General features: G+C 39.1%; 3 protein-coding genes across 3 annotated transcripts; 1 reads left to right on the top strand and 2 right to left on the bottom strand.

Annotated features, from left to right (window-relative positions):
- Positions 1-611: 611 nt before the first annotated feature.
- On the bottom strand, positions 612-4,666 carry LOC112202180 (disease resistance protein RUN1-like). Its single transcript, XM_040519419.1, has 6 exons — positions 4,613-4,666; positions 3,989-4,492; positions 2,421-3,540; positions 1,570-1,866; positions 706-1,414; positions 612-634 (listed from the first exon to the last, which is right to left on the bottom strand). The coding sequence occupies exons 2-6, from the start codon at positions 4,453-4,455 to the stop codon at positions 612-614; spliced, it is 2,616 nt and encodes an 871-aa protein (XP_040375353.1). The 5' UTR covers positions 4,456-4,492; positions 4,613-4,666.
- Positions 4,667-12,911: 8,245 nt separating this feature from the next.
- Positions 12,912-19,090, top strand: LOC112193198 (110 kDa U5 small nuclear ribonucleoprotein component CLO-like). Its single transcript, XM_040513658.1, is given in 13 exon segments — positions 12,912-13,005; positions 13,194-13,943; positions 14,675-14,690; positions 14,693-14,733; positions 14,846-15,642; positions 15,644-16,037; positions 16,185-16,283; positions 16,361-16,519; positions 16,688-16,773; positions 16,852-17,050; positions 17,451-17,561; positions 17,984-18,190; positions 18,733-19,090. Coding segments are annotated over 12 exon segments (2,943 nt in total). The 5' UTR covers positions 12,912-13,005; positions 13,194-13,208; the 3' UTR covers positions 18,832-19,090.
- A 601-nt stretch (positions 19,091-19,691) lies between these two features.
- Positions 19,692-47,988, bottom strand: LOC112193228 (dynamin-related protein 4C). The gene is made up of 2 exons (XM_024333301.2): positions 47,805-47,988; positions 19,692-21,955 (listed from the first exon to the last, which is right to left on the bottom strand). The coding sequence occupies exons 1-2, from the start codon at positions 47,964-47,966 to the stop codon at positions 19,931-19,933; spliced, it is 2,187 nt and encodes a 728-aa protein (XP_024189069.2). The 5' UTR covers positions 47,967-47,988; the 3' UTR covers positions 19,692-19,930.
- Positions 47,989-68,969: the final 20,981 nt, after the last annotated feature.

The raw sequence follows: 68,969 nt of genomic DNA, 5'->3' as shown, positions 1-68,969 counted from the left end.
CGTGACTTTAGCTTCGCTGGGTTGCGAGGGCGTTACCCTTGCTTCGCTGGTTGAGAGAGTCTCGGTGGCAGTAGTACTAGCAGTCGGCTCTTGAAGAGACTAGGACTGGAAGCACGGTCGCCGGGTTGATCTGGTGATGCTGACAGTCGGCTCTTGGAGAGACTAGGACTGGCGCACGGTCATCGGGTTTCAACGAAGTTGAAGGTTTGCTCCGGGGAGGCTTTGTAATCGCTGGGATTGATTGATTTTTTGAGAGACCCTTCTCTTGTCCTTTAAACCTGATATTTATACACCTAGAGTTTCGACTGTTCCTTGCCATAGAAGGATTATTGATTGAAGTTCCCTATTCAATCTCTGCCACTTGATTCCAATAAGGTTTCGATTTCTTTATGGACCACGGAATGGGCGAAGCTGTAACCCAAACCCAAGTAGGCTTATTTTTGGGCCGCAGGTATCGGCCCGCTGTGCTAAATCCACTAAAAGATCTTGCCAAAATTACTTTTGGGCTCAAACAATTTTCACTGCAGCGAGAGAGATCGGGAACTTCAGTCAGTTGAGAGCAATAGGACAAGTTCAAATATCGTATATTGCGTGGTAACTCGGGACAAACTTTAAGACTCGAGCATTTTGCCAGCTGCAGACGAAAAAGCTTGTCAAGATTTTTAAAAATTGATTTAGGGAGTTGAGCCAAACTTGTACACCTACAGAGATCTATTTCCTCAACATTTGGACACCGAGAGAGATCAGGAACTTCAGTCAGTTGAGAGCAAGAAGACAAATCCAATTGTCGCAAATTGCGTGGTAACTCAGGAGAAGCTTTAAGACTAGAGCACCCTGCCAGCTCCAAACGAGTAAGCTTGTCAAGATTTTTCATAAAAGATTTGGGGACTTGAACCAAACTTGTACACCAACAGAGATCTATTGCCTCAATATTTGGACACTGAGAGAGATCAGGAACTTCAGTCAGTTGACAGCAGGAAGACAAATCTAAGATTCGTAAACTGCATGGTATCTGAGGAGAAATTATAAGACTTGAGCAGTCTGCCATATTAAGAGTAGTAAGCTTGGCAAGATGTTTAAGATATCCATCAGGAAGTTGAACCAACTTCGCACAACGATACAAATATAATTTCTCAATATTTGGACACCGAGAGAGATCGGGAACTTCAGTCAGCTTAGAGGAAGACAAATTTAAGTGTTGTACATTGCATGGTATCTCTGGATAAAATTTAAGACTCCGGCAGCTTGCAAGTTTCAAAGTAGTAAGCTTGTCAAACTTTTTAACATACAGTTTAACCAAACCTGTACAACCGGTAAGAACTAATTTTTCAATATTTGGACACTGAGAGAAATCCGGAACTTCAGTCAGGTGTTGGCAATCTCTAAGATTCAACCTTTTCAAGTTCCCAAATTTCTGTAACAAAAAAATTAAATAAAAAGAATCAATAAGTACTTGGGTAAAACAGGAAAACCTTTTTTTTTGTATTATTATTATTACACGTACGAAAACATTAGTTATTCCAAGTCCAACTACATTAATCATTTTCATAATTGGCAAGCTGAAGTTACCTGACCATTATGCGAAAGCTTCTTAACTTTGCCATTGGGCATGTGAAGCTCGACTAGATTGTGTGGAGAAAATTCTGATGGTAAAGATTCAGAAGGGTATCTCTCCCAATATAGATATCTAAGTTCTTCAGGAAAAGACTCGAGACCTTCAGGAAGGTGCACTTTGTTGTCCACATTTGGCTGTGCAGAAAATTTTAGCAACCTTAGATTGTGCATATTTTTGAAGGTGTCAGGATTCAGTGGTAACTCCGGAATGGTAGATATGTCTGAATGTATGGCTTGGAGTTTTGTAGTTCCCTAGAAATCAACAATAGAGTACAAATCAGCACACAACATTCAGAGAATCTATCAAAAGTAGCTACCATAAAAGTTACTTTTTTCTTTTTACTGGTTTAGATAAAGCTCAATGTCATTGCCAAAAAAGAAAAAGAAAAAAATGATGGAAATATGTCATGTCGTCCGAAATTATCCAATGTCAATTAATTGGAATAATTAGTAGTAGATTATATAATTAATAATCATATTGGTTCAAAATTTATTTTTGAATGCAAATTTGAAGATGTAACTAAAAGAATCATATCATCAAAAAACAATACCACAAAATCAGGTCAGTTGATAAAACATTTTAGCATATCATCACCCTAAGATCCTACCATATATGATCAGTACAATTCAACCACAATGACCATCTTCTATTAATAATATGTCGACCAAAACACCAGCAAGTAAACTAGTAAAATGTATATGGTGATTTTCGTTAGAAGAAATGAGTGGTTTCTTGACAATTTTTTTTTTAATTTATAAGATTGCAGTTTTTTCATCTCTTTAAGGACAATGAAATTAAAACTTACCATCCTATTTTTCAGTACTTGATAGACATCCTTGGCATTCCACAACCTGCTGCGTTTTCCAAGGTTATGAGTGCATTGTTCATGAACGATGGACTGACCCATTTCTTGCAGCAAATCATGCATCTCTAGATGATTGTCGCCTGAAATTGATATGAGAGACTTATTGATGAGAACATCAATTCCCCTCCGTGCAGAGAACCCGTGCATTTTTAACATTCTTTCTGCCTTCCATCTCTTTTCCCCTTTAAAAAAACATGCAATATCAAGAAATATTCCCTTCTCATCCTCTTGTAATCCATTATAACTTGGTCTCAACGCATCCTCAATTTTTTTGTTCGGAAAGTCTTGCCACCTCTTCAATTCATCTTCCCAATCTTCTCTGGTATTGCAATGACGAAATAAGGGATTCAAAACTTTAAGAGCTAATGGCACACCATTACAAATCTCTGCCGCTCTTCTTGACAAATCCGAACAATCTGTTTTGGGAAAGCCATCTTTGGAAGCTTTCAGATGAAAAAGCTTAAGAGCATCATTAATCTCCAACCCCTTCACCGGGTATATATGTTCATCCTCCACTTTTTCTTTCAATAAGCTCCTATCTCTAGAGGTTATAATGATTCTACTTCCCCAGCTAAACCCAACGTGATCTCCAAGTAAAACTTCTAATTGGCTTGAATCGTTCACATCATCTAGAACAACGAGCGCCTTCGTACGGGACAACCTCTCTATAATATGTGACCCTATAGATGGAGAGCCAATATTTAGGCTTTCGTCCCTTAATAACTCACGAAGAAGTTTATTTCGCACATGATATATTCCGTATTTCTCTGACTCTTCCCTGACATTTGTAAGAAACGAACAAGAATCGAATTTAGAAGAGAGTCGGTGAAATACCTCATCAGCAAGGGTGGTCCTTCCGATACCACCCATGCCCCAAATACCTACAATGCGAATCGGAACATCTTGTGTATGAATAGATAACAACAATTCAATTTGTTGAATCTGAATATCAATCCCAAAGAGATCCCTCATATTAGTTGACGAGTTGCGATTCAATTTATAACTCGTCAATTTCATCAAAATATCTTTGACAATTGTCTCAACCAATGCATGCTCCGGGCTAGCATATATGAAGAACAGAAATTCATAATTAGTATGGGGTAATTATATATTAATGGAAAATTCTATAGTACATACCAGTATCTCATACACACATTTACAAATGTGACAACAAATTTGTTATCAGAGTGGTAATGTTAAGTCTTATTTTGTGTAATCTAAGTTTTAATAATGGTAATTACACATCTTACGACATTGTTACAAGCTTTTGAACAAATTTGTTGTCAATGTTGTAATTTTTGTTTAACTATATGTAAATAGTGTAAATGAATATGGTAACTTTTGTTCTCAATGTTGTAATTTTGATTCAAATAATTGTAATTTTTTGTTCAAATAGATATAAAATAAGTGTATGAGATACTGGTATGTACCATAGCTTGCCTCATTATTAATTAATCTTCTTTAAATCAAATTTACCAAAAGTAGAAGCTAATAGAAAATGAAATTACCTGAAATTTTTTGAATGAAACCCAGACAGATTAGCTGCAGTTGACACAGCTTTCCTCCAAATGAGCACTTTGCCCATGTAGTTCTTGAAAACTTCTCCATGTCTTCCAAATGCTTGTTTATAACTCCCCTCTTGTTTCCTTACATTTGATGGATCTATTTCGTAAAATACTGGTACAGTAATCCTTCCATATCTTTGCTTGCATTTCAGTATATGCACAAGTTCATCCAAGCACCACCTAGAAGAGGCGTAGTCTTCCGAGAAAACAATTATCGAAATCTTTGATTGCTCAATTGCTTCCATCAGGGCATGTTCAATTTCATCTCCTCTCTTAAGTCTATCATCCATGTAGGTATCAATTTTCCTCTCCTTTAAAGCATAATAAAGATAGCTAGCTGGTAAACTTCTGGCGCGTGTCTGTACCACGAAAACTAAGAAAGACATCATACTTGTCTTGAGGGAGAGCATGAGCAGCAGCAGTAGTAGAAGAAGCCATATTAATAACCTGCAAATCCATATTCATATAGAAGCCAGCAATTAGTGCCCCTACTTAATAAATGGTTATATATATTCAGATCTAACGACTAACGTAACATAGATATATAATAGAGGAACGAGGCAGTACCACACTATGGTACTCTGATCCAAGGAAATCTGCAGGGCAGTATTAATTACCTCGTCGGATTTAGAAAGGATGAGCAAGGTAGAAACAAGTACTTTGAAGAGAGATTTATTGCTTAATCAGGAAGCAGCCAGCTAGAGATAGAACTTGCAGGGAAGGATATCAGAGGTCAAATGCAGGTTCAGGGAAACCATTTTTAAACCAAGATATTGCTTTTCCGCTGCACATGCATCAGCTGAATCTCTCTCTTATTCAGATTGCTTTTTTTATATGTAAGCGCACATGTCTATACTTACATGCATCCACTACAGTCAACTCTTTCTAGCAGCGATTCAATGTTAAAACAATACTTGAAGCTAATCTTAAAACTATTTGCGGTCACCGATGTCTTCAGTTAAAAAGACATTTCCTTAATTTAATCTTGCTGCTTATCATCCTGGCATTTTCTCACCAGCTACTAGTCAATTAGTCAGTCTCCGAATATGATTCAAAGTTAGGTATTAATTTAACATTGATTAATTTCCCCCTGCAATTAATCTTATAGCTACTCATCAGCCAAGAGTCCAAGACTCTGTCTAAGAAAAAACAAATCATGGATAGAGGCTGATGTAGAACGGTTGGCGAGAGGAATCGAAGAACAGTTAGATTGTGCAAAAGGAGGAATACCCAAGTTACTATTGCAACTTTCACATTCGGTGTCCGATTCGAGTACTCCTGAAAATGTGAATGTGGCTAAAAATGTATAAGTAAAGCGCCATCAAGATTACGCATACAAATAAACATTAAGTATTATAATTAAGTACCTTATAGTATCACACTAACTTGAAGGAAGTAAAATCTCTTTATACACAACATTTCTTGTGAACACTCTTCCTCCCCTTCTAATGAACCTTTCTTGATTAACACTTTTGTGGTAGCTCTTGAAATTCCTCGTGATAAAGCTACGTATAGTTGCCCGTGACTGAATACATAATCTGGAAGGTAGATGCCAATATTTGGTATTGTTTGACGTTGTAATTTGTTTATAGTAAGTGCAAAACTTAACTTTACATGAAATTGCTTCCTTGTCATCTCCAAAGGAAGTCCAGAGGTCTTGGCACTCTCAGAGAGATTCTTGGTAGAAATACTCTAGTTTTGACAAATTGACCATTTAAAGTTTCTGCGTCAATAAGGTTCTTATATGATCCACAGATCCACGGCAAGTCAATCTTGTACCATTTCATAATCCCATTTTTGCGTCAATGTTTCTCAAAAATATAATTGGGGCACCCTTTTTAATAGTTATTTGATGGGGGGGGGGGGGGGGGGGGGGCGTACCAGAAGGTGAAATTGAATTTGAGAATTCTCGTTGGTACATATTTCTTGTGTCATCCTCAACTGAATCAAAAGAGTACTGAATGTGTTTAGGCCCCGGAAATCGCCTTATAATCATCTCATTAAGTATGTCAACGTCATCATTCTTTGGAGTGATTATTGCCCTTCAATTAACCAAGTACGCTGTGTCATTTACATGAGATTCTAAATTAGGAAAAAATAAATTTAATTGGTTGATTGATTGTTCATCCTCCCATGGTATCACCATACGTGTGACAGTAATTGTATTATGTCCTCAGTCACATATGGTTGTTATCCATCACCAACATTAAGTAAAAACTTTGAGAACGTACTCTGGATCATTGATGGATCTCATATTCTGTCGCAAACGAAGAATCTTCACATCTTTCCAAAATGAAGCATTGATTAGACTGGCCTAGACCATCTCTGACCTTGTACCTTTATGGATAACAGGCAAAACTTGTCGGAAATCTCCCCTGAAGATAATCACTTTACCTCCAAATGGCAAATCAACTCCTGTTATGTCTTTAAAAGATCGATTAATAGCTTCAAATGCATATTTATGCGTCATTTATTTCACCATTCCCCTTATATTTTAGATGAGTTTTTCTATTGGAACCTCCAAATTTGCTCACTTGACCTCTATGCTTTTTGCACCTCCTATCAAATTTTCAAATACTAAATTTACTCACTACACCTCACTAAAGTTCCTTAAATAACCTCACTCGTATAATTTGCAAACAAACTATTATCTTTAAAATAAATAAAAAACTTAGTCATTTCAATGATTAATTACTCTATAATCTTAATTACATGTATATTCCTTAATCAGACAACATAAATCTCTTATCCAATAAAAAAAATCAAAAATAATTTCTAATCAACAAGAAAATAACATGAACTATTGTATGATTTTTTTAAAAACTTTTTTTTTCTTTTAGTTGTGCAAAAAAAAAAAAAAAAGAGTAATAATTTTTTTCTTAATGTTTTTTTCTCTATTTTCTGCACCTCATGATTAATTATTTAATTTTTATTTTTTAGTTTTTCTATAAATGCTAGCTCTCTTTTTTTTTTTTTTTTTTTACAAATATAATAGATAGACTTAGATTTAGGTTATAATATGATTTATTTTGCTCTCCCTCACAATATGTGTTCAATATGTATATCATTTATTTTTATGTCACATGATCTTAATCATAGTTTTAGTTCTTATTAAATATATATGAATGCTTTAATGAGTTTGTAGTGAAATTGGAAAATGAAAATAGATAAGGAAAATAATAAAGTATGCAATCTGATTATTATTGAATTGGAAAGTCTAGAGAAATAAAAATAATATTTTTTTGATATAATTATTGTCCTTAATAGTCATTTTATAGTAGGTTATATATGTAATTTAATAATTCAATTATGAATGAGGTCAAGTGAGCAGATTTGGAGGTCTCAATAGAAACACTCATTTTAGATTCATTGAATATGTTAGATCGGTCATATAAAACTTGCTTTTGTTGGAGCACAAGGAAATGAACCTTGGATTGTAACCCCCAAAGCTGCACTTCACCAGCTGATCACAACTCCTTCTTCGAAACCTTTTTTTTTTTTTTCCGAAATATTTTCTAAAAACCTTTAAGAAACACTTTTTGAAAACTTTTCCCAACATTTTTCGAAACTCTGTCTTCGAAACCGAAGTCAAACATTTTCAAACAGCAAGTAGAAATTCTCACAACTTTCCAAGTCAAAGGTTAGCTCAAATATCGGAAACACGTTCTCGAACAAGAATTCTTCAAGTCAACTTTTCAATAAGATTTGAAAATTTTCACAAGCCGACAAAAATTTTTGTGGTATCCGAGATTTTAAATCATTGAAAATCGAAGATTTGAAGCATTGCTCTGATACCACTTTCTATAATTCCCCAAGCTGCATCTCACCAGCAGATCACAACTCCTTCTTCGAAACCTTTTTTTTTTTTTTCCGAAACATTTTCTAAAAATCTTTAAGAAACACTTTTTGAAAACTTTTCCGAACGTTTTTCGATACTCTATCTTCGAAACCGAAGTCAAACATTTTCAAACAATAAGTAGAAATTCTCACAACTTTCGTAGTCAAAGGTTAGCTCAAATATCGGAAACACGTTCTTGAACAAGAATTTTTCAAGTTGACTTTTCAATAAGATTTGAAAATTTTCACGAGCCGACAAAACTTTTTGTGGTATCCGAGATTTTAAATCATTGAAAATTGAAGATTAGTAAGCATTGCTCTGATACCACTTTCTGTAATTCCCCAAGCTTCATCTCACCAGCTTATCACAACTCCTTCAAAACCTTTTTTTTTTTTTCCTGAAATATTTACTAAAATTTTTTCCAAAACACTTTTCTAAAACTTTTCTGAACGTTCTTTGAAACCAAAGTCAAACATTTTCAAACAATAAATAGAAATTCTCACAACTTTCCAAGTCGAAGGTTAACTCAAATTCCTTTTCTTAGGTAATAGTTTTGACATAGTGATGTGCTCAAGCTGAAGAGGTGCAGTTTGGGGCGTTACATGGATGGCTCCAGAACTTTTGAACAGTACTAGAAAGAACAATTTAGTGGTACAAAAGGTAAACAATAATCAACGTTAAACAAGCAGTGTCTATTTATTTTTTCCCTTCTGTCAATTATATACGGGCTTTTAACGACTTCTCCTTTACTTATGTATAGCTTAATGTATATTCATTTGGCATTGTTATATGGGAACTTTTGACTAGGGAGGAACCTTATGCAAACTTGCCCCCAAAGGAAATAATAGGTAGTATGCAATTTCTTTTGGAAATTGGCTACTAACTTGTTTTGTTTTCTTCAACTCTCTGATTGATCAATTGGCTGAAACATGAAAATATTTTCTTATTATGTTTTCAGCCGGTACAATCAATGGCAAGCTAGCGTTCTGAAATACCTGCCTGGTGTGATCCAAAAATGGAGATCGTTAAAAAAAAACTTATACATATATCTGGTTTCTACATATGATTTAATCACCAGAATTTCCTTTTTTGGGTGATTATGTAATTTAGTTCGGTGATCATATTCGTATGGAAGGATTAAAGACAAAAGATCAACCAAATCAAAATCCATTGGATCGTTTGAAAATAAATATAGTTTTCTGGACAAAACTGAGATGGAAATGAGGCTGTAATAAAAAAAAAATGTTTTTAAAGATGGTTACAATTCTTAGAGAATTGATATATTTCAATGAAACCATCATTAAACAACATGCCTAAAAAGCAAACGTCCGCGGAAGTTGTTTTCTAGAATTACTCTTATTAGATTACACATAAATCATTATGAAACAATATTAGAACACAAAGTTGTGTTCCTATTGTGCTGTTATTATTACTACAAACATGAACGGATACATCTCTCTCATGCGTTTCCTTCTCATGTTCGCTGGGAAAAATGAGTGTGTCATCACTCATCATAGTGTTCATAGACAATTGAGTTATCAAAGAGGCCCAACATTTCTTCCAACTGTACATAAATCAAAAACAAATTCAAGAAAACAATGAAAGATAATGCAGGAATAACGAACATGCACAAAAAACGTAGATCCCAAGAGATTCAGAAAAGTTAAACACGGAATATGAAAATACATAGAACCTGAACTAGAAAAGTTAAGAATAGTGAAGATAACTAGATCCAAAATTGATACACTCAAAATGAGTGTTCAACTTAAACCCTATAGAAGATTGTAGTATAAGTTAAGCATGGATCGTTCAAACCAGGGATCGAGGGTCAACCTATAATTTAACGTCAGAGCTAAGTATTATCGAAAATATACAATAGGATTAAAAGATACAAACGATAAGAACGAATCAAATTTGATTAAATCAACAAAATTGAAAGAGGTGAACGCATACTCTTGCTGCCATTATCGTTTGCTTTGTTCCAAGCTTTCTCTCCTTGTCTTCTTCTTCTCCTCTCTCTCTTTCTCTCTCTCTCTCTCTCCCCTCTCAATATAAACGGTAGGTGGCTAAGTGCATCGAGAGATGAGAGATTCTGTTAATACAACAACAAGTACAAAGCCAAAAGCCATTTTGAAACAAGTTAATTTTTTCCCTCACAATTTTTTATGTGTGCTTGGAAGACCAAAATTTCATATGGGAACTACCCGCCCAATGACCGTGTCAGTTAATATGGTCACGTCATTGCTATCACAATTCTTTTGCTTCCATAGCACAAATTGCGAAATCAAAAATAAACATTGTTTTACCACAAACATATTGAAAATGAATCAATTACACTCATGAGTTCAATTTAGTAAAGAGCTACCATCATAGTACGCAAACCTATTGATAAAACGATAAAATCATTTAGAAGTATGATCAATTTACGATTAACAACATAAAACAACATGATACAAACTTCTAGACAACTTATCTACTCTTTAACACATTTTAGAAGTTAGAGGACTTCAAAAATAGTTCTAATAACATTCTAGAGATGCTCTCACCATAATTCAATTCCTACTCTTTGTTTTTACAACTTAGTTTAATTTATTTTAATTTAATTTCATTAAAAATTTATAAAAATAAAAAACAGGTAAACTTTGGTTGAAGCGTTGGGGAATTCAGAGGAACAAAAGGATGCAATGGAGGTCTTGTGTGAGGCTAGTGAAGTGGAATCTTCACTGGACATGGTGCCGGATCTGGTTGAGGAAGTGACTAACTCAATTGATGCTAATTTAGAGGCTTATGTGTTCGCTTGAGGAGAAAACATTGATAAGAAATAAGTAGCTTCATATTTATTTTATTTGTTTTTGCTTGAGGAGTTACTATGTTTTTTTTTTTTTTTTTTTTTGCGCTTATTTTATAAAAGGTAGGTCTGTTATGAGTGTACTTTGTAGTATACTTGTTTTTGGATGTGCTAGTTGTGTACACTAACTTTCTATGTAATGACTTTTTCTACGGCCCTTACGGACAAATCAGTATTGCACTGCTCGTTAAAATTCATATGGTGAATTTTGTCAACCAAAAAGAGAAAAATGTGTGAATAATCACCTCCTTTATTATTTCACAAGTAACATAGCGTACACCAATTGAGGTCTCTACTAGTATAATCACCTCTTTGCAAAAATGAGTGAATAATCACCTCTTTGCATACACAAAAAATGTCTCTACTAGTAACATAGCATACACCGATTGAGGTCTCTACTAGTATAATCACCTCTTTGCAAAAATATGTGAATAATCACCTCTTTGCATGCACCAAAAATGTCTCTACTAGTAACATAGCGTACACCAAAAATGTTTGAATAATCACCTCTTTGCAATCTACTAGTATTTTCGTACACCAGTTGAGGTTTCTAGGCAAACTTACTTGTTGTTCATTTGCTTCGAGTCATGTATCTTCCACTAAGTTGCGATTTTCTCTTGTTTGTCGCTTGTCTAATTGGGCTCATTTGTTTACAATGAGGGTTACTTGTTATTTGTTCGGCGGCTGGTGTCATCTAGAACTTTTAGTATGAGATAACTTATGATGTACATGCCTTCTGGCCATAGATAAGTAACATAGCGTACGCTAAATTAATTGTGTGGAAACTTCCAGAGGTTAGGGAGATAGAATTGTTTGCAAGAATAGCTTGGTGGATTTGGCGTGATAGAAATAATGCTTTTCATGGGGGTAAGGAGCTGCAAGCTTCTGAGTTGTTACACAAAGCAGTAGAGTGGAAAAAGGAATGGTCCAATGCAAATGTAAAGGACCAGCAACCTTTGCAATCTAGCGACAATGACGCAGGTTCGTTAATTTGGGAGGCTCTTCCTCCTAGTTGGGTGAAGCTTCATTTTGACGATGCATGTGATGTAAAAAAATGGAAGGGTTGGTATGGGTGCAGTAGTTCTTGATGAATTTGGAAGGATGTAGGGTGCATTGGCTATTCCTGTTGATGGGACACTTAGTCTGTTGGCAACAGAAGCTGCAACTTTAAGGTATGGAGTCCTTTATTGTAAAGAGTTGGGTTTTACTAGAGTTGAGATTGAAGGTGATGCCTTGAATGTGTTGAAGGCTTTAGACTGTAATGGCTTTGACTTGAGTGAGATTGGGGCTGTTATTGAGGATGTTAAACATGGATGGTAGAGATGGAGATGGTTAAGTGGAAGCATGTTGTTAGGAAAAAGTACAATCAGCGTGCTCATGCTTTAGCCCGGTCAGCTTTGGCTATGACTGGGTGTATGTTTTGCAAGGAAATAGGCCCTATTTGGCTACAAGATCTTGTGGAGAAAAATACTATGTAATAAGTTTGGGGGCAGAGGCGTCTATGTGCTACTATATAATACCCTTTTTGTTTTTGGCATCAATGAATGAAATTATCATTTTGAATAAAAAAAAAAAAAACTTAATAAATTAACATTTACCCTTGAAATTTGGCAATTGGCACTGTATTGAGGTGCAGACTAAATGGTTTACGATTTTAGACTTTTTAATGACACGTTTACTTACTTGGAATGGAAAATAATCATGAATCGGAGACAAGTGGAATGAGAGAAGAAAGGAATCGGTATTGATTCCGGAGGAATGATTCCTAAATCCATCTCCCCCCTTTGTAATCGAATTCCTGAGTATTCAGGAATTGATTCCTGATAAGGAGGTGGGACCTACATCTATTCCGATTCCTTCATGTGTTAGTAAACGCAGGAATTCTTTTACCTGGAATCATTCCGATTGCTTTATATGTTAGTAAACGCAGGAATGTTTTTACCCCGTAATCATTCCCTTTCATTCTAAGTAAGTAAATGTGCCCTAAGTGTAGTCATGTAGGATACCAACAAAGCCTTGAACCCTAAACCTTTGGGTCCAAATTAGTTGATCAAATTGCTGTTGAATTCTCCCAAAAAAAAAAAAAAAAAAAAAAAAAAATTGAAAATAACATTACCTCAGATACAAAACGACGCCGCTCAGGGTCCATCTATAAAAGCTCTCAAATTAGCGCTCCAGCTCCAAATGCAGTATCCCCTCTATAAACCCTCTCTCTCTCTCAACACTGGCGGTAAAGACTCTGCGCTCTTTGCCCTAGAAACCTCAGAATTCCAGGTACGTTATCTCTTTGCTTGCTTCACACTTTCGTTTATCTGTTCTTTTGTATGCTCACATTGAAGTTCTAGTTCCTAAATCGAAAACCTTTCTGATTTCTGCGTTTAATTTCTAGAGTTTAGAGCCCTAAATTGTTCGATGTCAAACTTGTGGCGATAATCGAACTAATTAGCTGTGTGGAATAGCAGATTTGAGTTGTTAAGATGGATGATAGTCTATACGACGAGTTCGGGAACTATATAGGACCCGAAATCGAGTCTGACCAGGAGAGTGATAGGGAGGAAGAAGATGAGGAGCTTCCCGATAGGTTAGAAGATAGAGGTGCGGCAGCTGTCGGTGAGGATGCTCAGAATGGGTGGATGACTGCCTCTAATGATGTAGATATGGACAACCAGGTTGTTCTTGCTGAGGATAAGAAGTATTATCCTACAGCGGAGGAGGTGTACGGTGAAGATGTCGAGACGTTGGTCATGGATGAAGATGCACTGCCCCTTGAACAGCTGATTATCAAGCCGGTTCGGAATATTAAGTTTGAGGCTGGTGTCAAGGACTCCTCGACGTATGTGTCGACGCAGTTTCTTGTTGGTCTTATGTCGAACCCTGCTCTGGTTCAGAATGTGGCGCTGGTGGGGCACTTGCAGCATGGGAAGACGGTGTTTATGGATATGTTGGTGGAACAGACTCATCATATGTCTACTTTTGATGCAAATAGTGATAAGCACATGAGGTACACTGATACGAGGATTGATGAACAAGAGAGGAGGATATCTATTAAGGCTGTTCCCATGTCCCTTGTACTTGAGGATAGCAATTCAAAGTCGTACCTGTGCAATGTCATGGATACTCCTGGTCATGTCAATTTCTCTGCTGAAATGACTGCTTCACTTAGGCTCGCTGATGGTGCTGTCCTCATTGTTGATGCTGCAGAAGGGATGATGGTAATTAACTTTATCTTTCTATTATTATTATTCCATAGATAGTGAAAATGTAATGGTTCATTGTCTATGTGGACGAGAGTCCTCGGTCATGCTATCATTTTCTAAATTAGAACTGGATTATTTCAACTTATCAGCGGAAGTTTGAAACCCTAATCCAATGAGAAACCTACCTTCATGTAAGCAAAACTTAGAAAGTGGTTTGGTATATTCGGTGCCAGTTGCAGGATATACTTGCTTAAAAAGCTTATAACATGTTTCAACATAACAAGGCTACCATATATCACTGCCTCAGCTTTAGAAGAACTAGCCTTCCTGCATGCTTGCTGTTGCAAAATTCTTTCCCTATATATTCCTGAGATTTAAAAGAAGTTAATTGTTTAATTCTCATATTCCAGTGAGTGCCTTATTGTAGATATTGTAATTCACTTTAAACATTCAATTCAATTGCTGTAATTTCTTAAATTTACAATGATTTCCAATAGTCTCTCTACACAAGCTCATGAGTGCGAGAGGCTTCTTCACTACATACATTAATATCTTATACCCAAGATATTGTAGCTTTTTACTTTTGTTCTGACCATTGTAGCCTATTTGAAACATAGTTTTCTATTCTTTTTAATGCATTTACAGTTTTAACTTCTGAAATTATTATTTATGTATTAGTTGTGTGGCTTGGTTTTGTGGCATTCCTACTTAGCATGGTTATAAAATTTTATGATTTTGATCAACAGGTAAATACTGAGAGGGCTATATCCAAGAGCGCCTACCAATTGTGGTTGTAATCAACAAGGTAGATTTTCTTTTATTCACAGGCTGTTCTATTGCTCTTTGATCATTCTATAAAGTGATGTACTTCCATTGACTATACTATTATTCTTATGGGCTGCATTTTCATTTCAAAGGTTGACAGGTTGATAACAGAACTTAAATTGCCCCCAAGGGATGCTTACTTCAAGCTTAGGCATACTCTGGAAGTGATTAATAACCACATAACGGCTGCCTCTTCAACTGCTGGTCATGTACAAGTTATTGATCCTGTTGCTGGAAACGTATGCTTTGCAAGCGCTACAGCAGGATGGTCGTTCACGTTGCAATCATTTGCAAAGCTATATGTTAAGCTTCATGGGATCGCTTTTGACGCGGTTCAGTTTGCTTCTCGTCTATGGAGAGATATGTACTATCATCCTGAGGACAGGGCTTTCAGGAGAAAACCCCCTGCAAGTGGAGGAGAAAGGTCGTTTGTCCAGTTTGTGCTTGAACCCCTGTATAAAATTTATAGCCAGGTGATTGGAGAACATAAAAAGAGTGTTGAGGCAACTCTTGCTGAACTTGGTGTCACCCTTAGCAATGCAGCTTACAAATTGAATGTTAGGCCTCTACTGAGGTTGGCTTGTAGCTCGGTTTTTGGATCTGCCTCGGGCTTCTCTGATATGCTTGTGCAACATATTCCTTCTCCTAAAGATGCTGCAACAAGGAAAGTCGACCACACATATACTGGACCAAAAGACTCTTTGATTTACAAAGCCATGAAAACTTGTGATCCCAATGGCCCGTTGATGGTAAATGTTACCAAGCTGTATCCCAAGTCCGATTGTAGCGTGTTCGATGCATTTGGTAGGGTATACAGTGGCAAGATTCAGACAGGACAGTCAGTGCGAGTATTGGGAGAAGGGTATTCACCTGACGATGAGGAGGACATGTGTCAAAGAAGTAACGAAGCTATGGCTTTACCAAGCGCGAGATAGGATACATATAGCTGAAGCTCCTCCTGGTACTTGGGTTCTCATCGAAGGTGTGGATGCTTCCATAATGAAAACTGCCACTCTGTGTAATGAGAGTTATGACGAGGATGTATACATATTCCGTCCTCTTCAGTTCAATACACTGCCAGTGGTGAAAACGGCAACTGAGCCTCTAAATCCCAGTGAGTTGCCAAAAATGGTGGAGGGTCTTAGAAAGATCAGCAAGAGTTATCCTCTTGCCATAACCAAAGTTGAGGAGTCTGGGGAGCACACAATCTTAGGTACAGGAGAACTGTACTTGGATTCCATCATGAAGGACCTCAGAGAGCTCTACTCTGAAGTAGAAGTCAAGGTATTTTCTGCTCACACTTGAATCACTTCTTCACTTTTCTCATGTGTCATGGCAAAAATATCAAATTCACCTGTTGACTTATTTTCAGTGCTGAGTTTTTTGGTTGATATTTTATAGTGTAGTTTTTAAGCTTCACTTACAATGTAGGTTGCAGATCCTGTTGTTTCATTCTGCGAAACAGTTGTGGAATCTTCATCAATGAAGTGTTTTGCTGAAACACCAAACAAGAAGAATAAAATTACTATGGTAAGAACCAATCTAATTTTCAGAAATTATGTGATTCAATTTCACATTATGACCAGCTAAAAACCTTTGATTTGTAGATTGCAGAGCCATTAGAGAGAGGACTTGCGGAGGACATTGAGAAAGGTGTTGTAAGCATTGATTGGTCTAGGAGAGATATAGGTAATTTCTTCCAGACTGGGTATGAGTGGGATGTTCTTGCTGCACGGTCCATATGGGCATTCGGTCCTGATAAGCAGGTAATAATCTAAATAGAACAAATTTATGGTTCTAAATTGTAATAGTTATTTTATAATTTTAAGTATGTCTTTATGAAAATTTTGTTTTATTCATCCCCTTTCCTTACCTAGTAGTCATACATTTCATGTCTTTATATGCTTTTATTGACAAAGGGTTGTATGTTTTAGGGACCCAACATACTACTTGATGACACACTTTCAAGCGAAGTTGACAAGAGCTTGCTGAATGCTGTGAAAGACTCCATTGTGCAAGGGTAATGAATAAATCATTGTTTGTTTTTGCCCCAATATTGTGGTTTAATTATTACTCACCATGTTGTTACTGTTGACAGGTTTCAGTGGGGTGCTCGAGAAGGACCTCTGTGTGATGAACCCATCAGAAATGTTAAGTTCAAGATTGTTGATGCAAGTATTGCACCTGAGCCATTGCATCGTGGATCTGGTCAAATCATTCCCACATCTCGACGTGTGGCCTATTCATCTTTCCTAATGGCAACCCCACGGCTCATGGAGCCAGTATATTATGTGGAGGTAAATAATCCTCAAGTCCATACGACGATAAGATTTGGTTCTCAGAAATCGATTATTAACATAGCTTGTTTCTTTTTTGGTGTAAATGTGGAACAAAATGGTGGTAACAAGCTGCTCAGTTTTAATAGAATAATTCTATTAGACAATAGCCATTTATGCTATTTGAAGTTAAAGCATAATGCCAAACTAAACCAGGGTACATCTTGTTGCTTTCCTCTTTATTTCTTTCTATGTTAGATTAATATTTTCTTGATATGTTCTGTGTCAAGCTACAGTCATTTAATATTTTCCTTTTAAATAGAGATCCTGAGGAACCAAAATTGTTTAACATATGCATATCCAGACACTTACATAAGCAGTGTACTTTTGTTGTCTGATAAATTTGGTGCTCTTGTTTCAGATACAAACGCCAATCGACTGTATATCTGCAATCTACACTGTTTTATCTCGCAGGCGTGGACATGTTACAGCCGATGTTCCTCAACCCGGGACCCCAGCTTACATCGTTAAGGTACAGTGGTTCGTTGTGCAATATTCGAGTTACATTTTACTGGTTCTGGGTTTTATTGTGATGTGATTATTGCTGATAAGTATGTCCATTTGGATGATTTGGGTTTTTACTGAATGAGGGATTGAACCTCAAAACATTTTTTTTAGTTTGGTCAATAAACAACATATAGCCATGCTTCCATACTGCGTCATAGATATTGTGATTTCAAAAATCACAGACTGTAATACATTGTCAGTTATAATTTCAAGTCAGTAACACCCGATCTTTTTTGGTCAGTAATAGGGTACCTACCTAATCTGACTCTCATGGAAAATTCATGAAACTTAATTGTCATTGTCATGTTGTGATTTTTTCTTTGTGTTCCTAGTATATATGTATGTGTGTTTATTTTCATTCCCTTTTTCCTTTTCCTTGTAATTCAGGCATTTTTACCCGTCATAGAATCGTTTGGTTTTGAGACGGACTTGAGGTACCATACTCAAGGACAGGCTTTTTGCCTCTCAGTCTTTGATCATTGGGCTATAGTTCCTGGGGATCCTCTTGACAAGAGTATTGTTCTGCCACCACTTGAACCCGCACCGATTCAGCACCTGGCTCGTGAATTTATGGTCAAGACAAGGCGTAGAAAGGTATAAGCATCCCCGTCCTTTCTCTTTCACAGTGACTCATGTCTCTACTGTTTTTTTCTTCTTCTTCTTTTGGTCAATACTGTTTTCTTTTACATCTGGTCGAAAAAGATGCACCAAATGGACTTGTTTCTTTTTCTGTACCTCCACAAAACTCAAGCCTTAACTCTTAAGTTTCTTCACAGCAACTCATGTCTCTACTGTTTTTTTTTTCCTTCTTTCGGTCAATACTGTTTTCTCTTACAGCTGGTCAAAAAGATGCATCAAATGGACTTGTATCTTTCTCTGTACCTCCACAAAACTTAAGTCTTAAGTTTCTTCACAGCGACTCATGTCTCTACTGTCTTTTTTTTTTTCCTCTTCTTTTGGTCAATACTGTTTTCTTTTACATCTGGTCAAAAAGATGCATCAAATAAGACTTTTTCTGTACCTCCACAAAACTCATGTATTAAGTTTCTTCCACATGCATTGCTACTATAGATAATTCGCAAACTGTGGAAGAAAAGCCATATCTAGGCATAATGGGTTTTATATTGAATTTGCAGGGAATGAGCGAGGATGTGAGCATCAGCAAATTTTTTGATGAGGCCATGATGGTGGAACTGGCTCAGCAGGAAGCTGATATTCACCAGCAAATGATATGACTGGCTTAATGATATGGTGTCCACAAATCCATAGACGAGAGAGGTTGTAGGCAATTTTAAAAGGATGGAGCAGAAGCATTGAGCTCGTATGCCAAAAGAGAAATTATACAGTTGTAACTTCCGGCTGTCGCAGCGCTTTCTAATTTTGTTGGAAAATGATGTGACCTACTAATGCAAAGATGCTGTATTGTGATATTTGCCTACTATTTGCTACGGATCCGTGAAAATCATTATTATTTTTTGTGCAGACCGTATTTCATCATTATCTTTCATTTATTTTCAGATATTGGACAAGGAAGGATCAATTGAACACAACTTTTTGTTTCCACCTGATGATCTATATGTTAGCCTGTAGGAGTGAACTATGATGAATGACTTCATAATTTCATTTACTATGAAATTAGGGTATTATGAAAGTGGAAGCATAAAAAAGTCGGGAAAGGCTTGAGCTAAAGTAGACCAGACCAGAAGGTGTACTACACTGCTTGTACAAAACAGCTCCGAAACACCTATATAGAAACTAGAAAAAAAACCGAGGATAAACTCTCAGCCTCCCCAAAATAATTGCTAGAAATAAAACCATTGTCATGCCTTTCCTAATCAATTGCTAACCCAGTAATTAAAAATGAAGCCACTCCGAAGACTCTTTTAATGGAGCTATTTGTTTAGATTAAACCTAAAAAAAAAAAAAACACTCTTCTAGACCTGGATTAGCAAATTTAGCACTCAGTTAGGCTTTGGCCGGCTAGGTGGGTTCTACTAAAAATTCATCAACAAGTACTGACTTGAGTACTGAGCATTACATATTATCTTATTTCATGAACACTATCAAACCTTAAATGAAGAAAGATTCCTTCAAGAAACTTAAGCTGCATCAAAATTAAAGCAAATCCACTCTACTAATTGCCAGAAATAGATAGTACATAGTTACATACAAACATGATAAACAAACCGCATTACTTTTAGTACTAGCTAGAAACTTAAGCTGCATCAAAATTAAAGCAAATTCACTGTACTAATTGACAGAAATAGATAGTTCATACAAACATAACATGATAAACAAACCGCACTATTTTTAGTACTAGCTAGAAAGAGACCATTAGGTAGCAACACCATCCAAGATCTTAGCAACAACCTCTTTGGAATCCCTGAGCTTTTTGATGCTCTTAATCAGCTTCTCGCGCTTGATGGCAACTGCTGGAGATTCCTCCAGCATTTTCTCAATCCCACCACCACAATTTGGTCCCATCAACTCATTCACAATCTCACTCTCCATCTCTTGGTTCACAAGTTTCGAAACACTCAACTGCAAATGCAAAGCCATACAATCAACAAGCCTTCTCAGAACAACTTTCCAATAGGCAGTCATCCTCACTTTCAAGTCGAAAGCCTGAGACAGAACTTGAGGATACTGCCGAAGGACTCCAACTTCAACTTCCCCAATACCCTCTACATCGATCTTAGAGTGGTTTTTATTTAACACCAAATGTATAAATGTGCCTTGTTGACCCATAAGCCTACTACATTCGGATACATATTCTGGATTACATGTATAATCAGTCAGGTTCTCCATTTCCACTATCTCCATCATCCACTCAACTGACCTTTCTTTCATCCTTGTTATAAGATTACGGCCGGCTCTTCTGGTGCATACCTGAAGCTGATAATAGTCTTCTGTATTATGCATTAACACAGACATAACCACTTCTTCAATATAACTCCAAACCTTCTCAACAAATCCAACAGGTATGCTCGAGATTCCCTTCACTTTTCCCTGCAAGATAACAAGAAAAGCATTGCGGGGAACAAAATTCGGAAGACTAATACCTTTTGCTTCCTCCAAAATCTTGATCTCCTCTACTAAGAAGTTCTTTTTTGGGTCACTTTCTTCACACTTTTGAAGTTGATCTGAGTACTGATTGAGCATCTCATAAAGCCGAGCAGTGCAATGCATGCGCTTGTCATCAGGGAATTCATCAAATTCTCCTCTCATCAGAATTTTCCTAAGCGATTCTTTTGATGATCCGATGATCTGCATAAACGTGGTCATGGCTTCACTAACAGATGACAGTTTCTTTGGCATTTTGTTCAACTCCAAAAGACAAGAACCCAGCTTGTCATTTATCTTCTTGACGATGTCTGGCAAGTTTCTAGCTATGCTAGAAGCTTGAATCTGCACCAACTTTTGAGCCAGAACTGGAATTCCAACCATAGATTTATCAATCTTGGACAGCAAAGGATGAGTTTGAAAAAGTTGTTGAGATATAGCCCTTGCCTCCTCATAAGTTTCATCTCCAATCCGGTTCCTCACACAAACATAACCAAGACCAATACTAACATCATCTGCTGTAACCTTCTCTAATAGTCCTTCGGGCGCCTTATCAACCTTTGTGACCACAGCCAGAGTCCTATCACCAGCTTTATCCACAGTCTGTGACATCCTGATGGATTCACAAGTTGTAAAATCGACAGTAGCAGACAACACATTGAGAATGATGCTCTCTTCAGGCTTGATATACTCCATGATCATATCTTTGATTTGATCATAGATATCCTCAGGCTGACCATGAACAGGAACTCTAGTGATTCCAGGGAGATCAACCATAGTCAAATCAGGAACACCATTCTTTTTCACCAACAGAGTCAATGGGGTGTTAGAAATTCCCTTACCTCCACCAGCAATAACATTGGTGGCATTGACAATATCATCAGCAATGTTGACCTCATCAGTGTGCTCAACTTTGCCATTGTACTCCAACCGGAACTCTGGTTCAGGACTAGAGTGGTGTTGAAGCCTCATTATAAGGGGTACTCTGGTGCAGATACCTTGTCCACGTGGCAGGCTGATGCCGGCCAGGGATTCAAGGACGCTTGATTTGCCAGATGATTGGTCACCTACAACAACAATGGTGGGGAGCTGAATGCCTTCCTCCATAACCATGAGGCTCCTGAGCTTGTCAACGGCGTCAAGCAGAGGACGGATTTTGTCATTGTAGGATGACACAATCGGTGCGGCTTCAATGATGGCATGTTGTTCTACACATGATGATCCTTCACCTTCTGAAATGCATGCTAAATCTGTTTGCTTTGCTGCTCCCATCTTCTTGATAATCTGATGTATTGACTGAAAGAAGACTAGAAGAGTGATATGGAGGAAGAGATGGGATGAGAGTAATAAATAACAGAATACAAAGTAAGGTGTAAACAAAGTAGGGGCCTTTAGCTAGACTTTATTCTTTGTTTGGAAAAACCATATATAAAGATGACTAAGAACAGTAGGAAGATTGTTAAAGCTCATAGATGACTAGGGACCTTTATTTCTGCCAGGAAAAAAAAATGTAAAACGTATACAAACAAAATGCTAAAGAAACATCGTACAACAAAGTAAAAATAAAAGGAAATGGTAAAGCAACATAGTACAAGAAAGTAAATGTAAAAGTAAGTGATAAAGCAAAGAGTTTTGGGAGAGGATCCTCTCCTAATCTCTTTATCTTGCTGAGCTTCCTAAGCTTTCTACCACAAACTGACACGTGTATATATTACATCTAATGGCTGTTATTCACTCTCACACTATCAAGAGGCATCTAACACTTCTAGTCTTTTATTCTTTCAATCCTTTCTCTGACCAAGTACTGCTCCGTCAGTCGATCAATGAAGAGGTGGAAATAGAATAGCTCTGATACACATTTGAGTCTTATCTCAGTAAACACCTCCCATGTCTCTTCTCATTTGAGTGTTAGTTCAGCTCGTAGAATATGTAGTTTATGCACATGCTGTAGTAGGTACCAGAAGGCAAATAATTTGGTTTCTAGTTCGGCTTGTAGAGTAATTAATGTGATTTGTGCACAGCTTCTGCCGTTGTCTTGAAAAAAATGGTTTCTTCAATTCTTTATTTTAGGGAGTGTTTTACAATCGAACCACAAGAGGAAGACGAAGATGGGTCGGCAGATCTCCGGCTGTTCCTCCTTATTAATAATCATCGTGCTCCCCCTCATCTCCTCCGCAGCCCACAACTTCTCTCTTCCCGGCGTTGCTCCCCGTGATTTCCACACTGCCACTGGAGATCCCCTTTCTATCGAAGTGAACAAATTGTCATCTACTAAGACACAACACACATATGACTACTACTACTTAAGTTATTGTAACACAGAGATTATAAAAAGTGCAGAAAATCTGGGGGAGGTTCTTCGTGGTGATCAAATTGAAAATTCTGTATATGCTTTCAAAAAAAGAACTGCTTCTTCGTCTTCTTCAAGTTCAAATCCAGGGTTTTTCAACCCCTCATCATCTTCCTCTAAAATCATGGTCATAGCAGAGCTTAATTTCAATTGTGAGAGAGACGGGGGAATCAAAGTAACTGGAAGGAGTTCTAGAGAAAAGATGAGAGAGAGAGAGAGCATTTGACACTTTTTTAGCCGCAGGGGTTGAAAAAACAGTAAAGGCAGTGTGAGAGTGAATAAGAGCCATTAGATGTAATTATATACACGTGTCAGTTTGTGGTGGAAAGTTTAGGAAGCTCAGCTTGATAAGGCTCCCAAGAGTTTTTCTATTGGAATCTCTAAATTTACTCACTTGAAATGACCTCACTCATATAATTTGCAAACAAATTATTACTTTAAAATAAAAACTTAGTCCCGTTTTTTTTTTAGTCATTTCAATGATTTAATTACTTTATAAATCCTAATTTCATGTCCATTCCTTAATCAGACAACATAAATTTCTTATCTATAAAAAAAAAAATAAAGCACAAGGAATTGGTTTTTAAAAATTAATTTCTAATCAACAAGAAAATGTTTTAACATGAGTTCCTTCTCTCTCGAGTAAGGGTTGTGCCGTGCTAGGGTTTTGAGACGGCCATAGTTTTCTTTCTCTGCCTTTCTTCCGGCTCATGTTGTGGGGAATCCGGCTGATAGGCAAGGGGTTAAGGCGGGTTGCAGACTTGTTTAGCAAGATGGAACATGTTGTGGAAGATCTGGCACAGAAGTTGTCCATTTCGGAGGCTCCAGATCTTGAGGTTGTTAAAATCGAAGATGTTGAACAATTAGCCTTGAAGAAGTTCTGGTTGGTGGGTAAGTTGTTAACGAATAAACAGTTTAACAAGGAGGCGCTTAAAAGCACTATGAAGAGGATTTGGCGTACGAGGGAGGAGGTGACCTTTTTTGAGTGGGAAGGCACGGACAGGTTCCTCTTTTCTTTTAAATCAGATTATGATCGAAGGGTGGTGATGCGAGGAAGCCCGTGGACTTTGACAATGCCCTGTTACTGCTCACTGCTACAGATGGTCGAACAGATCCGAGTTCCATCCCTTTGGAACTGCAAAATTTCTGGATTAGAGTCAGGGGACTTCCACCGGAGTTTCTTTCACCGGCAATGGCCCGCAGAATTGGAGGCATTTTAGGAGTGTTTGTTGGATTGGATCCACACAAGAAAAGTGATTGCACGGGAAGTGTTCTTCTCATACGAGTTGGGTTGGATGTCTCCCAGCCACTACGGCGATGGATCAAATTGGATTTGGGGTTGGGGGAGGAATCCAAGTTGCGTCTAGAGTATGAAGACCTACCCTATTTCTGCTTCTACTGTGGACGTCTTTCCCATGTGAGCTCTCACTGTCCATGGTTTAAGGATGGGACGATCATTGAAATGTAGTATGGTCGGTGGAAAACTTTATTGAAGAATGTGTTCACCTTTGACCCAGAGTGCCAGTTGAAGGGAGTGCCTTTTGGTTTCATCAAGGACAAGTCGCAGTGGAAGATGACAGCTCCTGAGCCTATGCTGAGTGGAGCAGTGCGTTCCCGGGCAGAATGGGTTGAAGAGAATCCGATCCAGGAGGTTAGAATGGATGTAGATGGAGTTGAAGAGATGGTGGAGAAACAGCCGGAGGCAAAACAGCGGCGCGTGATTCCCTTAGCCAAAGCGCGTGAAGATGGAGTGTTAATTATGGGGAGTGATTCTAGGGATGCTGCTCTGATTTCTCTCCCTTTGATTTCGGAGACGGTTTTGCGCGGAGTTTATGTCTGGACCGATGGTTGGTATTAAGGCGGGAATAGAGAGGAATTTGGGTTTGGAAACGGTTTCTCACGACGTGGGTGGGCCGGGTGAGAATGGGCCGACTGGTTCAGTTGCTAAGTCCAGAGGGAGGCCCAGAAGTGTATCAGTTGATTACAAACTCCTTAATAATGGGAGTGTGGGCAAGAGTACTTCTAGAAATTTCCAGAAGGAGTTGGTTTCTGGTAATTCATCTTCTAAAAAGCAAGCAAACAAGAAGATGGTTGAGGTGCAGGAAGATGAACGTAGAGTTGAAAGTAAGACTAGTAAGAAGGGTTTGGGACGTGGACGGGGCTTTCCTGTGGGTGGTAGGAGCTGCAGGAAGGGTTTGTCTATGTCTCCTACGAAGAATGGTGTGTCTTCTCAAGTTGTATCGTCTTCACAAACCGTGATGGGTTCCGGTGATAGGACCCATCACGAGAAATGATCGCTTTGAGCTGGAATGTGCGGGGTTTGGGGAACCCGCACAATTTCCGAGCACTCCAACGCCTTTTACAGGTGCAATCCCCAGATTTTTTTCTTTCTTATGGAGACAAAGAAGAGGAAGAAAGCTATGGAAAAGTTATGTGCTAAGGTGGGTTATAAAGACTGCTTTGTGGTGGGTAGTGTTGGTAAGGAAGGGAAGAGTGGTGGCTTGGCTTTGGGGTGGAAAGCAGATGTTCAGATGAGTATCTTGGGTTCTTCTCAAGCTCATATTGATGCGGTAGTAAGGTGGGAGAATGTTCTAGTTAGAATAACCGGCTTCTATGGTAATCCGGAAACCTCACGTCGTTCGGTTTCTTGGGAGTTGCTTCGAAGAATTGCTGCCACTGTCATTGGACCTTGGTTAATTTTAGGAGATTTCAATGAACTTCGGGATGCAAGTGAAAAGAGGGGAGGTGCGGTCAGACCAGAGGTGCAAATAAGAAAGTTTAGGGAGGCCACAAAGGATTGCGGGTTGCAAGAAATTTTGTTTTCTGGATCACCCTTCACGTGGTCCAATGGGCACACTTGGGAGAGACTTGATAGGGGGTTTGTGAATAAGGCTGGATGGTTCTTATGGCCTAATTTACACGAGTATCACGTTGATGGTTATGCCTCTGACCATCTTGCTCTTATTTTCCATACTAATGGGGAGGGTTTGAAGAAGTTTCGGAAGAAGAAGCGGAGATTTATGTTTGAGCCATTGTGGGTAAAGGAAGAAACATGTCAGGAGGCTATAAGGGCAGCCTGGTCTTCAGAAGCAGCAGAGACTAGTCTGGAGAGTAATTTACTGACTTTGGGTGATGTTCTTATGGCCTGGAATAAGGAGTATATTGGGAATGTGCCGAGGAGAATTAACAAGCTAAGGAAGGAGTTAGATGGTATTCCATTTGATCATCCTGTGGATTCGGTTCAGGAGCATAGAAAGAAGGTTAAAAAAGATCTAGAGAAGTATGTGGGCTATAATGAAGACTTATGGAGGCAAAGATCTCGGGTGGAGTGGTTGAAAGAAGGTGATTGCAACACAAGGTTCTTCCATAATTATGCAAAGTTCAGAGGGTGGAAGAATAGAGTTAGTGGTGTGGCAGATACTAATGGAGTGTGGCAAGACCAAGTTTCGAGTATTTAGGAGGCCTTTGTCAATTACTTCTCACATTTGTTTACTACTGAAGGTTGTAATCACTTGGAGCTTATTTTAGACGCTATACCCACTGTTGTATCGAACCAGATGAATGATATTCTATTGCAGCCTTTTACGAGGGAGGATATTGAAGCTACTTTGAAGCAAATGGCACCTAATAAGTAACCGGGAGCTGATGGCTTATCTGCGTTGTTTTACAAGCATTATTGGCATATTGTTGGGGATGAAGTGTCGTATTTTTGTCTGAAAGTTCTTAATGAAGGGGCAAGTGTGGAATCGATTAATCAGACCCTAATAGCTCTAATTCCGAAGATTGAGCACCCGCACTGTGTTACGGATTTCAGGCCTATTAGCTTATGCTCTATTCTCTACAAGTTGATTTCCAAGACGATTGTGAATAGAATGAAAGGTTTACTGCCTTCTATCATTTCGCCTTTTCAAAGTGCGTTCGTCCCAGGTCGCCACATCCATGATAATATCATAGCTGCTTTTGAAACGATTCATACCATAAGAGCTCAGAGAAGTACAGCTGATCCGAGATTGGTTCTTAAATTGGACATTAGCAAAGCATACGATCGGGTGGAGTGGGTTTATCTTCGTGAAGTAATGGGAAAGCTAGGATTTCATGAACAGTGGGTCTCCTTGATCATGAGGTGTGTTACTTCGGTCAGGTTTTCTATTTTATGGGAAGGACAAGCTTATGGTAATTTCCATCCGACTAGAGGGCTCAGACGGGAGATCCCCTATCTCCCTATCTTTTTTTGCTTTGCTCTGAAGGTTTATCTGGGTTGTTTCAAAAGGCTTGCAGAGAGGGTTTTATTGAAGGAGTCCATGTGGGGGGGGGGGGGGGGGGGGGGGAATGCACCTCCTGTGAATCATCTTTTATTCGCAGACGACAGTTTGATCTTTGCTACTGCTAGGAGGGAAGTGGTAATGCATTTGAAGCAATGTCTTCTGTTGTACGAGGCTGCAGCGGGTCAAAAAGTTAATTTTCAGAAATCAGCCATCTCTTTTGGACCAGCAGTGGACGAGGGGGTTAAGTCTGATATTCAGGAGATGTTGGGCGTGCCTGTGGTACCATTTCATGAACGGTACTTAGGGCTCCCAACGGTGACAAGGAGGAGTAAAAAAGAAATGTTCAAAAAAATAAATGAGAGACTTGACTTTCATCTTACTAGGTGGAACAGTAAGTTTTTGTCTAAAGCAGGGAAGCTAGTGTTAGTCAAAGCCGTTGCCCAGGCAATCCTGACATTTACAATGAACGTTTTCAGGCTCCCGAAAGGTATCTGCAAGTCGTTTCAATCTAAAGTTGCAAACTTTTGGTGGGGGAAGGCAGATGGGAAGAAGGGGATGCATTGGTGTAAGTGGAATCAACTTTGTAAGAGTAAGAGTCAAGGTGGGCTTGGTTTTCGGGACCTTGAAGCTTTTAATCGAGCACTTTTGGCAAAGACAGTATGGCGTCTAGTGATGGAGCCTAATTCCCTTGTGCACAGGCTACTGCAAGGTAAATATTTCCCGCATACAAATTGGGCGGGAGCTAGGAATGAAGTAGGTGCCTCTTTAATCTGGAGTAGTTTGATGTGGGGTAGAGATTTGCTGATCAGTGGGACTAGGTGGAGAGTGGGGACATGACGCAATATAAGGGTTTGGTTTGATAAATGGTTACCTACACCATGGACCTTCAGACCGGTCTCTCCCCATTCTGGTAATTTAAATTTGAAGGTTAGTGAAGTGATGCTTTATCCTGGCATGTGGAATGAAAGTTTGATAAGATCTACATTTCGCCCACATGAGGTCGATACTATTCTGTCAATACCTATTGCTGCAGGTAGGAGGGATGATTCTATTGTTTGGCATTATTGCAAAGATGGAAGGTATACAGTGAAGTCAGGGTGTTGGTTAGCATCAGAGCTTCAGAGGGTTCATGAAGGGTCAGTGGGTTGTAGTAACAGTAGCAATAAGGAAGGTACCCAAGTTTGGGACACTTTGGAAATTAAGAATTGCTCATAAGGTGAAACTTTTTCTTTGGCGTGCTTGTAAAGGCTTCCTACCTTGTGCTGCTAATTTGTTCAGAAGGCATGTGGGAAATTCTAGCCTTTGTTGCCGATGTGGGAGGGAGGAGGAGACAACAATCCATTGTATGTGGAGCTGTCCGTGGTCTAAGAAGGTTTGGAAATTCTCATTCTTAAATGGAGTTTATAAACAATGGAGAGAACCTAGTTTCATTGACTTGTTTGCGCATGTGGTTAAAACTTCCTCCAAAGAGGAGGTTGAATTGTTCAGTGTTATCTGTTGGTTACTTTGGAAGAGCAGGAACAAATTTAAGCACGAAGGAGTTGTGGAGGAGAGTAAGCATATTGTATGGAGTGCGAATGAGTGGTTAAACAACTTCCAAGATGCACAAAGGAGTAATGAGACAGTGACTAAAGATGCAACACAAAAGAGAGTGAAAGTCAAATGGAGGCCACCTACTACACCAAATCTGAAGTTGAATACTGACGCAGCAATAGATTATAAAAAGAAGAAGGCTGGTCTAGGCATGGTTGTACGAGATGGGGAGGGGAAATTGAAGTGTGCAGGGCACAAGGTATTGCCAGGAAACCCATCTATTGTTGCTATTGAAGCTCTTGCTGTCTATCATGGACTACTTTTGTGTAGAGAAGCTGGTTTTCAGAACTTAGTAGTGGAGAGTGATTCCACCATAGTAATTGATGCGTTGAAAAAGACAGAGCTTGATCTTAGTGTGGAGGGTGGAGTCTTGGATGATATTAAGTGCTTGGCTTCAACTTTAGAATCAGTCCTGTGGAAGAAAGTCAATAGAGAAGGCAATATTGCTGCACACAAGATGGCAAAGCATGCCTTGATGGCTGACGAAGATAGACTCTGGTAGGAAGCAGGGCCACCTTGGCTTACTGATATCATTTTAGATGAATGTAGAAATTGATGATATGGGGGGTGGTGCTCTTTTTTACTTGCTCTGATCATGCAGGGTTTTTAGCGAGGCCACTTTAACCCCGAAGGTTGTATTGACCATTTGTTATCAATGAAAGTTTTTTTAACTGATCAAAAAAAAAAAAAAAAAAAGTTTTAACATGAACTATTCTGCGGTTTTTTAACTTTTTTTTTTCTTCTATTTTAGCTGTGCAAAAAAAAAAAAGAATTGTAACCATTTTTTCATAATATTATTTTTTCTATATTATGTACCTTATGATTAATTATTTCAATAGCTTGTTAATTTTTTTCATAACTGCTAGCTTTTTTTTTTTTTTTTTTTTTTTTTTTTTTTTTTTGCAAATAATGGATTAACTTAGATTTAGGTTATTATAGGATTTCTCTTGTTGTCGACCTTCACCAATATGCATTCAACATGTATATTATACATTTTTATGTCTCATGATCTTAATCATAGTTTTAATTCTTATTAAATATATATAAGATGCTTTAATTAAGGCTGTCGATTCTGACACGACCCAATAACACAACTCGAAACCCGCACGAAATGAAGCGGGTTGAACCCACACGATTAAAAAGCGGGTCGGCAGCGGATCAACCCATCATGACCCATTTAATAAACGGGTCAGCCGCGGGTCAACCCGCCAACACGAAGTGAACCCGTATAACCCGATTATGTTATACTTCTTAAAATTTTGGACGTTGGGAGTATTTGATCCTAGGATTGGACAATTTGAAATATTTGCTTCATCATGATTGAATTTAATTATTTATGAATTATATATAATTATTTATATTCTTCGTTTTATGTGTTGTAAATGATAGTGAATATTCATGCAATAGGTATTGCTTATTGTATGCGATTGACATACTCATAATGTATGCGATTGACAGACTCGTAATGTATGCGATTGACATACTTGTAATGTGTGATTGATTAGTATAGCTATTATGTATTGCCTTTTGTATACATGATGTAACCCTATATAAACCTCATGGTGAGATGAATACAATACAATACAATTTTTCCAATTCTCTACAACACGTTATCAGCACGAGCCCTAACCACAAGAAAAAAAACCAAACCAGAAAATTCTTCAAAACCTGCCACTGCCACCTTCGAGCCTCACTGCCGTAGCTCCTAGCCCACACTAGCCTCACCTGCGCACCTGCCCCTGCAGCACCTACGCGCCCCTGCGCACGCATCCCTACTGCCCCTGCAGCACCAATGCACACCGACTGCATCTTTCTCCTTTCCTGTGCACATCCGTATGCTTGCAGGCTCCGAAACATCTAGTTCGGAACCTCAGATCAAAATCATTTCTTCATCAGAGTTGTTCGTCTCTGTCTCTTCCATCTGACCTCCGAATTTCAGCCTTATCAGAGTTATTTTGGGACCGGTACAACAATCAAAGTGAAAGCTGTTCAGAAGAGGATCTGCTCCGAATTTCAACACGTAAGTTTTGTAATTAAGGTTGCTGCTTTCTTGTATTTTAAATTCCTTTTATTTTTTGCACAATTTTGGAATATATGAACAGGATTTTGAGTATTTAATAAAGCGGAATTATGGGGATTCACGCTTAACGAACTAAGAGTGTTCATAATGCTCAGACTAAGAGTGTCCGCAAGCATTAAATTGTGACCATATTAAACATCATTGTTCGGTCTAATCCAAATATTCTTGGAATCGATTTCTTGGTAGCATTAAGGCTCGGAAATCTTATATTAGTTGCCGTGGAAGTTTTTACTCCGAAACTAATCTATTCTCCTTTGTCTTTGAATGTCGAATGCAAACGTGCAAAAACTCGACTTCACTAAACTAGATTCAAATGACATTTGTTATCACCGATGGGTGAATGACGTCAAGAATCACCTCACTACTAATGAGATTCTGTGGAGAAGAGCTCACAGACTAAAGATTAATTGAGAAAAATCCTCTCAACCTTCCCCGTCTCAGCGTTAATGATTGCCAAGCAATAGGCTTGTGTACAATGCTAGATGGATTACGAGGTTTCATAAACTTATGTCAGTTACTGAGAAAGCTAACAACATACTCGTGAAAAACTATAATTCAAAGGCCCGTTGGAACTAAGAGCGTTCACGAGGCGAATTATAATAGCGCACCTAAAGAAGGGCGCAAGGAGCGGAACCCTAAAAGTTAGGGGCCAACGAAATGGACGTGTGGGTTCATACAACCACCCTACAAAGGAAGGAAAACCGCGAGATTGATAAGCGGACATGTGGCAACATTGGCCAACGTGGGAGAGGAAAAACAGGCGCCGCCGGTAGTGGTGGTGTCGCCACCAACGTCGATGGAGGATGTCCAAATGCACAAGGTGCGTCTCAATTAATGGGTGAGGTAATGCTATAGATGTGGATCTTTAAAGCATTGGTTTAAGCACTAGAATGCGAGTGGAAAAACAAAGCTGCACAATACAAGTGTATAAAGATATGAGAGAGCATGAGGCTCATCTCGCGGCTGAAGGAGATGATGACAATGATGTCAATCTCATCATTACAGACTTCAAATCTGGCGAGGAAAACAACCATGTTGATGCCGCAGATTTTGATTAAATAGTCTTTTATTTTTCCAAGAATTATGTAATGGCAATTATGCCTTAATTAATAAATGACAATTTTGTATTAACTCTTTCTCAAGTGGCGCATCTAATGAAGTATGATGTCTAGGAAAGTAATTGAGATTAGTGGTACTTAAGAGAGCCTCGCTCCACCGACATCTCTCTCTACTTCCCTGGTCATATTTGATTGGAGTTACCAAACGGATTGAGTGACTACGATTTGTCTAAGTTTGACTTTTATTTTTGGATTAGACTTTGGTTAAGAAACTTTGATGTAATCATTGGCTATTAATAAAGTGTCGATTCTTTTACTTAATGTCTTGGACATACCTTAATTCGAACTTTATTTGAAAGATATAAGAGCCAATGGTTTTCATGTGGAAACAAATTGTGAGAATTGACAAGAGTTCCTTTGCATCACCTCTAATGACTACTGGCATAAACGAGTATTAGAAACTTATGTGTCGCTCTAGTGGGTTGTATGCAACTACTATTCGAGTTATTGAATCCAACAATGTCATGAGAGACGACTTATGGGATTTTGACACATATAGGCTTTGGCATGATCATTTGGGACACCCAAGTCGTGACATGATGATCCGTGTATTAAAAGACTTCACACGGACATCCATTTTCAGAACGAAGAAAAGTAAGAACCAAAAATGGTTCGAGGAGCTACACATGCGCCTCATGGCGCCATGATTGTGCAAGACCGGCCACACATGGCCGGTGCCGCCTACCCCTTGCGGCAAATACATGGCATTGACGCCATAAACCCTAATTCAACTCCTTTCTCTACTTCTCAAGTCCATGTGACATTGTGGCTTAACCAAAACCTTTATTGGTTGATTATAAGGCCTATGTTTCGTTCTATAAAGCCTGTTCTTTAGGATTGAGACCATCCTATGCAAAGGAGAATGAGGAAATAATTCCATTCTTACAAAGAATCTAAGGGAATTCTGTGGATTTGATCAACCAACTTGCGGACCGTATAGATGTTTTATAGTGTTGGTTAATACGCAAACACGCTAGTCACGTGTTGTGCCATTATCCACTCGTAATGCTGCTTATACTACACTCCTAGCACATAACATATGGCTACGGGCTCACTACCCAGATCATCCCCTTCAGTCAATTTGACTTGATAATGCCAGAGAGTTTACATCGAAAATTTTCGATGACTGTTGCATATCATTGGGTATTGATATCAAGTATCATATTCCCATGTACACACTCAATTTGTCTCGCGGAAAAGCCACCATTAAAAGACTACGATGGTAGCCCGGACTTTCGTAATGCGCACTAATATTTCCGCTTGGGTTATGCAATATCGCATGCAGCTATGCTAATTAGTCTACGACTCATAGCAGCCACTCAACTTTTATTTGCGTTACAGCTAGTGACTGGGTTCGAGTCTAATATCTCGTACTTATGCATATTTGAGTGTGCGGTTTATGTGCCAATTGCGCCGCCACAGCACATCAACATGAGTCATTGCAACGAATGCATATATATATATATATATATATATATTTGTGTTGGACATGAGTCTCCAACTGTAAGTCCGCTATGTAGAACCCTTGACATGCGATCTTTTTTTTTTTTTCGCTGGATTTGCAGATTGTCACTTTGATGAGACAGTCTTCCCGTCGTTAGGGGGAGATTAAAACGTCAATGTTCACCAGGAACGACATGAATTGTCGTGGTCTGTCCCCACTATGTCTCATCTTGATCCCCTAAAAGTGATGAGATCACATATACCTGCTGCAAACATGCCTGCAAGGATTGATGTCCCCACAAGAGGACATGGTGCCACCCAGAGAAGATGGGTACGACACCACCACCATGTATGGTGGTATGGTGACGCCACAAGGTGACATAATGGTGTCATAGGACATGGGTTCCGCTAGAGAGCGTAGGAGACCCATAGGTTCGATGGATTCTCACCCTAAGAAGAGAGCGAGTTTGGCACAACTTGATCCATTGATCATTGATACTCAAAATCCATCTCATGAGAATATTTTAGATTGTGGTTATGTTCAAGAGACATCGTTGGGGGACGCTTCAATGTTAGAACCAATTCCTGAGAATATAGAGATCTCTACGAACTACACTAGTGTACATGAGGATGTGGAATTGTTGAGACCAATGACATCAAACCTTACTCCGTTGAAGAATGCCAACGTAGAGAAAATTAGCCTAAATGGAAAGATGTGATCCAGGTTGAATTGGATTCACTAACAAAGAGGAAGGATTTTTGGCCTGAGATGCCAACACCTCCTAACATAAAACTTGTTGACATTAATAGGTCTTCGTTAGATAGCGTGATGAGAAAAAGAGATGATAATCTCGCCTTATGGCGCAAGGCTTCTCACAAAACGCCCTGGAATCGACTACGAGAAAATATATTCTCTCGTAATGGATGTCATTGCACTCCACTACCTTATCAGTTTGGTAGTTTCCGAATAACTGAACATGCAGCTTACGAATGTGGCCACTACGTATCTTTATGGGGATCTAGATACGGAATATAATGAAGGTTCTTGTGAACTTCATTTACCTAAGTCAAGTGGCTCTAAACAACGGAGCGCGTTTGTAACGAGGTTGAAACGCTCACTAAAGTGACTACTTGATTGGGAATGGATATGATGAACTATGCCCACGTGTTTCCATGACAAGTTCAGGATTTGCAATTGTCACGGTTTATGTTGATAAACATAATTGGAACCCTTGTGAATTAAGGAAAACCGCTGAACACCTGAAATCCTAGTTTGAGAGGAAGGACCTTGGGAGAACACGGTTTTATCTAGATTTAGAACTTGTATACCGTGTCAATAGATGCTTAGGCATTTTGATAAAGTCAAAAATGCACTCCCATGGTCGTCCGTAGTCTTGGCCCTAAAAGGGATCCGTTTCGTCCCAGGGATGATGACGAAGACGTGTTAATAGCAGAAGTGCTTACTTATGTACAACAGTTGCATTATTGTACTTAGCACAATACAAGACCAGACACCTCAATTATTATGAACTTGTTAGCTGGATATAGCCCCGTGCCAACACGCCGCCATTGGATTGGCATAAAGACAATCTTTCGATACTTGAGAGGTACGATTGATATGGGCTTGTTCTATCCCTACAGAGAGAAAAGAAATAACGAAAGTGTGGGATCGGACTCCACAAGGCAAAACGCCACATTCCGTGCTCCTCCTCCCCTCCATCAAAATGACAACGATGTCTTGATGAGTTTTGCTGATGCAGGGTATCTCTCTGACTCTCACAAAGGTCGCTCCCAAATGGGTTATGTCTTTACCATGGGAAGCACTACGATATCTTGGAGGTCTACAAAGCAGACCCTTGTTGCTACTTCCTCAAATCATGCAGAGATTATCGCTCTACATGAAGCCGTGCAAGAATGCATATGGCTAAGGTTTGTAGTTAGACATATTCAAGGAACTTGTGGTTTGAAGTCTACCATAGATGAACCTACATGCATTTATGAAGATAATGCAGCTTGTATTGAGCAAATGAAGTTAGGTTTCATCAAGGGCGACAACACCAAGCATATATCACCTAAGTTCTTTTACAATCAGCAACAACAAACACTTCTAAATATTGAAGTGAATCAAATCCGTTCAGAGGATAATGTAGTGGACTTGTTTACCAAATTGTTACCTAAATCCACCTTCGAGAAACATGTGAAGAGCATCAGATTAAGAAAGTTATCCGAACTCCCATAATTGTAGAAATCAGGGGGAGACCTTGACATCAGGGGGAGGTATGATGTCTACATGTTCGATCTCGAAGAGTGAAGGACGTGTTGTGCTCTTTTTGCCCTTCGACCAGGGTTTTTGTTACCTGGCAAGGTTTTTAGTGAGGCAACGATCAAAGCGTCATCACCGAGTTTGATCGGCACAAGGGGGAGTGTTGAAGGATGTCGACTACTCCACATTCACGCGCGTTGCGCTCTTTTTCTCCTTCGACCAAGGTTGTTTTTTCCCATAGGATTTTTATTACTTGGCAAGGTTTTTGACGAGGCAACTTAGAAGTGCATAGCAGAGGCAACACCATTGACATGGAATATCCAAGGGGGAGTGTTGTAAATGATAATGAATATTCATGCAATAGGCATTGCTTAATGTATGCGATTGATATACTCGTAATGTATGCGATTGACATACTTGTAATGTGCGATTGATAGACTCGTAATGTATGCGATTGACATACTTGTAATGTGCGATTGATTAGTATAGTTATTATGTATTGCCTTTTGTATACATGATGTAACCCTATATAAACCTCATGGTGAGATGAATACAATACAATACAATTTTTCCAATTCTCTACAACATTATGGAGTTTTTAGTGAATTTAATCAATTTATGCATTTTTTTAGTTAAATGGGTCGCAGTGTTAACCCTTAAATGAGTCATTTTGTCCAACACGACACGACCTATTTATTAAATGAGTTAAGCAGGTTGGAAACAGATAACACGTTTAATAAATAGGTTGGGTTTGGGTTTAAATTTTTGACGCGATTAATAAATGGGTTGAGTTTGAGTTTGTCTCTTGTGACACGACATATACCTTGACCCGACATGAACCCAATCCGACACGACCCATTGACAGCCCTAGCTTTAATGAGTATGTAGTGAAATTGAAAAATGAAAATAGATAAGGAAAATAATAAAGAATGCAATATAATATTATTGAATTGGAAAGTCTAGAGAAAATAAATATAATATATTTTTGGTAAAATTATTGTTTTTAATAGTCATTTTATAGTAGGTTATGTATGTTATTTAATAATTCATAATAGTGTGAGGTCAAGTGAGCAGATTTAGAGGTCATAATAGAAACACTCTAAAGCAAAAGAATCGAACCGGTTAGCTAGTTTGGACTTCACGATCTTTGATCTTTTACATTTTAGAACTCCCTGCAAAATTTGTTATTTCATGCATCATAGTCCAATAAGTTATGACTTGAATAAAAATCATGATACTTATATGATATGTCTTGTGATATTGAATCGTGTTGTGCTGGTAAGTGGTAACAAAATGATCCTTATGAAGGCCTTCCTATAATGAGGACAGGAATCAATGGAAGTATGAAAAAGGTAGCTGATTATGAAACAAATGTATATTAACATTCCGATGAGAGTTTTTATTTTATTTTATTTATTTACTTTTGTGATAAGAAAAGACCCATCACTTTTTAGGAAAAAGTGTATCCCACAGACGGTGCCATTTGTTAGTGATGAAAAATTTTGTTTAGGAATGTGACTCAACAATTAATGTGGACTGGAACGGGAGTTGAACTGGGACCAATCGAGAAACTTCTATTCATCGTTGATTTGATGGTGACGAAGTGAAGGCTTCTCTCCATTGTTGACTTTGGGGCTGACGAAGCGGAGGCTTCCCCTCGCTAATGATAACGAGATGAAGGCTTCCCTTTACTTCGTACTTGGATGATGACGGAGCGGAGACCTCTTTCTGTTGATGATAACGGAGCGAAGGCTTCCCTTCGCTTCGTACTTGGATGATGACGGAGTGAAGACCTCTTTTCGTAGATGATAATGGAGCGAAGGCTTCCCTTCGCGGTTTCACTTCGCTTTGTACTTGGACGATGATGGAGCGGAGGCTTCTCTTCGTAGCTAGTTTGAGAGGGGGGGGGGGGGTACCTGCAAAAGGCTCTCCGATGCCTAAGTCAGTATATTTCTGAGTTGAATGTAGTAGACTTAATTAGAATTCGATGTCATTCCTAGTCGTTTTGCCCCTATTTATAGGTGTATTATAGCTTGGGCTGCAAGTAAACTTGCATGGCAAGGCGTCGGTGACTTGGGTGGCAAATCACAATTAATACCGTATCTATTCCTGTAATTATCGCCACTTATGGCTGTAATCATTACCGCAATAATTACCGACTTACTGGTGTAATGTTTGCCGTACTTAATACTGCAATCATTTCCACATTTATATTTTTCTTTAGGGTTTTTGTCCATTTACCCTAATTCTAAGGTCATTTATCTCACTTACCTCATAATTAAGTTTTTTTTTTTAATTCCCCCTTACCCATAAAGACTAATAAGGTCTTCCCTAATACCCAATTAAGTTTTTTGTTTATCTTTGAGACTATTTTACCCTCACCGCTTTGTTACATAGAGAGAGAGAGAGAGAGAGAGAGAGAGAGAGAGAGAGAGAGAGAGAGAGAGAGAGAGAGAGAGAGAGAGAGAGATAGAGAGAATAGAAGAGAGAGAAGCCATAGGAGACTTCGCCGGACTCCGGTCACTGACCACCACCCATTCAATTTCTCTGAAAACCTTGCCAGAGGTCGTCGGAAAGGTTTATTACCCCCAAATAGACCTTTATTTCCTCCCAATAAAACTCTATATATTAACCCCAATAAAAGTCTACTGGGGTGAATAGAGGTTTATGAAACCTCACCAGAAGTCCTCAAAGAGGTTGTCGGAGATCTCATAGAGGGCCGGAGAGGTTTATTGCCCCTTAATAGAACTTTCGGTCGCCGGAATGGGAACTTATCTCCCTAAAACTTTGATTAAGGACAAAAACAAGGAGATTACATCAATTCAAAACATTTATTGCCCCCCAATAGACCTTTAACATACCTCTATTGCCCTTGATAATTTTTTTTTCTTTTTTCTTTCCTTCTGGACCTTTTGCCCCCATTTTACCCAAAAAAAATTAAAAAAATAAAATAAAAATTGTGCACCCACATCGTCTTCTCCTCCCATCTTCAACTTCGACGGTTGCAGACCTCCCTTCTTCGAGGCTTGAATTCGCAGATTTCACCATCCTATACATTCATTCCATCACAATCAAATTCATATCGAAAATCCAAAACGTAGACCAAAATCAAAATCAGGATATGGAAATCTCTCTTTCCAGGTTCTGCTTGTTTCGGATCTAGACTAGGACCAGCAAGTCGTCGAGGTCGATTTCGATCTGGATTGCCACTAGAAAACCCTAACCCTGGGGGAGGAGAAACGGTCTTCGCCAAGGAGGTCGTAATCAGACTTGGAGGCAGAGTAATTGAGGTTGACGACGACAGCAACTAAGCAGTTGAGGTCGGAATTGAAATCGAAGTGCATTCGATGGCAGTCGAGGTGGACGACGGAGACAACCGACCCCTGTTGGTCGGTTGTCGGGGTATCGCCCCATGACGGCCTGGACTTGGGCGAGCCAGCCACTGGTGACGACGCCATGGTGGGCGGCTCGAGTCTGGTAGTAGCCGGAGTTGGCCTTGGGGCTTTGCAGAGGAGAGAGAGAGAGACACACACACACACATGTAATTAATTAATTAAGTGAAGGGTAAAATTGTCATTTTTCTTGAAACTGGGTGAGTGGGAATAAAAATTTGTTGCTGGGGTAAGTGGGATAATTTTGGCCAATTTTAGTGCTTTGGGTCAAGGTCCCATTTTCTTAATTGTAGGGTTAAATTGGTTTACTGTTTTAGGATATGAGATTTGAGAGAGAGATTGATGAGAGAATTGTGTGTTCCATTATTGATGAGAGGAGCCCTATATATAGGGATTACAAAGTATATTGCCATATGATACAAGGAAACCTATTCCGACTAGAACTAGGAATTCTAGAACCTTCTCTCATAGTACAATCATAGAACTAAACCTAGTTTGACAAGGCACACTAAAGTCAACATTCTTCAACACTCCCCCTTGTGTTGCTCAAACTTGGTGATGACGCTTCAATCATTGCCTCATTAAAAACCTTACTCGAGTGAAAAATCTTGTGGGACAAAAACAACCTCAAGGAGGATAAAAAGTGTACAACACATTCTTCACTCTTCGAGATCGAACATGTAGACATCATGCCTCCCCCTGATGTCGGCAACTCCCCTTGATTACTTCAATTTTGGGAGTTCTGATAATTTTCTCAATCCAATACTTACAACATGTTTCTCGAAGGTGGATTTGGGTAACGACTTAGTGAATAAGTCTGCTACATTATCCTCTGATCGGATTTGATTCACTTCAATCTTTAGAAGTGCTTGTTGTTGCTGATTATAAAAGAACTTAGGTGATATATGTTTGGCGTTGTCGCCCTTGATGAATCCTAACTTCATTTGTTCAATACAAGCTGCATTATCCTCATAAATGCATGTATGTTCATCTGTGGTAGACTTCAAACCACAAGTTCCTCGAATATGTCTAATTACAGACCTTAACCATATACATTCACATACGGCTTCATGTAGAGCAATAATCTCTGCATGATTTGAGAAAGTAGCGACAAAGGTCTGTTTTGTAGACCTCCAAGATATCGCGGTGCTGCCCATGGTAAAGACATAACCCGTTTGAGAGCGACCTTTGTGAGGGTTAGAGAGATACCCTGCATCAGAAAAACCCATCAAAACATCACTGTCATTTTGATGGAGGGGAGGACGCCGGCCACTCTTGGTGGCGGCGGCGTGTACGGTGGCTTTCAGCCTAATGGGGTCCGATCCCATTCTTCCTGTCATTCCTTTTCTCTCTGTAGGGATAAAACATGCCCATGTCAATCGTACCTTTTAAGTAACGAAAGATTTTCTTTATACCAGTCCAATGGCGGCGTTTTGGCACAGAGCTATGTCTAGCTAACAAGTTCACAGCGAATGAGATATCCGGTCTTGTGCATTGTGCGACTCATGTCTCTACTGTTTTCTTTCTTCTTATTTTGGTCAATACTGTTTTCTTTACATCTGGTGAAAAAGATGCATCAAATGGACTTGTTTCTTTTTCTGTACCTCCACAAAACTTAAGAAATTAAGTCTTAAGAACTTAAGCCTAAAGTTTCTTCACAGCGCGCGACTCATGTCTCTACTGTCTTTTTTTTTTTTTTTTCCTTCTTTTGGTCAAGATTGTTTTCTTTTACATCTGGTAAAAAAGATGCATCAAATAAGATTTTTTTCTTTTTCTGTACCTCCACAAAACTTAAGTATTAAGTTTCTTCCAAACGCATTGCTACTGTTGATAAAACTGTGGAAGAAATGCCATATCTAGGCATAATGGGTTTTACGTTGAATTTGCAGGGAATGAGCGAGGATGTGAGCATCAGCAAATTTAGCACACAGTTAGGCTTTGGCCGGCTAGGTGGGTTCTACCAAACAATCATCCACAAGTACTGACTTGAGTACTGAGCATTACATATTATCTAAGAAGCACCAATACGGGTATGAGTATCCGCATATTATACGATTGGATACGTGGATACGGCAAATCTTAAATGTAATAGGATACGGGTACCTGAATTAAATATATTTATATATATAATTAGAAAAACTCAAAAAAAAAATAAGTGTTGAAGGATGTTGACATTCTGCAAAGCCTGCTCTTTAGCAAAATTAGGATACGGGTACCTCATTGGTTGTTTCTAAAGTCCACCATCCGTTCTGCAAAGCCTGCTCTTTAGCAAAATTAGGATCGAGACCGTCCTATGCAAAGGATACTAAAGAAAATATACCATTCTTACAATGAATCCAAGGTGATATTTGTGGACCTATTCAACCACCATGCGGACCATTTAGATATTTTATGGTGTTGGTTGATGCATCGACACGCTGGTCACATGTCATGCTATTGTCCACAAGGAACGCTGCATTTGCTAAACTCCTAGCACAAATAATTAAGTTAAGGGCTCACCACCTTGATCATCCTATTAAGTCTATAAGGTTAGACAATGCTGGGGAGTTTACATCAAAAACTTTTGATGATTATTGCATGTCCATTGGGATTGAAGTTGAACATCCAGTTCCTCATGTTCACACCCAAAATGGTATCGCAGAAGCCGCCATTAAACGACTACAAATGGTTGCTAGGGCATTGGTAATGCGCACCAATCTCCATATCTCTGCTTGGGGCTATGCAATATTGCATGCAGCTGTGCTTATTCGTCTGAGGCCCACTGCCACTCAACCCTTTTTCTGCGTCCCAGATGGTGACTGGGTATGAGCCTAATGTCTCACACTTACGCATATTTGGGTATGCAGTTTATGTGCCAATTGGGCCGCCACAGCGCACCAAAATGGGTCCTCAACGACGATTAGGCATTTATGTTGGATATGATTCTCCAACAATTATCCGCTACATAGAACCCTTGACAGGCGATCTCTTTACCGCTAGATTTTCGGATTGTCACTTCGTTGAGACAGTCTTCCCGTCGTTAGGGGGAGATAAGAACATCAATGTTCAACAGGAACGACAGGAATTGTCGTGGTCTGTCCCCACTCTATCTCATCTTGATCCCCGAACCGCACAGTCCGAAATTAAAGTGCGGAGAATTCTCGATCTTCAGAACGTAGCAGAATCGATGCCTGATGCGTTTTCTGATATCGCAAAAGTGACGAGATCACACATACCTGCTGCAAACGTGCCTGTAAGGATTGATGTCCCTAAAATTAGAGGACATGACGCCAACTCAAGAGTACATGAGCATGGCGCCAACGTCCCCTCTCACAGTGATGGTGACGTTGTGGCTAGGCCCATGGCTCCTGCCAGGAAGCGCGGGAGACCCATAAGTTCGATGGATTCTCGCCCAAGAAAGAAAGCGAGTTTGGCACAGAATAATCCATTAATCATCGATGTGAATAATCCATCTCATGAGAATATTTCGGATTATGGTTATGTCCAAGATACATCATTAGGGGACGCTCCAATGTCAGAACCAACTCCAGAGAATAGGGAGATCTCCATAAATTACACTAGTATACATGAGATGATGGATAGAAATTCTATGGCGATTGATGATGCATTTGCATATCATATTGCAAAAGGAATCATAGAATATGATGATATCGAACCTCGCTCTGTCGAAGAATGTCAACGAAGAGCGGATTGGCCTAAATGGAAAGATGCGATCCAGGTTGAATTGGATTCACTAGCAAAGAGACAGGTATTTGGGCCTATAACGCAGACACCCCCAGATGTAAAACCTGTTGGCCATAAATGGGTCTTTGTTAGAAAGCGTAATGAGAAAAATGAGGTGGTAAGATATAAAGCCCGCCTTGTGGCGCAAGGTTTCTCACAACGCCCTGGAATCGACTACGAGGAGACATATTCTCCCGTAATGGACGTTATATCGTTCCGCTACCTTGTCAGTTTGGTAGTTTCTGAAAAACTTGACATGCAGCTTATGGATGTGGTTACAGCATATCTCTATGGGGATCTAGATTCAGAGATATACATGAAGGTTCCAGATGGACTTCAATTACCCAAATCAAGTGGCTCTAAACCACGGAGCGCGTTTTCAATAAGATTAAAACGCTCACTATATGGATTAAAACAATCTGGACGGATGTGGTATAACCGTCTAAGTGACTACTTGATTGGGAAGGGATATATTAACAATGAAATATGCCCATGAGTGTTCATTAAAAGAACAAGTTCTGGATTTGCAATTGTAGCAGTTTATGTCGATGACATGAACCTAATTGGAACTCTAGATGAGTTAAAGGAAACTGCTAAATACTTGAAATCCGAATTTGAGATGAAAGATCTTGGGAAAACACGGTTTTGTCTCGGTTTAGAACTCGAGCACCGTAGTGATGGAATCTTGATCCATCAGTCTGCATATACTCAAAAAATCCTAATGTGCTTTAATGAAGATAAAGCAAAGCCTGCGAGTACTCCCATGATCGGCCGTAGTTTTGAGCCCGGAAAAGATCCGTTTCGTCCAAGGGATGAGGACGAAGAACCATTAGAGGCCGAAGTGCCCTATTTAAGTACAATAGGCGCATTATTGTACTTAGCTCAATGCGCAAGACCGGATATCTCATTCGCAGTGAACTTGTTAGCTCGACATACCTCTGCGCCAACACGCCGCCATTGGAATGGTGTAAAGACAATCTTTCGATACCTAAGAGGTACGATTGATATGGGCCTATTCTATCCCTACAGAGAGAAAAGGAATGACGGAAAATTAGGATTGGACCCCAAAAGGCAAAACGCCCCCGTCCATGGAATGGCCGCCGCCGCTCATGGTGGCCGGCATCCCCCTATCTCCATCCATCAAAACGACAATGATGTCTTGATGGGTTTTGCTGATGCAGGGTACCTCTCTGACCCTCACAAAGGTCTCTCCTAAACAGGTTATGTGTTTACCATGGGAAGCACTGCGATATCTTGGAGGTCTACAAAACAGACCCTTGTTGCTACTTCCTCAAATCATGCAGAGATTATTGCTCTACATGAAGCTGTACGTGAATGTGTATGGCTAAGGTCTGTAATTCGACACATTCAAGGAAGTTGTGGTTTGAAGTCTACCATGGATGAACCTACATGCATTTATGAGGATAATGCAGCTTGTATTGAGCAAATGAAGTTAGGTTTCATCAAGGGCGACAACACCAAGCACATATCGCCTAAGTTCTTTTATAATCAGCAACAACAATCACTTCTAAAGATTGAAGTGAATCAAATCCGATCAGAGGATAATGTAGCGGACTTATTCACTAAGTCGTTACCTAAATCCACCTTCGAGAAACATGTGAAGAGCATCGGATTAAGAAAATTATCCAAACTCCCACTATTGTAGCAATCAGGGGGAGATATCGACATCAGGGGGAGTTATGATGTCTACATGTTTGATCTTGAAGAGTGAAGGACGTGTTGTGCTCTTTTTGTCCTTCGACCAGGGTTATTTTTATCCCACAGGGTTTTTGTTACCTGGCAAGGTTTTTAACGAGGTAACGGATGAAGCGTCACCACCAAGTTTGAGCGGCACAAGGGGGAGTGTTGAAGGATGTTGACACTTAGTGTGCCTAGTCAAACTAGGATAAGTTCTATAGTTGTAATAGGAGAGGTTTCCTACTCCAAGTTAGAATAGGAATCCTTGTACTCTTAGATTATGTACTTTGTAATCCCTATATATAGGGCTCCTATTCTCTATAATGAAATACAATTCTCTCATCAACTCTCTCTCGAATCACTTTTACTTAAACAAAAAGCCATTAATTATACTCATACTATGGAATGGTATTTTGCTTAATTTCATAAAATGGCTTCGGGCTTCCATTGTTTCTGACCCAAGCTTCACAAAGCCAACACATTCATCTTGACTTCTTGAGTCAACACATTAATTGAACTAAACCCCCTGGTTATCAAGCAACTACCGTAACTCATGCCTTGGATCACAAATTCACAATTCACAATCCATCACAAACGTACGTATCCGCGCGTATCGTACCCGTATCCCGGATCGGTATGGGATACGACGCCAAATTGACGTATCCGTGCATCATAGCTGATATTATCTTATTTCATAAACACCATCAAACCTTAAATGAAGAAAGATTCCTTCAAGAAACTTAAGTTGCATCAAAATTAAAGCAAATCCACTCTATTAATTGCCAGAAATAGATAGTTCATACAAACATGATAAACAACGGCATTATTTTTAGTACTAGCTAGAAAGAGACCACATACTGATGCTATTATGCAAGCACTTAATCACCATCAGGTAGCAACACCATCTACGATCTTAGCAACAACCTGATGCAGAACAGATGGCAGCCCAATTTGAAGAACAGTTGGATCGTGCTAAAGGAGGAAAACGAAAAGTGACTAGTAGACGCGAAACGGGCTTCCGGAGTCCGATTGGGACGTACCTTACCTTTCCGGAAAAGGAATCGCGCTAGAAATCAAACTCGTTTCTATGCCACGACCTGTGACCTTTTTCGGGCTTTCGGGGTCGTTTAGGGCCTCAAAACTGCATTTTTCTATTTTTCGGTATTTTGGTTTTCCTAATTATTTTCGGGTTGTTTTCGTTTTTACCCATGGGCTTTAGGGTTTCATTGTTAGTCACCCTAGGGTTTATTTTCTTATAAATAAGCCGCCTTAAGGCTACAAAATGTATCTTTTATCTTTTATCAATAAAATTGAGATTATTCTCTTTATCTCTGGTGGACTCCAGAATCTTTTGCTTAGGTTTATTGCTGGTAAACCTAGATATCAATCCGTCTGCGTCACAACCTCTTTGGAATCCCTAAGCTTTTTGATGCTATTAATCAGCTTCTCGCGCTTGATGGAAACTGCTGGAGATTCCTCCAGCATTTTTTTCAATCCCACCACCACAATTTGGTCCCATCAACTCATTCACAATCTCAATCTCCATGTCTTGGTTCACAAGTTTCGAAACACTCAACTGCAAATGCAAAGCCATACAATCAACAAGCCTTCTCAGAACAACTTTCCAATACGCAGTCATCCTCATTTTCAAGTCAAAAGCCTGAGAGAGAACATGAGGAGGAGGATACTGCCGAAGGACTCCAAGTTCAACTTCCCCAATACCCTCTACATGGATCGTAGAGTGATTTTCAGTTAACATCAAATGTATAAATGCGTCTTGTTGACCCATCAGCTTACTCCATTCAGATACATATTCTGGATTACATGTATAATCAGTGAGCTTCTCTATTTCCATTATCTCCATCATCCACTCAACTGACCTTTCTTTCATCCTCGATATAAGATTATGGCCAGCTCTTCTGGTGCATACCTGAAGCTGATAATAGTTTTCTGTATTATGCATTAACACAGACATAACCACTTCTTCAATATAACTCCAAACCTTCTCAACAAACCCAATAGGTATGCTCGAGATTCCCTTCACTTTTCCCTGCAAGATAACAAGAAAAGCATTGCGGGGAGCAACACTTGGAAGACTAATACCTTTTGCTTCCTCCAAAAGCTTGATCTCCTCTACTAAGAAGTTACTTTTCGTGTCACTTTCTTCACAGTTGTGAAGTTGATCTGAGTACTGATTGAGCATCTCATAAAGCCGAGCAGTGCAATGCATGTGCTCGTCATCAGGGAATTCATCAAATTCTCCTCTCACCAGAATTTTCCTAAGCGATTCTTTTGATGATCTGATGATCTGCATAAACGCAGTCATGGCTTCAGCAACAGGTGACAGACTCTTTGGCATCTTGTTCAACTCAAAAAGACAAGAATTCAGCTTGTCATTTATCTTCTTGACAATGTCTGGCAATTGCAAGTTTCTAGCTATGCTAGAAGCTTGAATCTGCACCAACTTTTGAGCCAGAACTGGAATTCCAACCATAGATTTGTCAATCTTGGACAACAAAGGATGAGTTTGAAAAAGATGTTGAGATATAGCCCTGGCCTCCTCATAAGTTTCATCTCCAATCCGGTTCCTCACACAGACATAACCAAGACCAATACTAACATCATCTGCTGTAACCTTCTCTAATAGTCCTTCGGGAGCCTTATCAACCTTTGTGACCACAGCCAGAGTTCTATCACCAGCTCTATCCACACTCTGTGACATCCTGATGGATTCACAAGTTGTAAAATCAACAGTAGCAGACAACACATTGAGAATGATGCTCTCTTCAGGCTTGATATACAGCATGATCATATCTTTGATTTGATCATAGATATCCTCAGGCTGACCACGAATAGGAACTCTAGTGATTCCAGGGAGATCAACCATAGTCAAATCCGGAACACCATTCTTCTTCACTAACAAAGTCAATGGGGTGTTAGAAATCCCCTTACCTCCACCAACAATAGCATTGGTGGCATTCACAATATCATCAGTAATGTTGACCTCATCAGTGTGCTCAACTTTGCCGTTGTACTCCAACAGGAACTTTGGTTCAGGACTAGAGTGGTGTTGAAGCCTCATTATAAGGGGTACCCTAGTGCAGATACCTTGTCCACGTGGCAGGCTGATGCTGGCCAGGGATTCAAGGACGCTGGACTTGCCAGATGATTGGTCACCTACAACAACAATGGTGGGGAGCTGAATGCCTTCCTCCATAACCATGAGGCTCCTGAGCTTGTCAATGGCGTCAAGGAGAGGACGGATTTTTTCATTGTAGGATGACACAATCGGTGCTGCTTCAATGATGGCATGTTGTTCGACACATGATGATCCTTCACCTTCTGAAATGCATGCTAAATCTGTTTGCTTTGCTGCTCCCATCTTCTTGATAATCTTATATATTGACTGAAAGAAGACTAGAAGAGTGAGATGGAGGAAGAGATGGAGGCGGAGTAATGGAAAAGCCATAAAGATGACTAGCAACAGTAGGAAGATGATTGAAGCTCATAGAAGCCCACCATTTTATGTGAATTGAATCTGTTTTGCTAGGAAAAAGTGAACCGCGCGCATAGAAACAAAATGTTAAAGCAACATAGTACAACAAAGTAAATGGTAATTAAAGCGAAATAATCGAACCTGTCAGCTGGTTTGGATTTCACGATCTTTGATGTTTTACATTTGTAGAATTTCCTCCACAATTTGTTATTTCATGCATCATAGGCTATGATAAGTTATGACTTGAATATTAATCATGATACTTATATGATGTGTCTTGTACGTGATATTGAATCGTGATGTGCAGGTAACAAAATGATCCATATTACCATATGAAGGCCTTCCTATAATAAGGAGGACAAGAATCAATGGAGGTATGAAATAGCTGATTATGAAACAAACATATATTAACATTCCGATGAGTTTTTTTTTGGGTGACAAGAAAAGACTTAAATTAAGTTAAAGATGGAAGTCTCTAAGGCAACCAGAGTTTACATAATCAAAGAGTTTGTTTTTGCAGATACACCATCTTTGAATGGAGTTACTGTTGTCAAGAAATCTTAGTGAATACAAAAAATGTAAAGTAATCCTAGTGAATACAAAAAACCAAGTGACCTGACAAATAATGAAATCAAGCATGCACAAGAACAAGCACAGAACTAATGTGGCTCGGTCTCTATGCCTGAGTGAGACCTACGTCCACAGGAAGCGCTGTTTGGTGCGTATTGTAACAAGAACAAGGTACGTGTTTTCATACACAAGCCCCGAATACACCTCAATTTTCTATGGAGTCTCTATAACCCACAAGTGATTGGGAGAAAAAGAAATTAGAAGAAAAGATGAGAATTGTCCAAGAGCCTCTTCTTTTGTTAGCTTAAGTGGTGTGTCTCCATTCATGGTGGAAATCAGTTCCAAAGGTAATGTTATACTGATGCCCATCATCGCCTGTCTTTGTCAATCGATGACCAATTATCCTAATGCAATTAATGACGCAAAAGACTTCATCAGGGTAACCTTTAAAGATGATGCCATCAATAAAAAACTGCGTATCATGCAAGGCCTCTCTGTTTCCACTTGAACAAAAGCTACAAAACAAAGACATTGACTGAATGACAAGTTCAAAGATGACTAGTGTGCTTACCTATATAGGAAAAGGTATTGTAGATTGAATAATACTTTCATTGATATATACAGACTAGCCCTTGGACGTTAATCAAACTCCTACAAACTAGGAATAAAAGTAAGGTTCTTGTTTTTTCTGTTGTAGTATAATGGCTATATCATGTAAATAGATACTTGAGTGTATAGATATAGGTATGAAGACTTGTGTGGCATAAAGCATGTGGGGAAGCAACAAGCATGACAGCAACCACCATTGCAGTCACCATGGGGAGTGCAGCTGTAATTAATGTAGCCACAACAATGGACTTATTCCTATAGCATTCACACTATCTTGTACTCCTATAAATACACCCCTTTGGGAGATGAATAAAAACACTTGAATCTTCATTCTCTCTGAATCGAAACTCTCTCTCTCTCTCTCTGTTAATTTACGTTTTTCCTTAAACATGTTATCAGCACGAGCTTCTAGCCCTTGCTAGCCATACCGTGCGCTGCCCCTGCGCTCGTTCCTGTGCAGATCAGCCTGTTTGCACACCCCGAAACATCTTGTTCAGAACCTCTGATCAAAATAATTTCTACATAAAAGTTATTCATCTATGTCTCTTCTATCTGACCTCCAAATTTCAGCCCTGTTGGAGTCGTTTTGATATCTGTACACCATTCGAAGTGGGAGCTGTTCAGCACGCTCGTTCCTGTGCAGATCAGCCTACTTGCACGCCGAGAAACGTCCTTTTCGGGACATCTAATCAAAATACTTTCTTCATAAAAGTTGTTCATCTATGTATCTTATATCTGATATCAAAATTTCAGCCCTATCAGAGTCGTTTTGCGACCTGTACACCATTTGAAGTGGGATCTGTTCAGAAGCGAATTTGCTCCGAATTTCAACAAGTAAGTTTTAAAGATTAAAGTTCCCGTTTTTTGAGTTTTTACTCCTTTTCTCCTCTTTTCTTTTTCTCGGGAACTTGCAATTAAAAAGCGGAATTATAGAAATTCACGCTAAACGAACTAAGAGCGTTCGTAATCAATGAACTAAGAGTGTTCATAATAAACGAACTAAGAGCGTTCGTAATCAATGAACTAAGAGCGTTCGTAATCAATGAACTAAAAGTGTTCATAAAAAGCAGAATTGTGGGGGTTCACGCTAAACGAACTAAGAGTGTTCGTATTCAATGAACTAAGAATGTTCATAATATTCGGACTAAGAGTGTCCGCAAACATCATTGTTTTGGTCTAATCCAAATATTCTTGGAAATTAATTTCTTGGTAGCATAGCTCGGAAACCTTATTATTTTAGCTTTCGTGGAAGTTTAAACTCCGAAACTAATATATCTTCTCTTCTTATTTTTCAGGATGTCGAATGAACCTAGACTCGACTTTCCAATGCTTGACTCAACAGGCTCGGAATACCATGGCTGGGTAACCGACGTTGAGAACCATCTCATTGCGAGAGGGATATTGCCCATAATCTAGGCACCAGTACAGGGCCTTGTGTTCCAACGAACACCCACAAAGCATGCTCAAACACTTATCTTGATGCGACGCCACATGGATAAAACTCTCAGATTAGAGTACATGTCGATCAAGGATGCAAGAGACATATGGGTAGCGCTAGAAGAGCGCTTTGGCAATATCCAAGATTTCCTCCTCCCGGACTTGAAGGTTCAGTGGAACAACATACGATTCTCCGACTTCAAGTCTGTCGCTGAATACAATTCAGAAGCTCTTCGCCTCAAAGCCATGTTGAGATTCTGTGAAAAACCTCTCACAGAAGAAGAACTAATTGAGAAAATTCTCTCCACCTTTCCCGTCGCAGCACTTTTGATATCAAAGCAATATCGCACTAAAATCAATGCTGGATGAATTACGAGATTCAATGAGCTCATCAATGTTTTGTCGGTAGCTGAAAAGCACGACAACATCCTCGTAAAGAATTATAATTCAAGGCCCATTGGAACTAAGAGCGTTCGTGAGTCGAATTATAATGCACCCAAAAAAGGGTACAAGGAGCGGTACCTTAATAATAGGGGATATGAAGGACGAACGGGTCCGTATAACCGCCCCAATAAAGAAGGAAACTGCAACTTTAGAGCGGGCACATGTGGGAGAGGTGGATATAACAGCACCATGGGCCGTAATACTATGGGCCGTGGAGGCCGCACCATGAGACGTGGTAGCAGCAGCAACCCTCCTAGGAATATCCACAAAGTACACAGCCTGCACCTCAAATAAAGGGAGATAACCACAGTGACATGTGTCATCGATGTGGATCAATTGAGCATTGGTTCAAGCAATGCCGTGCAAGTACCCAACTAGCTGCAAGCTACAAGGAGTATAGGCAATTGAGAGAGCAAAAAGCCAACCTTGTTGAAGATGAAGTTGGTGAAGATGTCACTCTCACCACTGAGGACTTCAAAGCTGCAAAAGAAGAGCACGAAGATGCCGCAGACTTTGATTTGAATAGTCCTTTCTATTTTCCAATAAAACGGCAAATGTGCCTTAGTCAATAAATGACAATTGTATTGACTCTTTCTCATGTGGCGTACCCAATGAAGTATGATGTCTAGGAAAGTAATTGAGATCGGGGTTTAAGCGAGCCTCGCTCCACCAACATCTCTCTACTTCCCTGGTCATATTTCATTGGAATTACCAAACAGATTGAGCAATTACAATTTGTATAAGTTTGATTTTATTTTGGAATAGACTTTGGAAACTTTGATGTAATCATTGACTATTTTCCGTATTAATAAAGTGTCACATTATTATTCAATGTCATGGACATGTGTTAATTTCCGAACTTTATTACTTGAAAGATATAAGAGCCAATGGTTTTCATGTGAAAACACACTGTAAGAATGGACAAGAGTTCCTTTGCATCGCCTCTAATGACTACGGACATAAACGAGTATTAGAGAAACTTATGTATCACTCTAGTGGGTTGCATGCAACCACTATTCGAGTCATTGAATCAAACCATGTCATAAGAGATGACTTATGGGATTCTGACACATATAGGCTTTGGCAAGACCGTTTGGGATATCCAGGTCGTGATATGATGTTCCGTATATTAAAGACTTCATGGACATCCATTCCTCAAAACGAAAAGAAGTACGAACCAAAGATTGGTCCAAAGAGTTACTTCGTTTTGCAAAGCTTGCTCTTTAGCAAAGATAGGATCGAGACCATCCTATGCAAAGGACACTAAAGAAAATATACCATTCTTGCAAAGAATCCTTGCACAGAATCCAAGGTGATATTTGTGGACCTATTTAACCAACTTGCGGACGTTTAAATATCTCATGATGTTGGTTGACACGCAAACACACTGATCACGTGTTGTGCCATTATCCACCTATAAAAGCTACGTATGCTATACTCCTAGCACAAATCATATGACAATGGGCTCACCCCCCAGATTCATCCTTCAGTCAAATAGATTTGACTATGCTAGAGAATTTACATTGAAGACTTTCGATGGTTATTGCAAAGGGACTGATGTTAGACATCACATTCCCATATACACGCCCAAAAGGTCTCGCGGACATAACTACGATGGTAGTTCTGACATTGGTGATGTGCACCAATCTTCTTATATCCGCTTGGGGTGATGCAATATCGCATACAACTATGCTAATTTCTCTACGACCTACCGCCACTCAATGTATATCTGCGTTACAGCTAGTGATTGGGTACAAATATTTTGTACTTACGCACATTTGAGTGAGCCATTTATGTGCCAATTGCGCTGCCACAGCGCCTATGGTAGGTCCTTACAAATAAGTGAGCAACTTAGTTGGATTTGAGACTCCAACAATCGTCCGCCACTTAATGCCCTTGCAAGGCGATCTCCTTCTCGTTTGATTTACGGATGTCACTTTGATGAGACAGTCTTCCCATCGTTAGGGGGAGATAAGAACTCGAATGTTCAGCAGGAACGACAGGAATTGTCGTGGTCTGTCCCCACTATGTCTCATCTCGATCCCTATTAAAAGTGACGAGATCACACACATTTGCTGCAAAAATGCCTGCAAGGAAGGACGTCCCTATAAGAGGACGTAGCACCACCCTACACAGAGGTAGGCAAGGCGCCAATGCCATAGAAAGTGGCACTTTGGCGTTATAGGCCATGGCCCCAGCTAAGATGCGTGGGAAGCCTGTGGATTCGAAGGATACTTTGGCACAATCCTTGGATCATCGACACTCAAACATCCGTCTTATGAGTATCTTTCGGATTATGGTTATCATTGGGGGACGCCTCAACGTCAGAACTTATTTATGAGAATATAGAGCTCTATGAAAATTACACTAGTGTACATAAGACGTGGAATAGAAACTCCATCATAATTGATGATGTAGATGCGCATTTTGATGCGCATGAGTTTGTTGAGATCGATGATATCGAACCACGCTCCGTTGAAGCATGAATACCAATGTACAGAAATTTGGCCTAAATGGAAAAAATGCAATCCAGGTTAAGTTGGATTCTCTAAACGAAGAGGAAGGTCTTTGAGCCATTGATGCCAACACCTCCTTACATAAAACCTATTGAATAATGGGTCTTCGTTAGAAAGTGTGTTGACAAAAAGAGATGGCAATCTCGCCTTATGGCGCAAGGCTTCTCACAGAAACGCCCTGGTATTAACTACGAAGAGACATATTCTCTCGTAATGGATGTCATTGCACTCCACTACCCTGTCAGTTTGGTAGTTTCCAAATAACTGAACATGCAGCTTATAAATGTGGTCACTACGTATCTCTATGGGGATCTAGCTACGGAATATACATGAAAAGTTCATGGTGAACTTTATTTACCCAAATCAAGTGGCTCTAGACCACGGAGCGCGTTTGCAATAAAAGATGAAACGCTCACTAAAGTGACTACTTAATTGGGAAGGGATATGCCCGCGCGTTTCCATAAACAAGTTTCGGATTCTATCGCGGTTTTCCATGTTAGACATGATCTTCATTAGAAGCCCTTAAAGAGTTAAGGGAAACCGCTGAACACTTGAAATCCGAGTTTGAGATGAAAGATTTTGGGGGAACACGATAATGCCTCAGTTTGGAACTTGAGCATCGTGTTGATAGATGCTTAAGCATTTTGACAAAGGTCAAACCTTTAAGCACCCCATAATCATTCGTAGTCTTGATCCTAAAAAGGATCCTCTCTGTCTGAAGGATGATCAGACGAAGATGTGCTAGAGGCAGAAGTGCGAATAGGCGCATTATTGTACTTAGCTCAATGCACAAGACTAGACATCTCGTTTTGACATAAACTTGTTAGCTAAAGGTATAGCTCTGCACCAACGCGACACCATTGGATTGGTGTAAAAGATATCTTTCGGTACTTGAGATGTATTTTCGATATGGGCTTATTCTATCCCTACAAAGAGATGATGGAATCAGACCCATCACACACCAGAAACGCCGCCAAACACTATCCTGCATTTTCTATCCCTACCCCAAAATGACATAGGTGTTTTTGGAAGGTTTTGTTGATATTGGGTATCTGTTGACCCATACAAAGGCCTTCCCAGACTGGTGAAGTGTTCACCATGGGTAAGACCGCGATATCTTGAAGGTATACAGAATAAACCTTAGTCGCCATATCTTCGAACATTGCAGAGATTATTGCTCTTCACGAAGTTGTTCGTGAATGTATATGGACTGGATCCATAGTTACGCATGTTCGAACAATTGTGGTTTGAAGTCTACCACAGATGAGCCTACAAGCATTTAAGATAATGCTGCTTATTTTGAAACAAATGAAGCAAGGCTGCATGAAAAGCGACAACATCAAGCATAAAATCAGCAATAACAGACTCTCCTCAAAGATCAATAAGAGGGGGAGATGTCTACATATATGGTCTCGAAACGTGAAGAGTGTGTTGTGCTCTTTTTCCCTTTCGACCGAGATTATTTTTTGTCCCACAAGGTTTTTATTACTCGGCAAGGTTTTTAATGAGGCAACGAGAGAAGCACCACTTTTGGGAGACACAAAGGAGATGTTGAAATCAGGGGGAGTATCCAGAAGCATACCCACTTGACCATCGTGTACTCTTTTTGTCCTTCGTCCAGGGTTATTTTGTCCCACTGGGTTTTGTTACCTGGCAAGGTTTTAACGAGGCACATCTTTAGCATGGTCGCCCCACTTATACTACATCCTGAAGATGTTTTGATTCAACATATATGCTTTTGCTCATCTTTTCCCTTCGACCACAGGTTTTTCCCACTGGGTTTTCCGGGCAAGGTTTTGTTGCAGCAACTCTATTTGCATCCCTCTCGTAGACATATTACCTACTTATGATGCTGATAAGAAGACTCCACTTATCTCCGAAGCTGTGATATTACTACTCCACACTCATGCGCGTTGTGCTCTTTTTCTCCTTCGACCAAGGTTGTTTTTTCCACAGGGTTTTTATTACTTGACAAGATTTTTAACGAGGCAACTTAGAAGCGCAAGGCCTAGACAATACTATTGACATGAAATATCCAAGGGGGAGTGTTGTAGTATAATGGCTATATCATGTAAATAGATACTTGAGTGTATAGATATAGGTATGAAGACTTGTGTGGCATAAAGCATGTGGGGAAGCAACAAGCATGACAGCAACCACCATTGCAGTCACCATGGGGAGTTGCAGTTGTAATTAATGTAGCCACAACAATGGACTTATTCCTATAGCATTCACACTATCTTGTACTCCTATAAATACACCCCTTTGGGAGATGAATAAAAACACTTGAATCTTCATTCTCTCTGAATCGAAACTCTCTCTCTCTCTCTCTCTCTCTCTCTCTCTGTTAATTTACGTTTTTCCTTAAACATTTTCAAATTATTTTAAGGGTCAATTACATATAAGGCCATTTTTGAATGTTTTTTGAGCCATAAGGCCACTTACTATTTTTTTCCCTCATAAGGCCACTAGGTGTTAAATTTTGGATATAAAAATCAACATATTTATGTAAACGCCACTTGAGTAAAAAGTTAACAATCATTATCTCTCTTCTCTCCGGCAGACCTCCAGCGTGTCTTCGGCAGAACTCCCGCCAACCCCGGTGACTTCCTCCGAACTCTAGTGAGGTTTTCGGCAACTATAAAAGTTATTGTCACCAGCAACAAAAGGTACTATCACGAGTAACAAAAGCTACTTTGGTGAAATTTTCGGCAATCTCCGGCGAGGTCATGAAAAGCTATTGTCACCAACAAAAGTTACATTCCTCAAAACTAAAAGCTACTGTCACTAACACCAGAAAACTACTCACACCAGTAACAAAAACTGCTCTCACCATCACCAAAAGCTACTCTCATCAACACAAAAAGCTACCAAGCAGAACAAAAACTACTACCATGCAGAACAAAAACTACTCCTAGAGATTGAGATCTCATATACTAACAAACCTATAGAAATGTAAAATATACAACAAAAAGAAAAATACTACTGCAATAGAGAAAAAAAATCATATTCAATGATGCAAAAAGTATGTAGGGTTCAGCAATAATATAAATATGTAAAAAACTACTTCCATAGTTGTAAAAAGCCACTGCAATAATTGTGAAAATCTATTACAATAGTTGTATAAAGCTACTGTCAATGTTGTAATGCTACTATCATTTTTCAGATGGCCTTCGTTGAAGTTTCTTGTTGTCAAGCTCTACCACACTACACGAACCATAAGCATTATTTTACCACCTAGAGCACCAAACTTAATTTCAACATTTCCTGGTTGCCCGGATGATCTATTGGTCAATGGAGGCTTCACTACTCAAATTCACATGATTTTCAGAATCAACCACTGCCAATGCAAAGGGGAAGAATTCTGCAAGAACAAATATACAACAAAATATTAATATTTTAAATGCCAACTAAAAACAGCGTGTCGCTGCACAGCAAACATGACACTCTTTATCAACTAGATAATCAAAATCAAACAATCTAAAATGCCACTGACATAGGTACAGAAAGCTACTATGACACATGTACAAAGCTACTGGACCAGTAATAAAATGCTACTGACATAGATTCTGATTGCAACAAAATTTGTTGATTATCCATGTTGATAGTGTAACACAAACCTCAAACAAGAACTACTAGAGATACAAAATCACAAACAAAAAGAAAACTGAATTGCATACAAAATCCTAATTTTTCGATTTAATATGCTATTGGCAAAAGATAACATGAAATCAATCAAAATGCAAATAGAAAAGCTACTGACATCAACTTTGAAAGATACTAACACAGACATAGAAAGCTACTATCACTGTTTTTGAAAACCACTATAACAGTTATAGAAAGCTACTAACTTGAAATCAATTAAAATGCAAACAGAAAAGTTACTAACATCAGCTTGAAATGGTACTAACAAAGGCATAGAAAGATACTACCACTATTTTGAAAAGCAACTATAGAAGTTATAGAGAGCTACTGATGAAATCAATTAAAAAGAAAACAAAAAACCTACTGACATCAGCTTGAAAATATACTAAGATAAGCATAGAAAACTACTATCACTGTGTTGTAAAGCTACTACAACAGTTATAGAGAGTTACTGACTGTAATGAATTTTTTTTTTTTAGAAGAACAAGATATGACAAAAGCGTGAATGAAAACACATGAATCTAAAACTCTATCAACTAGATTATTAGCATCTAGTTTTGGCATGAATGACAACATAGACTAACTAACAAAAATGCACAATAAGTTTGTTTGACAATGATAATAGTTTTTCAAAAGTATCCTAGTAGCATTATCAAACAGTACTAGTAACTTTTTTGCTGTATATCAGTTATCTAGAAAAAACCAGAGAAACTAGCAATAGGTTTGTTTGACGGTAATAGATGCCAACATGGATTATGGGGGAGTCATTCACCATTTGCAGTGGAGACAATGTCTAATCCTTGGTATTCATTGGTGATATAGTTTGTCACTCCATATATCATCAAAGTCTTTACAAACTGAGATCATTATAAGACAATTATTCAATCCAGACCTTCCAACTATCAAACCTATTCTTTCAGTAAGTACCCTACCAACTAGATTGGTTCATCAGGTACTACAATAAAAGAGAAAAAACCAAAAACAAATTATATTTATGAAACACAGAACATGGAGTAGGAATATAAGAAACCAATCCTACAGACTACATCATGTTGTCTATGCATGATATTTTCCTTTTCAGAGCCTGACATCAATCCAATAATATAGGAAAGCAATCCTCCATACCACAAAAGCAAAAAATGCAAACCAACATCATTAACATCATGAGCCTAGCTATAGCAATAGCTTCTATGCTTCTATGCCTCACTTACATTGTATCATAAGTTTGACTAAACAAAGCAAACTAAAAGAAGTGAGCATTGAATTATTACAAGCTTTGGTCATGCCAACACCACTGTCAATGATTGAGAGCGTATTGTTGTGTATGATGAAAAGCTCCAGTTGAGCATCAAGCTTGTTCTTGTTTGTAAGGCTTTCAAATCAAATTTTGTGCAAAACCTACACAAACCCAATCACATCCTCTCAATCTCAAATTCAATTCCCAACCAATAAACCAATAATCTAATAACAACTCTAGGATGAATGCAATTATAATCAGAGATTACAAATCGAGAAAGCCAAATTATGTAATAGAGGAAGAGAGAGAGAGAGAGAGAGAGAGAGAGAGAGAGAGAGAGAGAGAGAGAGAGAGAGAGAGAGAGAGGGCAATTACATCAGAGGAATTGCTGATGAGTTCGCGAAGGAAAATCTCCTTGTTGCTGTAGAAGGTGTTGCTTGTTGCTATCGTGGTTTGAATTTGAATTTGAATTAGCCAAGAGGCCTTGGTTGCCATCGCCCGTGCTCTCTCTACTAAACCAAAATAACCACTGGCTACTACGGTCTCCGATCTTCTTCGCGCATCAATCCTACGAGTCGACCGACATATTATGAACACCGGCGATCCCCTACCGTCCCAATATGCTTCGTCCCAAGCTAAGAGGTGTTTGAGTGGCGGAGAATCGGTGCCATCGACGGGTCCACCGAGTTGACTGGCACCGTGACAAAGGTTGCCGTTGTCTGGCACGACCAAGTTGAGAGAGAGAGAGAGAGGCCATCGACGGGTCCACCGAGTTGACTGGCACCGTGACAAAGGTTGCCGTTGTCTGGCACGACCAAGTTGAGAGAGAGAGAGAGAGAGAGAGAGAGAGAGAGAGAGAGAGAGAGAGAGAGAGAGAGAGAGAGAGAGAGAGAGAGAGAGAGAGAGAGAGAGAGAGAGAGAGGCATAGCACAAAAAGAAGTTGACGTTTTTGGGCTCCAAAGTGGCCTTATGAAGACAAAAACTGTTAGGTGGCTTTATAACTAATTAAAGTTTCAAAATGACACTAGTGAATAATTTTCTATTATTTTAATTACCCACTCACGAATAAACCCTAACCCTAAACCTATCCTTTAATGTTATTACTCTTTTTCAATTCTGCTCCTGCTCTGAGAAATGCATTTGATTTAGGTTAATAAATGCTTCTGATTTAGTCTAATAAATGCATCTGATTTTAAAAAAGAAAAAGAAAGAAAAATGCCATCTGATTGGGGTGAATAACAATTAGATAGAGGACAGTAAATCTTCTAAATGTACAGGTAATCACATCATTAAATTACATGATATTCTTAACACTCACCCTCAAGTTGAAGAGTGAATATCAAGCACTCCCAACTTACACAACAAGGCCTTGAATTTGTCTTTGCCCAACGCCGTTGTCAATATGTCAGCTAATTGCTGCAAAGAACCAACATATCGAGTGCAGATAGAAACATCCAATACCTTATCTTGAATAAAGTGACTATCATTTCAATATGACATGTTCTCTCATGAAAAACTAGGTTTGTGGGCTTGATTATCACAATGCAACATGGCAGGTCTAGAAATAGGTATATGTATATCAGCAAATAAGTATTGCAATCAATTAAGTGAGTTCACAACATGTACCAGCCATAGCTCTATACTCGGCTTCCGCGCTAGCTAGACAATCTGTGTCTCTTGGTATGCCAAGAGATCAAAGAATCTCCTAGAAAGACACAATATCCAGTGGTAGACCGATGAGTAATAGGACAACATGCCCAATCAGAGTCACAAAATGCTCTCAAATTTAAATTATCATTAGAACGTAAAAGCAAACCTTGACCAGAAGAGGATTTTAAGTATCTAACAACTCGAAGTGCAGCAGCCATATGAGATTGACATGGCTCATGCATAAATCTACTAAGAACATGAACAAATTAAATATGTGATGTCAGGACTGGTGATTGTAAGATATATAAGCCATCCAACTAGACGTTTATAAGCAACCAGATCCTTAAGTAGTTTGCCTTTATCTGACAACTTGGCTTTTTCTATAGGAAAATCAACTGGCTTTGCACCCAGAAAACCAGTATCTTTGATAATCTCTAGAGCATACTTACGTTGAGATATATAAATGCCTTTTTTTGAACGAGCAATCTCAATTCCAAGGAAGTACTTAGCGTCACCCAAATCTTTGATGTGAAGATGAGTATGAAGAAAATGTTTGAGAACTTTGATGGAGTCCAGGTTGTTTCCAGTAATGAGGATGTCATCAACATAAATTAACAATACTGTGAGAGAATTACCAACCTTTTGGACAAAAAGAGAGTAGTCGATCAGCCTTTGATTGAGTGAATCGGGTGGCAACAATTGCTTTTGTAAACTTCACAAACTGTTGATGAGAAGCTTACTTCAAACCATATCAGGATTTGTTAAGGCGACACACATAATTCTCTCCCTGTCTCCGAAGACCTGGGGGAGGAGGCATACATAATTCTTCATTCAAATCACCATTGAGGAAGGCATTATTAACGTCAAGCTGGTGAAGAGACCACCCTTGACATGCAGCAACAACAAGAAGACAACGCACAATTTTCATTTTAGCTATGGGAGAAAAGGTATCATGGTAATCAATCCCAGCAGTTTGGGTAAAGCCCTTGGCAACCAGGCGAGCTTTAAACCTTTCAATGGACCTATCAACATTATATTTAATTCGATATACCCAAGTGGAAGCAATGAGACTCTTCCCAGGAGGAAGAGGGACGAGTGTCCAAGTGTTGTTGGCAATGAGAGCAGCAATTTCATCGTCCATTGCTTGTTGCCATTTAGGATCAGAAGCTGCATTAGCATAAGAAGAGGGCTCTTCAACCCTGCTGATGGAGGCAACATAAGAAAGATGTGATGGTGAGTACCGTTGATGAGAGATAAAGTTACAAAGCAAGTAATGCGTATATGGTGAAGGACTTGATGAAGGAGATGACAGATTATGTGGTGGAAGAATCACCTGCGAGCAGACATAATCACAGAGATGAATATTAGTTTCACGGGAACGCTGAGACAGGTGTAGCAGGGGTGCAGGGACAGAAAGAGGAATGTGATGAGGATTGGGAATGTATTCTAGAACCTATTCAACTGGAAAAGGATGAGGAAAAATATGGTCATGGTCTGGAGCTGGTTCAGCAGCCTGTTTAGGTCTGTCCGGCCTCCGGTCCAGAAGCTGATTTAGAGGTCTGGTCAGGTATGGTAGCAGAGAAAGAATCGCTATAAGCTGTATGATGTGTCTGGGGATCGGTCGCCGGTAGTAAGGCAAGAGAAATGAGGTCAGACGGCTCGGCCTGACGGGCAGAGGTAAAGGACGGTAGCGCGTCTGGGTGTGGGACGAGTTCGGCCGAGACTACGTCAGAGGTGATGCCATCTAGGATGAAGTCAGATATGACACCGGCCTAGCCTGGGTCAGAGAGAAGGCAGGCCGAGATACTCTGTACAGTGTTGGGGAACACAATCTAGGAAGAAGACGAAGGAGAGTGCGACGGGAGAAAGGTATTTTCCAGAAAAACAGTGTTGTGATTTATATATATATTTTTGTTTCCAAATCATAAAGCTTGTATGCTTTTTGGCCAATTGGATATCCAATAAAATGGCATTTATTAGATCGGGGAGCAAACTTAGAGGATGGATGAATAGCAGTAGCAAAAGCAATGCATTCTAAAACGAGCATGCGAGAATAATCTGGGGATTTGTGATAAAGGACTTCCAATGGAGTTCTCTTATTTAGTAAAGGTGTAGGAAGTCAATTAATTGTGTAAGCAGCGGTAAGTGTTGTAAAATGAAAGCAAAAGTGTTTCAGAGAGAGAGAGAGATAGAGAGAGAGTTTGGACGCATAGAGATGGAGTGTGTATCTTCATCTCACCATGAGGAGGTTTATATAGGAGTACATGGTGTATACAAAAAGGCAACGTTTAATAGCAACGTCAATTACTCCTATACACAATTCTATCAATCACTAATCTATAGTGAAAAGCACATATCACTCTACATATATTTACATGATTTAGCCATACACAACATTCCCCCTTGGATATTTCATATCAATAGTGTTGCCTAGGCTGGGCGCTTTTAAGTTGCCTTGTCAAAAACCTTCCCAAGTAATAAAAACCATGTGGGAAAAACAACCTTGGTTAAAGGAGAAAAAGAGCACAACGGGCGTGAATGTGGAGTAGTAGTATCACAACAGAGGTAGGTGAAGTTTTCTTATCAGCATCATAAGTAGGTAGTATGTCTACAAGAGGGATGCATTAGAGTTGTTGCACCAAAACCTTGCCCAGTAAACCCTGTGGGAAAAACCCGTGGTCGAAGGGAAAAGATGAGCAAATGCATATATGTCAAATCAAAGCATCTTCAGGATGTAGTAAGTGTGGTGACCATACCAAAGATGTGCCTCGTCAAAACCTTGCCAAGTAACAAAACCCAGTGGGACAAAATAACCCTGGACGAAGGACAAAAAGAGTACACGATAGTCAAGTGTGTATGCTTCTGGATACTCCCCCTGATTTTGACACCCCTTGAAAATTACATGTTAGGTAATTCAGATAATTTACGTAGACCAATACCCTTCTGGAATGTAGACTTTGGTAGTGACTTGGTAAAAATGTATGCACGATTGTCTTTAGATCGAATATGCTTGACTTCAATCTTTTGATGCTCCTGTTGTTGCTGATTGAAGAAGAATTTCAGTGCAATATGTTTGGTGTTGTCTCCTTTGATGAAACTCATCTTTATATGCTCCATGTAAGCAGCATTATCCTCGTAGATAATGGTCTGTTCATCAATGGTGAAATGCAATCCACATGTGCTTCGAACATGCTTTGTAATGGCTTAGCCATATACATTCACATACTACTTCTTGAAGAGCTAGTATCTCAGCATGATTCGAAGAGGTAGCAACAAGGGTCTGTTTCATAGACCTCTAATAAATTGTAGTATTCCCAATGGTAAAGACATAACTAGTTTGGGAATACGCCTTGTGTGGGTCTGATAGATAATCTGTATTAGCATATCCAACAAGGCGACCATCATTCTATGGATCAAGGGGTTTAATCCATTCCTTGATGCATAGAGATAGAATAAGCCCATATCTGCCGTACCTCTAAGGTAGCGAAAAATGTCTTTTATGCCATTCCAGTAGCGGCGTGTTAGCGTAGAGCTATATCTAGCTAATAAGTTCACATCGAATGAGATGTCCTGTCTAGGGCATTGAGCCAAGTACAATAATGCGTCTATTGCACTTAGATATGAGACTTCTGGCACCAATATCTCTTTGTTATCATCTGCTGGATGATACGGTTCTCTCTAGACTTCGGACAACCATGGGTGTGCTTGCTTTTATCTTCATTAAAGCGTCTTAACATCTTCTGGATGAAATTTGGTTGATGGACTAAAATTTTATTTGCACTGTGCTTGGGCTTTAGGTCAAGACAATGATTTGTTCTTCCAAGGACTTTCATCTCAAATTCCGACTTCAGGTGCTTTGTGGTTTTCTTGATCTCTTTAGGAGTATCAATCAAATTCATGTCTTTAACGTAGACCGCCACAATTGCAAACCTGGAACTTATTTCCTTAATAAACACGCATGGGCATAGTTTATTATTCACATATCTCATCCTGATCAAATATTCACTTAGATGGTTATACCACCTCCTTCTAGATTGTTTCAATCCATAAAGTGAACGCCCCAAAACAAATGGAGAGTGTGTTTCGTGGTCTAGAACTATTTGCATCGGGTATCATAAGTTCTTCAGGAACTTTCATGTATATCTCTATATCATGATCCCTATAGAGATAAGTTGTGACTACATTCATGAGCTGCATATTCAGTTTTTTGGAAACTACCAAACTGATAAGGTAGCGGAACGTTATTAACGTCCATTACGAGAGAATACGTCTCCTCGTAATCAATCATAGGGCATTGAGAAAATCCTTGCGCTATTAGATGAGCCTTGTATATCACAATCTCATTTTTCTCATTACGCTTCCTGACAAATACCCATTTAAATTCTATGGGTTTAACATGGGGAGGTGTAGGAACAATAGGTCCAAAACACCTTTCTCTTTGTCAAGGAATCTAATTCAACATGGATTGCTTATTTCCTTTTTGGCCAGTCGTCTCTTCATTGATATTGATCAACAAAGCAAGGTTTGAGGTTATCGCATATTATAGTTTCGGTGGCTACCGCAAATATTAAAATATCATCAATGATAATCTCATTCCAATTTCAAATCTTATTAAATTTACAGAAATTTCTCTATTCTTGGGAGTGGGTTCAAATGTTGGAGCGTCCCCCAACATCGTCTTTTCTAGGACAGACCCATAATCTGGATTTATCTCATGAGAGGAATCGATTTGAGATTGCGATGTCAAAGGGATTCGTTTGTGTCGAGTTTACCCTCTTCTGGGGATAAGAATCCTTCAAACCTAATGGTCTACCTCACTTTTGGGCAGGGACATATGACTGGTTAGCCTTCATAGTCGTACCTCGTCCATCTGGGATGACACGTCCTACGGGGACGTGTATCCTTGTAGGCACATTTGTAGCAAGTATATATGATCTTGTCACTTTAGCTAGATCACAGAAACTGTCTGGCATATTGTATTCTGTACTCTATAGATCTAGAATTGTCCACACTTCACTATTTTCATACTGTTTTGGGGATCAAGATGAGACATTGTGGGGACATTCCATGGTAATTCATGTCGTTCATCAGGAACGGTGATGTTCTTATCTCCTCCTAACGGCGGGAAGACTGTCTCATCAAAGTGACAATTCGCAAATCTAGTGGTAAAGAGATCGTCTATCAATGGCTCTAAAGAGCACATAATGGATGACTCATAATCGACATGTATGCCCATCCTTAGTTGAGGACCCAATTTTGTACGTTGTGGCGGCACAATTGGCACGGGGATTGCACACCCAAATGCGTGTAAGTGCAAAACTTCAGGTTCACACCTAGTTGCCAGCTGTAACATAGAGTAAGGTTGGGTAGCAGTGGGCCTTAACGAGACCAACATAGCTGCATGCAAGATTGCATAGCCCCATGCAGAAATTAGAAGCTTTGTGCACTTTACTAAGATTCTATTTGCGAGACCATCTTGGGTGTGAACATAGGGATCTATATGTTCAACATCAATCCTAAGGGATATGCAATAATCATTAAAAGACTTCGATGTAAACTCTCCGACATTATCAAGTCTTATGGACTTTATGGGATAATCCGAGTGGTGAATCCTTAATTTCGTGATCTGGGTGAGAGTTTAGCAAAAACAACATTTTCTTGTAGACAATAGTGTAACATGTGATCACTTATTCAGAAGGGGATGCACGCGTGATGAGTTGAGGATACGGTGCGTCATACTTTGACTTGGGTGTCCCAAATTGTCATGTCAAAGAAAGTAGTTACTCGAATTAGTTAGCTTCTAGCTAACAGATTTCAATTTCTCTAATGTACGCTTCTGGCTGCACACTCGAAGATTATGCAAAGATATTACATTCATTTTTCTTAGTGGTTTCAACGTGATAGCCGTTGGTTCGAATATCCTTAATACTTAATAACATTCTTCTAGAACGTGGAGATTATAAGGCCTCATTAATGGTAGGTTCAGTACCATTAGACAATATACAGTGGGTTTGCCATAACCCTCTATTAGGTTGGATTGGCCTGATATGGTTGTCACCAGGGGCGAAGCCAGAAATTTTTTTCAGGTAAGGCAAGACAATGGTAAGAGGGGAAGAGAGGAAAATTAGAGGGAAGCTATAGATTCTGGAGGCAATTATGAAGATTTTGCCCTGGTTTGCCATGTTTTTGCCCAATTTCTGCCATTTTCTTCGTCAATTCACCTTGTTTTCTTCCCCAATTCACCTTGTTTTGCCCAATTTCTGCCATTTTCACATACCTTGCCTACACCAAATCAGTGTAAACTCAAAAACCTAGTCTAGGCAAGTGCCTAATCTGGGCTCTATGTGAATCCGCCCCTGGTTGTCACAGAGGTATGAATAGATAATAAGTTTGAAAAATATCTCCGATCTGGAAGTATGGTGTGCGTAATAGCACTTTTAACCAGACAGCAAACTTTCCCATAGAATATGCCTATTCATTTATTTAATTCAATGGATCACATGTATAAATAGGTTTATTGAATTAAATATATTCGAACATAACCACATTTCCATAATCCAAAATAATTGAAAACATAAATCACCAAAATCTGAAGACTGAAACATCATTCATTAGATATGGCACATGGGGCCAATCATAGCCATGTCTTAGAGTTTCTAATTGTCAGTATGTATAATAGTTTCCTGGAAGTCCATGATCTCTATTGTGGTAATCATAGGGATTGATCCTTCGATAAAGTTAGTCTCTCGAGTTCCGCAACTAGCTTGATACTCATTTACAACGTGTGCTTCGAGACCAATGGTCAATTCCTCCACGTTGATAGAAAAGATCATGCTGATTCTGGTGGCAACTTTAGATAGTTTCTTCTGGAAACCTCCAATGCACAAAAGTCAAGCTTGTTGAGATTTGACATTTCTTGCAGGAAATGAACGAATAATCTTAGTGCTTTGGGTAATATCGTCCATAAGCAACTAATAAGAACTTTAGGTTCTATAACATGGTATAAAAAATCAGATTAGACATGTTAAATCTACTGGTTTGATCATGTGTGGTGAATTTATGAAGGAAACTTCAAGTTTCTTAAATGGCATTATCGAAACTACAAGTTCGATATATGTATGAACTACTAGTTCATTAGGTACCTGCATTTTCTACACATATATTTTAGTGTGAAAATTTAGACAAGTAACACAATAATATTGAACAGAACAAATTATAATAATATCTCACAAATTAGATAACTGGAAATCACAAATCAATTGAGATATTAATTGCATGCTACTAATTTAACATATTAACTATCACACAATTATGTGAATAAATGCTTTTGGCAATTAATTACACATATTAGATAGGGTGAATCTATTTACAATATCAAATCATTTTTCCTTTTATTTTGGTTCTACTAGACCAAAGAAAGAGTGAGCTTGATAGTGAAGCCCTACTGGGATTAGTCTACGGGCTTGTGACTCGGGCTTTCATGCATAAGTCAAATGGTGTGTGAGGCCTGCTGGGCTGCTAGGTGCCGCGGAGGGAGAGTGGGCCTACTGGGCATAAACTGGTCTGCCAAGGAATGAAATGTTATTAGTCAACTTTTTCGGTAACTTCAATTGAATACAACCAGGTAAGGAAAGATGAGGTTTAGGTGGAACAAGGCTCACTTAAGTACACAGCCTCATCTAAACCTAACCTAGACATCACATCCAACTGGATGTGCCTACTTGGAGAAGATTCATAACCATTGCCATGGCGACACGTGGCGAGCTTCTGTGCTAGCCTTGCACCTTGGGCTTGAGCTTCTGGCTCGGGTTTGTTGTTGTGACTTTAGGCTTGATTTGAGTTTCTAACTCAGCCTCATTTAATATTCACTATTATAACATAGACAAATTCAATATATATTATTACATCATAACGAAAACAACTTAATGCAGGGGTTATGTACTTAAGGAAATGAGTTCAAATCTCATTAATGCTTCTGGCATTTCGTATAGGTAATAAATTGGGCAAATGCTTCTGGCATAACGTTTATGTAATAATCACGTAATTATTTAGCCCAAAATACTTCTAGCATAAGTAATTATAATGGCATAATTCAAATTTGTGTAACCAACAAATTAAGCCCATAATTCGTGTAACATACGATATTAAAATGATTACATTGTGAAATTATTATGGTAATTATTTTGGATAAATGTCATTAAAAACCAAAACATGAATTGATCCAATTAAATGGCGTTGAATCTGCTTCTGGCAGAATTAATAGTAAATGGTGTTGATAAATCCCAGCTTGCCATAATGGCACAATGAACAACGTGCTAGGCTAATGCATGCTGTGGCTGAGTTTGAATCCCAAGCGCAGCAGAATTTTTTTTTTTTTCTTGTTTGTGAATTGGTATGCACTATTTGGTACTACTAGACCAAGTTCTACAAAATGCTTCGAATCCAAGAATCCTAACTTTCTTTTTTCTTTTCCAACCAAACAATCCAAAACCAAATAAACCAAGACACATAAACGAATATATAAAAATATGTATATACCAAATAAATAAATCATATAGGACAGGGTTCATGCATCATGGTGATTTTTCAATATGCAACCAAAGATAAAAAGCATGTAATACAAAATTTGAAATAATAAACTAATTATGGTTCATGCTTCATGGTGATTTGTTCCTATAATCAAAGCTTGAAAACATGAATTAAAATTAGAATTTGGAGAAATTTACTCAATGTAAAACGGATGAATCTTCATCTTATTTGTGCAGAACTGAGAAGGTTGTC

Source organism: Rosa chinensis, chromosome 1 (assembly GCF_002994745.2).
Source record: "Rosa chinensis cultivar Old Blush chromosome 1, RchiOBHm-V2, whole genome shotgun sequence".
Taxonomy (NCBI): Eukaryota; Viridiplantae; Streptophyta; class Magnoliopsida; order Rosales; family Rosaceae; genus Rosa; species Rosa chinensis.
This window is presented reverse-complemented; position numbering and strand designations above follow the sequence as displayed.

What these genes read in the sequence shown, in the direction of transcription:
- LOC112202180 (XM_040519419.1), bottom strand. Translation starts at nt 4,455, where the DNA reads ATGCTCTCCCTCAAGACAAGTATGATGTCTTTCTTAGTTTTCGTGGTA. An exon ending in AGCTTTCGCATAATGGTCAG is followed by an intron (nt 1,415 to 1,569) that starts GTAACTTCAGCT and finishes TTTTTGTTACAG; the next exon opens with AAATTTGGGAACTTGAAAAG. An exon ending in TGTTGAGGAAATAGATCTCT is followed by an intron (nt 635 to 705) that starts GTAGGTGTACAA and finishes TTTCGTCTGCAG; the next exon opens with CTGGCAAAATGCTCGAGTCT.
- LOC112193228 (XM_024333301.2), bottom strand. Translation starts at nt 47,966, where the DNA reads ATGGGAGCAGCAAAGCAAACAGATTTAGCATGCATTTCAGAAGGTGAA. An exon ending in ACAAGCTCAGGAGCCTCATG is followed by an intron (nt 21,956 to 47,804) that starts GTTATGGAGGAA and finishes GTCTTCTTTCAG; the next exon opens with TCAATACATCAGATTATCAA.